Below are 72,089 nucleotides of genomic sequence, written 5' to 3'. Positions count from 1 at the left end.
CTTCTTTAGTTATTTATTGTGTTTCACACTTGTACCTCGTCGGAAACTCCCGACAGTCTTTCTTGAAATTTCACTTTCATCCACGTTTATTTTTCGCTGATCGTGTTTTTTTTTTACAGTCCTTTCTCCAGTAGGAAGACAAATCCTACAAATAATATGGACCCGTCAATCAAGCGACAAGTTACTTTACTATGATTTTAGGGGAGGACAACTATGTTGTTATCAGACATATCCGTTAGGCTGCCAATATTTAGAATATATTTTAATAAAAGCTTCAAACTGCAGGACTGTATCCTAAACTGATAGCTACAACGGTTATCTAACGACTAAATGGCGATGTGATCTTGGCGAAAACTCTTCGTCTCACCCTCGGCTCCCCCTCTCTCGGTTATGGTAGGCGCCCGTTGTTGAAATTACTTGTGGAACGAAACGCGAACGCATTCCAAGGTTCTGGTTAGTGATGGGCATTCCGGCTCTTTTCAGTGAACCGGCTCGTTCGTCTAAGCTCACCAAAAAGAACCGGCTCTTTTGGCTCCCAAACGGCTCTTTAATACAACCTGAACAGCATAATAGAATATTGCACCATGTCAAAGAAAAATAAATAACAATTTGTAAAACTGCAGCATCCCACAAATTGAACTAAATGTAAAAAAGGATGCTATTACACATGTGTATTTAAAGTATAACTTTTTTAATGTATATAAACAAAGTGCATATACATGTAACAATTCAAAACGAATACAATCTGAACAACATAATAATAGAATATTGCACCATATCAAAGAAAAATAAATAACAATGTGCAAAACTGCAGCATCCCACTTAAAACATTAAACTGGTCTCTCTTTCTCTCTCTTCTTTATTGCCATGTTACAACCAGCAGCACACAGCAATGCTGACCATATTTTGCTTTTAGGAGAGATTTGCATTCAGAAATGCAAGCTGCCTCACTTTCGAGGGGCTGATGCGGTTTCTTCTCTCAGTAATTATTTGTCCCGTTTTCAAGAAGACCCTCTCAGAGGGAACGGGTGTGGCCACAATGCAGAGTCTCCCTGTTATGACTTTAGTACGCCGTGGGTAGACAGAGGCCTTGTTCTTCAACCAGCCCAGAGGATCTGCAGATCTTTGGAGGAGGGGCTCCTCCAAATAGGATCGGACCTCCATTATGGCATCTGCTGAGGGATTCCTTTGTGCTGCATCCCCAGTTGCTCTCTCGTCAAACGGCATCCAAACAGCAGACATTTGTGGCACTACTGCTGGTGCTTCTGTTCCATCTGATCCCTCTTCTTCCTGTTGCCCTGGTGCCTGAGCCAGCTGACCGCTGGGGCTGTCCCTCCCTGCTGCTGAGGTTATTCTTTGAAGAGCCTCATAAATCACTCTGGCATCACTGAAGGCTAACTTCTTAAACCTGGGGTCAAGTGCAGCGGTTTCTGATAGCACGTGATCATATTCCATTCTGAGGAACTTTCTGTCCATTGATGAACATAGGGTGTCCATCAACTCTGTCACATGTCCTGTGGTTACATTTGCTTCTCTCTGGCGGCTGGCTGTGATTCGCTGCAGACCTTTACACAGGAGTATCATTTTTGAGGCTGTCACATAGCTGAAAAGAGAGAACAGTAACTTATTAGTTCAGGTTCATGTTTTGTCTACTGATACTACATTCTCATCTACTGCTCATATACATATATAATACTGGATTAAATAATGATGTAGTAATAACTGCTTACTGTACCTCTCTCCACTGATCTCCACAGTGACATGCTCAAAGGGTTCCAGGACTCTGCACACCTCCTCCACCACCTCCCATTCCTCTTGGGTCAGAGCATCAACAGGTGCATTGACAATGGCCAGGGTAGAGATGATGGCATCCTTTGACTCAAGAAACCGCTTCAACATATAAAATGTTGAATTCCACAGTGCAGTCTTGTTAAGGACTCAGCTCAGGCATCCCCATCTGGCGTTGTGTAGACTTTAGGTTTTCAGCAACTACTGTGCTCCTGTGGAAGTATTCCACAGCTGCTTTCACTTTGTCCACAGTGGGCTTCATCACCTTCAGAGCATCTCTTACAATCAGGTTGATTGTGTGGGCAAGACATGGATGATGAGTCCATTTTAAAATGTTCATGGTTTTGGTTATGTTAGCTGCATTGTCGTTAACACAACAGACCACTTTTCCATCTATTTGCCATTCTCTGGCCACTCTCAACAGTTCCTCTACCAGGTTCTCTGAGGTGTGTCTGTCGCTGAACTGAAAGCAGTCCAGAAGACAGCTAGACATCGAAAAAATCTTAAATGAAGTGACATGTAACCGACATGTAAGAAGTGGTTCACCCTTGATGTCCAGCAGTCAGTGGTAAGGCAAACTGCAGTAGCTTTTTGGACTCTTTCCCTCACTGAAACCTGTGTGCTCTCGTACAGTTATGGAATAAGTGATTTTGAAAGGGTTTTCCTAGTTGGAATTGTGTACGTTGGATTTAGACTATTGCTATAATTTCTAAAACCTCTGTCCTCCACGATCGAAAATGGCTGGAAATCGGTGGCAATCATTTGAGCCAATGCAATATCAATTTGGTCTTCTTTTGCTACAGACATAGACTTTGGCATAAACTGGTCCATAGAAGACTGCGTTGCTGTGGGTTGCAGAGTAGGCCTACTTGACTGAGTGGATACATCTCCACGTGTGGAGGTGCTGGCTCCACCACTATCACTAGCAGGCCCGCTAGTTTCTCAAAGCTCCGCTACAGCTAGCTTCACAGTTGGATGCACAGTTCGCATATGCCGGTGTAGGTTGTGCGTAGAACCGGCTTCATATGAGATTTTGTTTTGGCAAATTCTACACTGTGCTCTAACATTGTCTACATTATTCAAATGCATCCAAATGCTACTGTGCTTCCGACTCATTTTCCAGTTGTTGTTTCCACAGCTGTCCTTCCTCTCTCTCCTCAGCTGCTAAGTGTGTGACTGTGAGTGAGTTGGCTCGGCCCTCCCTCATGCATCTTTGGTTCATTGGTTGACACTGCGTGTCTGATTGACAGGAACAACAGGTGAGGCTGTTAGTCTGAGCAGACAGTCAGAACGAATGTGTGTGTGCTTCAGCATTTAGGCCTAAATTATTACAGGAGAAGCAGGTACGGGGAGTCACACATTTATTCAGGATCGGACATAGAACACGACAGGAACAGCATCAGCACACGGGAAAACAAGAACATATGACAAACAATCCCGAAGCTGGGAACAGAGCTAGGAAACAGACAGATATAGGGAAATTACACAAGTAATTGAGTCCACATGAGTCCAATGAGCGCTGATGCGAGTGATGGGGAAAGGCAGGTGTGCGTACTGAAGGTGGCTTGAGTGCGTAATGTTGGGGAGTCAGGCACCCTCGAGCGCCAGAGGAAGAAAGAGCGGGAGCAGGTGTGACAGTACCCCCCTCTAGGGGCGCCACCCGGCGTCCCACCTGGGCGAGCCGGCCAAGACATGGGCGCCTGGCAAGCCGGCTGGGGGTAAACTCCCGACGAACCGGGAGGGCCGTGGGAGCCTGGCGAGCCGGCTGAGGCATGCATGCCTGTTGATCCCGCTGCGACGTGGAAGCCCGATGAGCCAACGGAGACGTGACAGTCTGACGAGCCAGGTGGGCGAACAGGACCTGACGATCCGGTTGAGGCCCGACGTGGGATGGGCGCCATCCGAGCCAACCGGGGCAAGGAAACCTCTCGAGCCAGCTAGGGTGTGGAAGCCCGACGAGCTGGCTAGGCACCCCCGGTTCCATCGGCGGCGACCCAGAACCGACGTCACCACCAACCAGAATGACAGTACTCCCCGATGCTTTGTGTGATGGCTTCGGGATTCTGTAAGGACTGATGCCGGAGCATGCATGACAGAGACAGGGAATTGGGTTTGAAAGAAAGCTTATAGTAGTCAAGAGTGCTTATTACAGTGACATTTGGGGGTCTCTATTGTGTAAATTGAACGAAAAAGGTTTAGGGGACTAATAATAAATACATTATGTAACGGTAAAAATGCATTTAGTTGCTTTATCCTCTAATGGGCCCACACCACTGCCAGTAGCCTACCCTCTCAGATGAAGCAATTTGACACAAATGAACACACGTAACATTCAATATAATTTGTATTTGTATTTCATTTAAACTTTATTTAACTAGGAAAGTCAGTTAAGAACAAATTCTTATTTACAATGACGGCCTACCAAAAGGCAAAAGGCCTCCTGCAGGGATGGGGGTCTGGGATTTTAAAAATTAAATAAATACAATATGAATATAGGACAAAACACACACCACAACAAGAGAGACAACACAACACTAAATATAGAGAGACCTAAGACAACAACATAACAAGGCAGCATTACATGACAACACAGCATGGTAGGAACACAACATAACAACAAATTGGTAGCAGCACAACATGGTAGCAGCACAAAACATGGTACAAACATTATTGGGCACAGACAACAGCACAAAGGTCAAGAAGGTAGAGACAACAATACATCTCACGAAGCAGCCACAACCGTCAGTAAGAGTGTCCATGATTGAGTCTTTGAATGAAGAGATTGAGATAAAACTGACCAGTTTGAGTGTTTGTTGCAGCTCATTCCAGTCGCTAGCTGCAGCGAACTGAAAAGAGGAGCGACCCAGGGATGTGTGTGCTTTGGGGACCTTGAACAGAATGTGACTGGCAGAACAGGCGTTGTACGTGGATGATGAGGGCTGCAGTAGATATCTCAGATAGGGGGGAGTGAGGCCTAAGAGGGTTTTATAAATAAGTATCAACCAGTGAGTCTTGCGACGGGTATACAGAGATGAACAGTTTACAGAGGAGTATAGAGTGCAATGATGTGTCCTATAAGGAGCATTGGTGGCAAATCTGATGGCCGAATGGTAAACAACGTCTAGCCGCTCTAGAGCACCCTTACCTGCCGATCTATAAATTATGTCTCCGTAATCTAGCATGGGTAGGATGGTCATCTGAATCAGGGTTAGTTTGGCAGCTTGGGTGAAAGAGTTGAAGGTGAAAGAGGTGAAAGAGACAGTTTTTCTCAGTCGCTTTGGTGCATTTCTTAGATCAAAAGTGCAATTCTTGATACTACTTGTACAAATTCCAAATCATCTAGTCACTTGTGCACATCATTAAAGCAATTTCTTATTCCTTTGAACAAATTGCAATTGATAATGTACAAGTGTCAGCTTTTTTCCACATTATCAATTGCTCATGTCATGTTGATCAAAATATAGTAGATGGTTCTCTGTTGAATAGTCTTACCCCTCAAAACATCTAGGCATTAGTTCCTTGCATAAGCCATTACATGCAAAATTGTTGAACTATTTGTCATAAACTGTCAAGCATAGTTTTACACATTTCTATTAGACCTTTTGTACAAAAACATGAATTGATGAATCGTGCAGGTGAAATTGACCCTCACTCATGAAGGAATGTAAAGTGTTAGTTCAACCAACAATCAACCAGTTGTCTAAATTGCTCAAAGGTGCATCTCATGAAGAATCAATTGGCAAGCATATATAGACAGACCACAACACAGAGTTGCAATTTTCTAATAATGGATGGACCAGGAAACGAACAGGGTCAACAGCCAAGAGGAGGAAGAAGAGGAGCAAGGATGCGTGGTGGAAGGCAAAACAGAGGAAGAGGCAGAAGAGGACATAGGCGCATATCTGATGACATAAGGGCCACTATTGTAGACCATGTTGTCAATCATGGCCTTACAATGGCTGAGGCGGGTAGAAGGGTGCAGCCGAATATTGGGAGATCAACCGTGTCCTCAATAGTTCAAACGTTTCGAAGAGAGAACAGGTATGTCCACCAATGTACAGTGCACTGTTACTGTATATAAGCAGTATACTGTATACTTCCTACAATGCTTCATATTACAGTAGTCCACTTGTATTTCACAGCATACAGAAATATACTCTATACAGATACATACTGCACCTTACATGCACCCACCTGTATGTTTTACAGTAAAATGTGTGTTCGCATAGTTTTTGTCGATGTGAAAGTGTGCGATTCATCACTGCATTTTTCCCCACATAGGACTGCAAGATTACCTCAAACCGGTGGCAGAGGACGCCTTTTCACACCTCAACAGGAGGAGGCTATTTGCACCATGGTCCGAGCAAACAATGCCATGAGACTCAGGGAAATACAAAGGACCATTATAGAAGACAACGATGTCTTTGAAAACATCCATACGGTTAGCATCTCAACCATCGACAGGGTGCTGCATAGAAACCAGATGAGTATGAAGCCGCTGTACCGTGTACCATTCCAAAGGAATGAGGACAGAGTTAAGGAGCTACGGTACCAGTATGTACAGGTAAAACATATCTATGTAACTACTTTACAGCAACATTTTATAGTGATACATAGTACAGTAAGCATAAACTGCACACATTTCCATTGCTGTGGAAGGAACATGCAATATATGTACATTTTATGTCACTCTTCCTTACCAAAACAAATTCAACTGTGTTCTGGGATATAGCGTATAATGGAGTTGGAATCAAGTGAACCCTCTCACAACTTTGTATACGTGGATGAGGCTGGCTTCAACCTAACCAAATGCAGAAGGCGGGGTCGGAATATCATCGGTCACAGAGCTACTGTGGATTTGCCAGGCCAACGGGGAGGAAATATCAGCATGTGTGCTGCTATTTCGGAGCATGGTGTCCTAACCCATATCCCCCTTCTAGGGCCATACAACACCCAGCATCTACTCAACTTTTTAGAGACTCTCTACAGGGCTCTCATCCCTGATGATGAGAGGGGTCTGTTTAGAGAGGATTTGCCAAAGTATGTGGTCATTTGTGATAATGTGAGTTTCCATCGAACAAACATCATAAGGCAATGGTTTGTGACCCACCCGAGGATGCTCATAGAATTCCTCTCACCTTATTCACCATTCCTTAACCCAATTGAGGAGTTCTTTTCAGCATGGAAGTGGAAGGTGTACGATCGTCAGCCACACACAGATGACCCTGCTGGCTGCAATGGATGCAGCGTGTGAGGACATCACAGTAGACGCCTGCAGAGGATGGATAAGGCATTCCAAAAGATTCTTTCCACGTTGCATTGGAAGGGAAAATATCCGGTGTGATGTGGATGAGAATATGTGGGCCGACAGACAGGAACGTCTGGATGTGTAGAGACAGCACAACAGTGCTGCGGGCAAAGTTGTGCATTAGGGGTGGTTTCCTGTTTCTTTCTAATTGAGTTTTTTTTCCTTTGTGCCCCTTGGGTTGTCCAGTCTCTTTCAATCAATAACCCACATACAGTAATATGTAAATAGTACTGTTGAAATTGATATATGCTATAGAAGTGCAGCCTTGTGCATTTTCAATACAGTAACTGTCATCCAAACTGTAGCCTAAGTTTACATCAGGTAATACTGTCAAAGTACACAGTTACATTGACAACATGCCTAAACATTTTGACGACCTTGTTCGTGAACAATGACTCAATGACTTATCATTCTGATGACACTGACATGATCATTGGCATGAATATTTACTTTTGAGAGATGTACTAAGGATTTTTAGTGACTGACTAGCTTTAGAAACATATCTATTGTATATTGCAGTTTGTCCAAATTGTTCTGAGAAATGCACTTATTATTTTGCACATGTTAGGGATGATGTGAAAAATGCACCAAAGCGACTGAGAAAAACTGTAGACCTTTTGTACAAAAACGTGAATTGATGAATCGTGCAGGTGAAATTGACCCTCACTCATGAAGGAATGTAAAGTGTTAGTTCAACCAACAATCAACCAGTTGTCTAAATTGCTCAAAGGTGCATCTCATGAAGAATCAATTGGCAAGCATATATAGACAGACCACAACACAGAGTTGCAATTTTCCAATAATGGATGGACCAGGAAACGAACAGGGTCAACAGCCAAGAGGAGGAAGAAGAGGAGCAAGGATGCGTGGTAGAAGGCAAAACAGAGGAAGAGGCAGAAGAGGACATAGGCGCATATCTGATGACATAAGGGCCACTATTGTAGACCATGTTGTCAATCATGGCCTTACAATGGCTGAGGCGGGTCGAAGGGTGCAGCCGAATATTGGGAGATCAACCGCGTCCTCAATAGTTCAAACGTTTCGAAGAGAGAACGGGTATGTCCACCAATGTACAGTGCACTGTTACTGTATATAAGCAGTATACTGTATACTTCCTACAATGCTTCATATTACAGTAGTCCACTTGTATTTCACAGCATACAGAACTATACTCTATACAGATACATACTGCACCTTACATGCACCCACCTGTATGTTTTACAGTAAAATGTGTGTTCGCATAGTTTTTATCTATGTGAAAGTGTGCGATGCATCACTGCATTTTTCCCCACATAGGACTGCAAGATTACCTCAAACCGGTGGCAGAGGATGCCTTTTCACACCTCAACAGGAGGAGGCTATTTGCACCAAGGTCCGAGCAAACAATGCCATGAGACTCAGGGAAATACAAAGGACCATTATAGAAGACAACGATGTCTTTGAAAACATCCATACGGTTAGCATCTCAACCATCGACAGGGTGCTGCATAGACTCATTCCTGATGATGAGAGGGGTCTGTTTAGAGAAGATTTGCCAAAGTATGTGGTCATTTGTGATAATGTGAGTTTCCATCGATCAAACATCATAAGGCAATGGTTTGTGACCCACCCGAGGATGCTCATAGAATTCCTCCCACCTTATTCACCATTCCTTAACCCAATTGAGGAGTTCTTTTCAGCATGGAGGTGGAAGGTGTACGATCGTCAGCCACACACACAGATGACCCTGCTGGCTGCAATGGATGCAGCGTGTGAGGACATCACAGTAGACGCCTGCAGAGGATGGATAAGGCATTCCAAAAGATTCTTTCCACGTTGCATTGGAAGGGAAAATATCTGGTGTGATGTGGATGAGAATATGTGGGCCGACAGACAGGAACGTCTGGATGTGTAGAGACAGCACAACAGTGCTGCGGGCAAAGTTGTGCCTTAGGGGTGGTTTCCTGTGTTTCTTTCTAATTTAGTTTTTTTTCCTTTGTGCCCCTTGGGTTGTCCAGTCTCTTTCAATCAATAACCCACATACAGTAATATGTAAATAGTACTGTTGAAATTGATTTATGCCATAGAAGTGCAGCCTTGTGCATTTTCAATACAGTAACTGTCATCCAAACTGTAGCCTAAGTTTACATCAGGTAATACTGTCAAAGTACACAGTTACATTGACAACATGCCTAAACATTTTGACGACCTTGTTCGTGAACAATGACTCAATGACTTATTATTCTGATGACACTGACATGATCATTGGCATGAATATTTACTTTTGAGAGATGTACTAAGGATTTTTAGTGACTGCCTAGCTTTAGAAACATATCTATTGTATATTGCAGTTTGTACAAATTGTTCTGAGAAATGCACTTATTATTTTGCACATGTTAGGGATGATGTGAAAAATGCACCAAAGCGACTGGGAAAAACTGTAACAATACCACTGAAAATATCAAAAAAGAAGATCCAAGCGTCTTCGACAGAGGGGATCAAGCTGATTCTATACCATTTTACAGAGGCCAGTTCATGAAGGAAGGCTTGCTCATCATTTTTTTGTTTACGTTACAGTACAGCATTATTCCTAAGATGTCCCCTTTTGTATAGATGGTAATGAAATTGAAAGACTAACACCTGGGTAGGTGTTCAGCTACAATGGGAATCAACTGTGGTTGGTCTAATTGTTTTGATAGTATTTCCTTTTTTAGATTTGGAATATATTTCAATACGGTATGCCTGTAGAAATGTAGCAAATTGCTGTCTTATTAAATTTTGTGTTATGTTAGGTTTTGAACTTAAGTTTAACAGTTTTGAAAAGAGTATGTAAACATGTGCAAATTGGCCTGTAGGTACATAGAGTTTTGGTGGTGGTTGTGTCTGAGTGAGAAAATAATTCATGAAATCTGAAAGATGTAGTCATTGAATGCATTTTGTGCCAAAGCAATGAAAAATGATCCACAGTTTAGCCCACATGGACTGCTGTTGTGCTGACTGTGTGAAGAGTTTTGAAAAAGTTACATAAGTACTGAGAAATAGGTCCTAGCAATTGTAAAAAAAAACTGTAACTGGTCTTATCAGCCTCAAGCAGCAATGATTTGGTTGAAAGGGTTCAACTTGGCATCCATAAGTCATGTCCATGCATTAGAATTTGCAGGCAGTTAACATGATCAACCGTGAAGCGTAGACCACATGGAAAAGGGAAGCTACAGTATATGCAGCCTACAGCTTTCAAACCATTCAACATCCCATTTGTATTTGTATTTATTATGGATCCCCATTAGTTCCTGCCAAGGCAGCAGCTACTCTTCCTGGGGTCCAGCAACATAAGACAGTTACATACAGTTTTAAAATACTACATGACATTACATTTCATGACACCTTACCCAACACATTCAGTGTGTTCCCTCAGGCCACCACATATTTACCATACAACATCCATGTGCACTTGTGTTTAGAGTGCGTGTATTGTCATGTTTACAGTATATGCCTGTGCCTATGTGTGTGTCTCTTCACAGTTGCCGCTGTTCCATGAAGTGTTTTTGTATCTTTAAAAAAATATCTTATTCTACTGCTTGCATCAGTTACCTGATGTGGAATATAGTTCCATGTAGCCATGGCTCTATGTTTTACTGTGCACCTCCCATAGTCTGTTCTTGACTTGGGGATTGTGAAGAGACCTTTGGTGGCATGTCTTGTGGGGTATGCATGGCTGTCCAAGCTGGGTGCTAGTAGTTTAAACAGACATCTCGGCGCATTCAGCATGTCAATACTTCTTACAAAAACAAGTAATGATGATGTCAATCTCTCCTCCACTTTGAGCCATGAGAGATTTGCATGCATATTATCAATGTTAGCTCTCTGTGTACATTTAAGGGTCAGCCGTGCTGCCCTGTTCTGAGCCTATTGTACTTTTCTGATGTCCCTCTTTGTGGCACCTGACCACATGACTGAACAGTAGTCCAGGTGCGACAAGACTAGGGTCTGTAGGACCTGCCTTGTTGATAGTGTTGTTAAAAAGGCAGAGAAGAGCTTTATTGTGGACAGACTTCCTCCCATCTTAGCTATTTTTGTATCAACATGTTTTGACCATAACAGTGTACAATCCAGGGTTACTCCAGGCAGTTAAGTCAACTCAACTTGCTCAATTTCCAAATTTTTTATTACAAGATTTAGCTACGGTTCATACTTTAGTGAATGATTTGTCCCAAATACAATGCTTTTAGTTTTGGAATATTTAGGACTAACCTATTCCTTGCCACCCATTCTGAAACTAACTGCAGGTCTTTGTTAAGTGTTGCAGTGACTTCACTCACTGTAGTAGCTGACATGTATAGTGTTGAGTCATCTGCATACATAGTCACACTGGCTTTACTCAAAGCCAGTGACATGTCATTAGTAAAGATTGAAAAAAGTAAGGGGCCTAGACAGCTGCCCTGATTCTAACTGGATTATGTTGGAGAGGCTTCCATTAAAGAACACCCTCTGTGTTCTGTTATACAGGTAACTCTTTATCCACAATATAGCAGGGGGTGTAAAGACATAACACATACGTTTTTCCATCAGCAGACTATGATCAATAATGTCAAAGCCTGACTAAAATCTAACAAAACAGGTCCCACAATCTTTTTATCATCAACTTCTCGCAGCCAATCATCAGCCATGTGTGTAAATGCTGTGGTTTTTGAATGTCCTTCCCTACAAGCTGAAAATCTGTTGTCAATTTGTTTATAGTAAAATAGCATTGTATCTGGTCAAACACATTGTTTTCCTAAACTTTACTAAGGGTTGGTTTACAGGCTGATTGGTTGGCTCTTTGATCCAGTAAAGGGGATTTACTATTCTTGGGTACCAAAATTACTTTTGCTTCCTTCCAGGCCTGAGGGCACACACTTTCTAGTAGGCTTAGATTGAAGATGTGGCAATATCGTATGCTATTATCCTCAGTAATTTTCCGTCCAAGTTGTCAAACCCTCGTGGCTTGTGAATTGTTGATAGACTACAATCATTTTTTCACTTCTTCTACTGTCACGCGGGACTAGGCGGGTGAGGAAGGAATCAGGCGCAGAGTTCCACAGAGAAAAAAGTGCACTTTAATATGACACACAAAAAACCACAATCCCAAACACAGGGCGCAGTTAAACAAATTGGACCACCCAAAACAAAGGGTGCAGGTCCAGAACATAAACACCTCTACCTTAACAACACACATAACACAAAACAATCCCGCACAAAACAAGGGCGGGGACACATACTATAAATAAGGACGCTCATCAAACACATACAACAGGACACAGGTGAAACTAATAACACACAACCAACAGACAACAAAAAAAGGGATCGATGGCGGCTAGTAGGCCGGTGAAGACGACCGCCGAGCACCACCTGAACAGGCAGGGGAGCCAACTTCAGCGGAAGTCGTGACAGTACCTCCCCCCCTGACGCCCCTGACAGTACCTTCCCCCCTACCGGCCTCGAGGGCGACCCGGAGGGCGAGGCGCCGGGCAATCCGGGTGGAGGTGGTGGAAGTCTCTCAGGAGAGAAGGATCCAAAATGTCCCCCACCGGTACCCAGCACCTCTCCTCCGGACCGTACCCCTCCCAGTCCACGAGGTACTGTAGGCCCCCCACCCGGCGTCTTGATTCCAGAATGCCACGTACTGTGTACGCCGGGGACCCCTCGATGTCCAGAGGGGGCGGAGGGACCTCAGGCACCTCACCTTCCTGAAGGGGACCAGCCACCACCGGCCTGAGGAGAGACACATGAAACGAGGGGTTAATACGATAATACCTAGGAAGTTGTAACCTGTAACACACCTCGTTTATTCTCCTCATGACTTTAAATGGCCCCACACACTGCGGCCCCAGCTTCCGGCAGGGCAGACGGAGGGGCAGGTTTCGGGTCGAGAGCCAGACCCGGTGCGAACACGGGGGCCTCACTGCGGTTCTGGTCAGCGCTCCTCTTCTGCCGTTCTCCCGCCAGTCTCAGCGACTCCTGGACGGCTTTCCATGTGTCCTTGGAGCGCGGTACCCATTCCTCTACCGCAGGAGCCTCGGTCTGGCTCTGATGCCATGGGGCCAGGACCGGCTGGTAACCCAACACACACTCAAAAGGGGACATGTTCGTTGAGGAGTGGCGAAGGGAGTTCTGAGCGATCTCAGCCCAAGGAACATACCTCGCCCACTCACCAGGTCGGTCCCGGCAATATGACCGCAGAAACCTGCCCACATCCTGGTTTACGCGCTCCACCTGCCCATTACTCCTGGGGTGAAAACCCGAGGTCAAGCTGACCGAGACCCCCAGTCTCTCCATTAACGCCCTCCAAACTCTGGACGTGAATTGGAGGCCCCGGTCAGAAACGATGTCCTCAGGCACCCCATAGTGCCGGAAGACATGGGTAAACAAAGCCTCCGCAGTCTGCAGGGCCGTAGGGAGACCGGGCAACGGGATGAGTCGGCAGGACTTAGAAAACCGATCCACAACGACCAGGATTGTAGTACTTCCCTGGGACGGGGGAAGGTCGGTAAGAAAGTCCACCGATAAGTGTGTCCACGGCCGTTGTGGAATGGGGAGGGGCTGTAACTTCCCTCTAGGCAAGTGTCGAGGAGCCTTGCTCTGAGCGCACACCGAGCAGGAGGAGACATAAAATCTCACGTCCTTAGCCAACGTGGGCCACCAGTATCTCCCTCTAAGACTCCGCACTGTCCTCTCGATGCCAGGATGACCCGAGGAGGGTAGAGTATGAGCCCAACGGATAAGTTTATCCCGGACCCCCCTCGGCACGTACTGAGCCCCTGCTGGACACTGAGGAGGGGGCGGCTCTAACCGTGAGGCCCTCTCTATCTCCGCGTCCACCTCCAATACTACCGGTGCCACGACACATGAAGGTGGAATGATGGCAGTCGGCTCAATGGACCGCTCCTCGGTATCATATAGGCGAGACAGCGCGTCGGCTTTGGTGTTTTGGGAGCCTGGCCGGTACGAGATGATAAAACGAAACCGGGTAAAAAACATGGCCCATCTAGCTTGATGCGGATTTAGTCTCCTCGCTGCCCGGATATACTCGAGATTAAGATGATCAGTCCAGATGAGAAAAGGGTGGTTCGTCCCCTCAAGCCAATGTCTCCACACCTTCAGAGCCTTGACTACAGCTAACAACTCCCGGTCCCCCACGTCATAGTTTCGCTCCGCCGGACTGAGCTTCCTCGAAAAGAAGGCACTTATGTAGCTAAATTTGCAATGGTGTTTTTACATTGGATAAAAGTAAAGACTCAGAGCTAGAAAATGGTATATCATACACTACAGTTGACGAACAATGGGAAAGTAATTCTGCTTTGAAAGTTGATAAACTTGCAACCTCACTTTTGAGAAAATGTCCCTTGAATGTTTTGGTAAACCTACTGGAGAGCTCTTCGTTGTGTACACCCATTCAGCATCGTTCACACCCTCTTAAGCCTTAGCCCCTCTTTAACGATTCACATGTGAGGCCATGCAATAAACAACTAAACATTTCAAGACTCAATGGGTGGATTATACTGTGGGTGTATTCGTAAATTCAATCTGGAGCGCCATAGAGCGTTGATATATTGTCCGTTCGTAAATTTAGAGCGTTTCGGTCTTGGAGTGTTCAGAGTGCACACTGGATGCTCTGGCCGAGGAGTAGGGTTGATCCGAGCGTTCTGACCTAATAACGGCAGTCAAGCTCCCAAGCTAACTGGCTAATGTTGGCTAGCTTGCTAGCTACTTACAGACACATGAGAAAACAGCTCACTCTGACCAACTGTAACTGTGCTGCTGGAAACAACAAGTCGCTGCCAAAGGTGCTTCATTAAAGTTCTGAGTAAATGGTCTGAAGTCAACCAGCGTGTTTTTCCTGTGCTCCTGCTTTTGCTATTCTCTCTAATGCTAGTCCTCCCGGTTCTGAACCTTGCCTGTTTTCTGGACTCTGTACCTGTCTGCCTGCCTGCCATTCTGTACCTCCTGGACTCTGATCTGGTTTTGAACTTTTGCCTATCCACGACTATTCTCTTGCCTATTCCTTTTGGAACTAATAAATATCAAACACTCAAACCATCTGCATCCGGGTCTGGCCCTGAGCCCTTATACCTTGTCAGCTCGGGGATTCGATCTAGCAACTTTTCGGTTACTGGCTCAACACTCTAACCACTAGGCTACCTGCCACCCCGATTGGAGAGAGGTCTTAAATAATTTCCCACACACAGTCTGTGCCTGCATTTAGTTTTCAGGGACGAGAATCCACTCTCACATAGGTACGTGGTTGCAAAGAGCATCAGTGTCTTAACAGCGCGATTTGCCAAGGCAGGCTACTCTTAGCGCGGCCCAATCCGGAAATATGGGAGTGGCTTCTGATTAAATAATATTTGCACAGAACCGTTTGTTGCAATTTCGATGAGGCTCTCTTGTTCAGATATTGGTAAGTGGACTGGAGGCAGGGCATGAAAGGGATGATGATTCCAGTTGTTTGTGTCATCCGTTTCCGGAAGGTACCTAGGTAATTGCGCACCCAACTCACTCAGATGCTTCGCTATATCACATTTGACATTGTCCGTAAGCTTGAGTTCATTTGCACACAAAAAATCATACAATAACGCAAAGACCTGTGTGTTGTCCTTGTTAATGCAGAGAGAGAAAAGCTCCAACTTCTTAATCATAGTCTCAATTTTGTCCCGCACATTGAATATAGTTGCAGAGACTCCCTGTAATCCTAGATTCAGATCATTCAGGTGAGAAAAAACATCACCCAGCTAGGCCAGTTGTGTGAGAAACTTGTCATCATGCAAGCCGTCAGACAAGTGATAAGGATGATCAGTAAAGTGAACTTTAAGCTTGTCTCTCAATTCAAAATAACGTGTCAATACTTTGCCCCTTGAAAACCGATAAGAGGTCATAGAATATGTTTTGTAGTGATTCCTAAGTTGTTGATTTAAAGAATATTTTTGATTGCAAATATGCAGAGGGAGTCGAAAAGAGAACACACAGAAGGCTGTATAAAACACCTGTCTCCGGATTACATCTTCAAACGAAGGGCAAAATGGCATCCGTGACAGAGAGGGAGAAGTGTCCATCCATGTATACGGGTAAGATAGTCTAGCTAGCTACATTTTCAGATATTACACGTTTCTAATTTTGTCAGAAAGTTGTTTTCATTTCAAGTTAAAGCGTACAGTTAAGTAGCTAGCTAACGTTACGTGTATGATCTGTGTAGTAAAATTATTCTTATCTCAGAGCAATTTGTATTGCTAGTTATAGCCTAATGTTAGCTAGCTAACATTGAACCTGGTTGGTTAGCTACCTGCAGATTCATGCAAGGTAGTAACGTTATGAGTTGGGAGTATGGTTCATTGTTTAGCTAGCTAGCTACATGTCTAAACATAAGACTCCACTATGCAAGTAACCATTTCAATAGAATGTTCATGATGCCACTGCGACAACTGTCGATAGACGTAGCTGGTAAATTCGTTCTGGCTCATGTCTGAGTATGCCAGAGCGCAGAATAACTGACGAATAACTGACGAAACGTTCTATAATTATATACTATTAGTTTGTTTATCTTACTGTCTGCAAACAGCTAGTTTGTCTGGCTAAAATAAATAGTGTTAGCCGCTAATACTAATCGCTTGTTAGCTGACTAGCTAGCTAGTAACTAATAAATCTACTGCATCAGAGCAAACATAGGTCAAATCAAATCACATTTTATTGGTCACATACACATGACTAGCAGATGTTATTGCGAGTATAGCGAAATGCTTGTGCTTCTAGTTCTGACAGTGCAGCAATATCTAACAAGTAATATCTAACAATTCCACAACAAATACCTAATACACATAAATCTAAGTAAGGCATGGAATAAGAATATATAAATATAAATATATGGATGAGCAATGTCAGAGCGGCATAGGCTAAAATGCAATAGATAGTATCGAATACAGTATATACATATGAGATGAGTAATGCAAGATATGTAAACATTATTGAAGTGGCATTATTAAAGTGACTAGTCTACCAGTTCTTAAAGTGGCCAGTGATTACAAGTCTGTATGTAGGCAGCAGCCTCACTGTGCTAGTGATGGCTGTTTAACAGTCTGATGGCCTTGAGATAGAAGCTGTTTTTCAGTCTCTCGGTCCCAGCTTTGATGCACCTGTACTGACCTCGCCTTCTGGATGGTAGCGGGGTGAACAGGTAGTGGCTCAGGTGGTTGTTGTCCTTGATGATCGTTTTGGCCTTCCTGTGACATCGGGTGCTGTAGGTGTCCTGGAGGACAGGTAGTTTGCCCCCGGTGATGTGTTGTGCAGACCGCACCACCCTCTGGAGAGCCCTGCGGTTGTGGGTGGTGCAGTTGCCATACCAGGCGGTGATACAGCCCAACAGGATGCTCTCAATTTTACAAACTGTAAAAGTTTGTGAGGGTTTTAGGTGAAAAGCCACATTTCTTCAGCCTCCTGAGGTTGAAGAGGCGCTGTTGCGCCTTCTTCACCACACTGCCTGTGTGGGTGGACCATTTCAGTTTGTCAGTGATATGTACGCAGAGGAACTTAAAATGTTCCACCTTTTCCACTGATGTCCAGTCGATGTGGATAGGGGGGTGCTCCCTTTGCTGTTTCCTAAAGTCCACGATCATCATCTTTGCTTTGTTTGCGTTGAGTGAGAGGTTATTTTCCTGACAACATACTCCGAGAGCGCTCACCTTCTCTCTGTAGGCTGTCTCGACGTTGTTGGGAATCAAGCCTACTACTGTTGTGTCATCTGCAAACTTGATGATTGAGTTGGAGGCATGCATGGCCACACAGTGATGGGTGAACAGGGAGTACAGGAGGAGGCTGAGCACACACCCTTGTGGGGCCCCAGTGTTGAGGATCAGCGAAGTGGAGATGTTGTTTCCTACCTTTACCAACTGGGGGCGGCCCTTTGGAGCTTAATGATGAGCTTGGAGGGTACAATGGTAAGCTATAGTCAATGAACAGCATTCTTACATAGGTATTCCTCTTGTCCAGATGGGATAGGGCAGTGCGATTGCGTTGTCTGTGGACCTATTGAAACAGTAAGCAAATTGAAGTGGGTCTAGGTTGACAGGTAAGGTGGAGGTGATATGATCCTTGACTAGTCTCTCAAAGCACTTCATGATGACAGAAGTGAGTGCTACTGAGCGATAGTCATTTAGTTCAGTTACGTTTGCCTTCTTGGATACAGGAACAATGGTGGCCATCTTGAAGCATGTGGGGACATTAGACTGGGATAGGGAGAGATTGAATATGTCCGTAAAAACACCAGCCAGCTGGTCTGCGCATGCTCTGAGGACGCGACTAGGGATGCCTATCGAGGGTTAACAGGTTTAAATGTCTTACTCACGTCGGCCACTGAGAAGGAGAGCCCACGATCCTTGGTAGCGGGCCTTGACAGTGGCACTATATTATCCTACAGTGGGCAAAGAAGGTGTATAGTTTGTCTGGAAGCAAGACGTCGGTGTCCGGACGTGGCTGGATTTCCTTTTGTAGTCCGTGATTGTCTGTACACCTTGTCACATACATCTTGTGTCTGAGCCGTTGAATTGCAACTCCACTTTGTCTCTATACTGACATTTTGTTTGTTTGATTGCCTTGCGGAGGGAATGATTACTCTGTTTGTTTTCTGCCATATTCCCAGTCACCTTGCCATGGTTAAATGAGGTGGTACGTGCTTTCAGTTTTGCGCGAATGCTGCCATCTATCCATGGTACTGGTTAGGGTAGGTTTTAATAGTCACAGTGGGTACAACATCTCCTTTACACTTCCTTATAAACTCACTCACCGAATCAGCATACACGTCGATATTATTCTCTAAAGCTACCCGGAACATATCCTAGTCCACGTGATCAAAACAATCTTGAAGTATGGATTCTGATTGGTCAGCATTGAATAGTTCTTAGCACGGGTACTTCCTGTTTGAGTTTCTGCCTACAGGAAGGGAGGAGCAAAATGAAGTCATGGTCAAATTTGCCAAAAGGAGGGTGGGGGAGGGCCTTGTATGCACCACGGAAGTTAGAGTAACAATGGTCCAGTGTTTACCAGTGCGAGTGCTACAATCAATATGATGATAAAATTTGGTTTGCCTTTCCTCAAATGTGCTTTGTTAAAATCCCCAGCTACAATAAATGCAGCCTCAAGATATATGGTTTCCAGTTTGCATAAAGTCCAATGAAGTTCCTTGAGGGCCGTCGTGGTATCGGCTTGAGGCGTATATACACGGTTGTGACAATAACCGAAGAGAATTCTCTAGGGAGATAATATGGTCAGCATTTGATTGTGAAGAATTCTAGGTCAGGTGAACAAAAGGACTTGAGTTACTGTATGTTGTTACAATTACACCATGAGTCGTTAATCATGAAGCATATACTCTCGCTCTTCTTCTTCCCTGAGATATGTTTATTCTTTTTGGCACGATGCACTGAGAATCCCGGTGGCTGTACCGACTCTGACAGCATATCCCGAGAGAGCCATGTTTCCGTGAAACAGAGTATGTTACAATCCCTGATGTCTCTCTGGAAAGCCACCCTTGCCCGGATTTCGTCAACTTTGTTATCTTGGGACTGGACATTAGCAAATAATATACTCAGAAGCAGTGTGTGGTGTGCGCGCCTCCGAAGTCTGACTAGAAGACCGCTTCGACTCTCTCTCCTCAGGCAGCGTTGTTTGGGTCGACCTTTTCAAAAAAGTTCAAATGCCCTGGGTGTTGAGGACAAACGATCGACTTTTTGTAAGTGGTATTCCTGGTCATAGTGCTGGTAAGTTCACGTCGCTCTGATATCCAATACTTATTCCCGCTGTATGTAATAACACTTAAGATTTTCTGGGCTAACAATGTAAGAAATTATACATAAAAAAATGCAATAATGCAAAGTTTCCTCAGGACTAGAAACGAGGCAGCCCTCTCTGATACTAGTTCTAGCGTAGGCCTAAATCATCATGTTGTTGGTGCAACAGTATCTTCTATATCAGAGAGGAATAGGCGAAGCATGACTATGTTAGCTCCATGAAGTAAGAGATAAGATTTAATCACAGACTTTCTAAACCCAGAGGCGCAACATTGCGAGTCTTCCAGAAATGCTTGCGAAACAGACCAAACAGCCCAGGCCGGGGTTTGATAAGTCAATGAGAAAAGTGATTTTTTTTACCCCTTAGTTGTTAATTTTCTAACAATCTAAAGGCAAAACCTATATTTGAGCCAATGTCTTAAATAGTTGAACATGTTATGTGTTTTGCTAGCCAACATCGCCATGACATTGCCTGCGTGTGTGATCAGGGATTTCTGTTGGGTTTCTATCTTCATACTGTACTGTCTTTGATTTTATATAACCAAATATATGGCCCCACTCCCCTGGGAAACACCAAACAACACTTTGGTTTCTACCCTGTCACAATAAAGCCTACCTAGAGATCCTATTAGTATTCTTATCCCTAATTCTATGAACACCTCCCAGGCTTTTTCATTAATTGTCATGTCAAACAACACTATTACATTTTAACTATAGAATTAGAATAATCTTTCTATTTCCATGATTCCAACAGTTCACCCAAGTGTTTCGATCTAAATTGCAAGTCAAATCTCAGTTGCAATATTTGGTTAAAATATTGTTTGCCCTATGTGGCAGTGTGGCATTGATCTCAAATAAGATCAACTTTTTGTCATGCACAACTCATAAAGCAAATGTAGAACTTTTATTATAAAATACTGCCAAATACCATCCAGAAAATATTGTAATATGATATTTTGGCCATATTGCCCAGCCATAGAGTGTGTGTGTGTGATGTGGAATGTGTGTGTTTTTTAGGGGAGTGTCCCATCCCTCACAGGTCACTATGACATGGTCAGGTCATATATCGTTCACTGGAAACAGTATGAAACTCAACAATGGAAAAGGCATAGAGTTTGCCAAGTCACTGCACAATCACTAATGTCAACAACAGAGCTGTGTCAGTTACACAAAAAAGAGCTGTGCAGTGTGTGTGTAACAGCTGTCCTCTTCCTCTTCAGACGAAGAGGAGGAGTAGGGATTGGACCAAAGCGCAGCGTGATAGTTTGACATAATAACGTTTATTAAAGAAAAGACGAAAAGACGAAAACTCTTCAACAAACTACAAAATAACAAAACGACGTAGACGAAACCTGAACATGGAACTTACATAAATACACAAAGAACTCACGAACAGACTACATCAAACGAACGAACAAACCGAAACAGTCCCGTGTGGTGCAACATACACAGACACAGAAGACAACCACCCACAAACAAACAGTGTGAACAGCCTACCTTTATATGGTTCTCAATCAGAGGAAAAGTCAAACACCTGTCTCTGATTGAGAACCATATAAGGCTAATTACAAACCACCTAAACATAGAAACACAAAACATAGAATGCCCACCCCAACTCACGCCCTGACCAACTAAACACATACAAAAAATAACAGAAAACAGGTCAGGAACGTGACAGTGTGTGTGTGGCCGTGCATGCGAGTGCGCGCACAAGGCTATAAAAAAACAACAACCATTTATCAGTTATTTAACCGGTAGCTTTTGGAGCGGTCCATCCATATGTCCATGTTGTTAATTTCACCGGCCGCCGACCTCTCCACTCCCACTTCATTATCTGAATGTGTGTTGATCAAATAACAGTCCTCCTACAATTGTCTTACATTAGATTGTGTGTCGATTCCGCCTGCACCAATCTGTCTCGTATCTTGCAAAGGGTAATGGGATAGATCAAAAGTAATCCAGCTACCTAGGTAACATCTTTTGCTGCACCCCATTATTGTGCTTCAATGAGCAGTATTTCTGAAGTTTGGCTAGCATAAATCTATCCAACAGCTGACCCAGTCACTGAAATCATCTTTGACTGAAACGATGCTGCTGACCAACCAGTACTTAGTGCTGTACACACAATGTTGAATCTTCCAACAAAAGCTAGCTAGTAGTGCTAATGCTTACATTATTTTGATTTCTAATGATATAGCCGTACTTCTGCCACGAGTCATTGCCACTGTGGTATAAAGAACTGGAGACAGCATCCAAGATGGCGGACAGTTGTTTTCAACGTAACCTACTCACGTTTGCATATGCCGTTTCATGGTTGCTGCCATGTTGCTAGTTTCGGGTTTTACTGAGACTACTCCGCCTGCAGCACTATGTAACGTTATGTAACGGAGCAGCAACTTCATTACAAGCATGAGCGTGGGAAGCTTTTTGAGAATTCTGCCAGTGTTGCCGGGGACATGGATCTGCGTGGCTGCGACTAGTTGGGGGGAGGGAAAATTTGCAGGCACCCCAGTGACCACAACCACTAGAAACATGAAAAGTAATTTGTTATGCAGTTGTATGCAAGTAACTTACTGAGGACTAAATCAAATGTGCTCTAGCTAGCTGTGACTGTTGGGGCTCCATCCTTTCTAACCCCTGCCAAGAGACCTCTTCGACCTGTCTTTTCAACATGAGTACAGCATGAGGTACTTTATTTTTGTCCTGCTATTCAAAAAACTATCAACAAGTGCTGCATCAGAGTAAGAAGGACCAGATAAAGAACGCATTACAGACGTGGAAGGTTGTGCATCCTGACGTAAATTATCTGCTCCTACTTATATGGATTATTTTGTATATGTTATCTGCAAATATTTCTCTAAAGTTATCATTTTAATGCATGAATCATTTAGCTAATCTGTTTGGCTGGCAAATTGGCTGAATCATGCGCCGATTGAGCAATGTCCGTTGTCCCCTCCAGAGATTGGACAGTTTGATGAGCCAAGCTGGTGATCCATCTTCTCTCCATCTGTGGGCATAGTGTCCATCAACAGGGCACGGATATCCTCAGCCTGAGGACGGAGGAGGATGTGGTCAGAGGGAGAGTTACAGGGTGATAATGGATTTCCCGAGGCATACATCTAAAAATATATTGGATGGGAATTATAGTGAGCAGACTACTTCATTGTAAGTCAGAAACTTAGTTGTGCAGCTATAAAGATAGAGCACATGCATACATTCACCATGTCTACCATTTTGAACAAAAAACACGAGAGCTCTTGTTCATGTTGATAATCAAAGAAGACTTAACACTTCATTTGACATCTTTATGCTATCTACTGTTAACACTAGTGTCGAGAGGGATGAAATCACACAGAGGACAGGACAGAAGAGACAGAGGAGAGGACACGAGACACAGGAGAGGAGAAGTGACAGCAGACGAGTAACAGAGGAGAGATGAGAAGACAGGAGAGACAGATGAGGAGCAGAGAGAGGTGACAGGAGAGAAGTGACAGAGAGAAGATATGATAGGAGAGAAGAGAGGACAGGAGAGACAGAAGACAGGAGAGGAGAAGTGACCGGAGATAAGTAACAGAGGAGAGACACCTCTCTCTTCTGTCCTCTCTCCTGTCCTTTCTCTCTCATTAGAGACCTATGAGCATCATTAGAAAGCACATACACCACCAATAGAATCAACCATTACACCTCCAATAGTTAGCTAACATTAGGTAAACGAGCATAACGTCAGGTAAACGAGCATAGATAGCTTGTAAATCAAGCTAGTTATAGCTAGAAGTCAACAGGGTTGGGTAGGTTACTTACTAAATGTAATCCGTTACAGTTACCTGTCCAAAATTGTAATCAGTAACGTAACTTTTGGATTACCCAAACTCAGTGACGTAACCTGATTACATTCAGTTACAGGCAGGGGTTCAGTGAACAGGTCCGTGTCCAAACAGTACAAGGGGATAGGCAGGCTCGAGGTCAGAAAAGGCAGAGAGGTCAGGCAGGCGGATTCGGTGTCAGGACCGGCAAGGGTCAAAACCAAGAGGGCTAGAAACAAACAAGAGACTGGGGGGAAAAAAATAGGCGCTAGGAGAAACACTGGTTGACTTGGGAAAACAAAACGAACTGGCACAGAGAGACAGGAAACACAGCAGGTAAATACACCAGGGACTAAAGGGGAAAACAGGAGACACCTGGAGGTGGGTGGAGACAATCACAAAGACAGGTGAAACAGATCAGGGCGTGACAGACATAGCTTGGACTGTAGCCTACAAAAGCCTATTGCTGTTTTTACCCCACACATTTGGTATGTGTCATCATAGTGGTCAGACTCGCGCAGGTGGAACAAACTTAAGCCTTTTTTCAATGTTCATTTGAACGTCATTGAGAAGTGTCAAAGATTTTTTTTCACAAACATCCTTTCTGAATTTAAAAGTTATCCTTGAAGTAATCTTGTTTTTCAAAAGTATCTGTAATCTGATGACAATATTTTTGCTGGTAACGTAACTGATTACAGTTATTTATTTATTTTTTACATGTCATCCGTTGCTCCCCAACCCTGAGAGTCCCAGTAGTTATTGTTGCTAATCTTATTGTTGCTTCTGTTTTTTCTGGCAGCGTTTAACAGGTGCAAAGAATTCCCCCAGCAGGAACGAGCACGTCCCAGTCCAGAGTGCGTGAGTGATTTCCTTTCAGTGTGTTCATGTGACATAAGGTCGCCCATGTCACAGCATGAATCTAAAATGATATTATAAACTGGGTGGTTTGAGCCCTAAATGCTGATTGGCCGAAACATGTATTTTTACTGCTCTAATTACGTTGGTAACACGTTTATAATAGCAATAAGGCACCTTGGGGGTTTGTGGTACATAGCCGTTATACCACGGTTAAGGGCTGTATCCATGCACTCTGCGTTGCATCGTATTGGCCATATACCACACCCCCTAAGGGCGTAATTGCTTAAATAATTTTGAGTGAGTGATGGAGAGAGAAAAAAATCGGCCTCAGTGACAATTACTTGAATAATGCAATGGATGTTTTGTTTATTAAGTTGATGCCTAAAGTGTCTTATTTGGAATACAAATGAGTTCTCTATAAGACCGTCTATGAGAATTGTCTTTCTCTGCCGTACTTCAGCTGAACTGCAGTACCGGAAATGTCCTCTGAAGATAGTTGTAGCCTCCCGAGTCAGCTGTTGTACTCAGCTGCCCCAACGATACGATCGCAGAGAAACATGCTGATCTAGGGACTGATTTCTGATGAAAGTCAGTTCCTCTTAATTTTGGGGCTGCAATGTCTACAACTTCAGGGTAATTTAAACCGGCTAAGCAAGCTTTTTATGTCGGTGAAGGACGTGTTAGCTAGCTAACTGTGTCAGTAAGCTAACCAGCTACAACAGTTAGCTACAAAGATTATCAAGTCACTGCACTGCCACTGCGACAAAACTCCTTGCACGGAATTTGTGCGGGAGATCATTTTTCTCTCTCACAATTGCACAGTATTAAATCACTGTCACAACGTGTATAATAATTTAGCGAGCTAGTTATTCTGCCTATTTCATGGTGTCACACGAGGGCGCAGTGATTTTTTTTTTAATGGTGGATACTCATTATTCAAATTTGAATATAACTTCCACATCCTACGAGACAGATCAGTAGAGGGACTAGCGTAGTGAGGCGTGAAGCCATCTGACGTGAGACAATTTCCTCCTACACTACTGATCCACCTGACATGGGTTCAAACTGTACTAAAAATCTTTTAAATACTTTCTGTGCTTGATCGAGCTTTACCTGGCACAATGGTACAAATGGAAGAGTCTCAAAAGTGCATCCACCCCACACCCCTGGCACTCCAGACAGGGCTTAATCTAACGCGCACAAGTATTTGAAAAATGTTGAATACTTTTGAATCCCAGGTCAGTATGCTAGACAGGGCTGTAATCCATATAGTGATTAGATTGGAGCTGCTGCGTCACTCGATACTGTGCTAGAACTACGCCTCGGGCTGCATGATCCACCACCACGTCCCTATTGTAATCAACCACAGAGGTGAGAAGGCAGTCTATCCTTCTCCACCAGGCACTTCCACATATCCAGGTCAGGTTGATCAAACAAACTTTGGTTCATACTAACACGTTCTCATGGCCTGTTATGTCATCGCAACTCTACATATTCAGATTGTTCCGCCGAGGACACTCTTTTCAGTTTGAGTCTGTTATTCCTTGGGGACTGGTCCTGTATCCAATAAACTTCAGTATTACACTGTATATACAAAAGTATGGGGAGACACCTTCAAAATAGTTAATTTGGCTATTTCAGTCACACCTGTTGGTGACGGGTGTATACAATTGAGCACACAGCCATGCAATCTTCATAGACAAACATTGGCAGTAGAATGGCCTTACTGAAGAGCTCAGTGACTTTCAATGTGGCACAGTCATAGGATGCCACCTTTCCAACAAGTCAGTTTGTCAAATTTCTGCCCTGCTATAGCTGACCCAGTTAACTGTAAGTGCTGTTATTGTGAAGTGGAAAGGTTTAGGAGCAACAACGGCTCATCCGCCAAGTGGTACTCCACACAAGCTCACAGAATTGTACCGCCGAGTGTTGAAACACGTAGTGTGTAAAAATCGTCTGTCCATGGTTGAAACACTCACTACCGAGTTCCAAACTGCCTATGGAAGCAACGTAAGCACATGAACTGTTCGTCTGGAGTTTCATGAAATGGGTTTCCATGGCCGACCAGCCACACACAAGCCTGAGATCACCATGCGCAATGCCAAGCATCAGCTGGAGTTGTGTATAGCTCGCCGCCATTGGACTCTGGAGCAGAGGAAACACGTTCTCTGGAGTGATGATTCATGCTTCACCATCTGGCAGTCTGACGACTGAATCTGGGTTTGGCGGCTGCCAGGAGAATGCTACCTGCCCAAATGCACAGTGCCAACTGTAAAGTTTGGTGGATGGGTAATAACGGTCTGGGGCTGTTTTTCATGGTTCGGTTCTGTGCTTCCAACTTTGTGGCAAGTTTGGCGAAAGCCCTTTCCTGTTTCAGCATGACAGTGCACAAAGTGAGGCCCATACAGAAATGGTTTGTCGATCTGTGTGGAAGAACTTGACAGGCCTGCGCCGAGCCCTGACCTCAACCCCATCGAACACCTTTGGGACTAATTGGAACGCCGTCTGCGAGCCAGGCCTAATCGCCCAACCTCACTAATGCTCTTGTGGCTGAATGGAAAGAAGTCCCTGCAGCAATGTTCCAACCTCTAGTGGAAAGCCTTCCCAGAAGAGTGAAGGCTGTTATAGCAGCAAAGCGGGGGACCCATTACATATTAACGGACATTTTTTTAATGAGATGTTCGACGAGCAGGTGTCCACATAATGTTGGTCAAGTAGTGTGTATATATTATTATATGGCACAGTACTGTCCCATCTCTAGGGACTTCTGTCTAACAAAGAAAAGTCCTGTTTCAGTTGGGGTGTTTGATGGTCTTCTAACCCAAACTCTTACTAGGTCCTACATCACAGCAAGATGTTGTTCTTCTGCCAAGCGAATACGCAGGAATCGTCGTCCAGCTGTTCAAAGGTTTCCCTCTATCCCAGTCTCCCTGGGTCCTAAATTCCAGCAGAATATCCTTGTTTTGACCCAACCTTTGTCTTTCTGTGTCTCATCCTTCACCATTATTTTCTTTTAATTAAATGTAACATTACATTTTTCAAATTTCTTCTATTTTACTTTTTGTGTATTTTTTTCCTTCACATGATCAAAGCAAACTCAAAGTCTGAGGGTCACGATCACCTTCATCTTAATATGTTTGACCCTGACTGTCCTGGTCCTCTCTTTGCTGGTTTCTTAGCTGGTGATGGGTTAGATCTTCAGAATATCGGTCCTTTTTTAGTCAGTTCAGCTGACCCCCAATTTTCCTGTTTTGGTCCTCTCTCTCTCTCTCCTGTTGTATTGGCTTAGCTCTTCAGAACATGGCCTTTCAGATGTTTTTGGATGTTGTTCTGGATGGGGTGTCTGACCTGATAACTTTGTGGCTGGCGACCCCTTTTGTGATAGCAAATTCATCAGGGATATCCAATTCATCAGGGACCTCGTAACTCAAGATAAGAATAGCGTACAAGGAGTTTTACTATGACTTCGGCAGTGTGGGACAAACCAAGTCTTGGGCCCTGGGAAAGAACACGTTTTAAAAGGCCTGCCTCTTGGCATCGGAGAACATTTTGCAGATAATTAAGCTAATTTCTTTCAATTCCACACATTTTGTCATTCGGCCGAGAGATTTTGTTGCAGCTTTTCAGCTAATATCCTGAAATTCTATACATTTTGCCAAGAGACAGAACTTTGAAGTTTTAAGCTTAAAGCCATAGTGCCCAATTGAAACAAAGCCACTCCGCCTCTGTTATGATAAGAAAAAAAAGCTGAGGGATGGGCCTGGAGAAATTTAACCAATCAAATTCATAGACAGAGCTATGGATGCAAGGATTGACATCCATGATATACCAATTATAGTTTTAACCATGATTTGAGGCTATACAGTGTTTGTTTACAAACATTGGAGTAAAACAAGCTATTTTGAGTTCTGATGGGGCCCAACAGTTGAACTAAGCTCATGATGCATTTTAAGTTATATTCTTCAAGAATCAATGGGTATATAATGGTAATCCATACCCAAAAATGATGTAGCAACTAAAGATTCCAGTTTAAATTACAGTGCTGCTTGAAAGTATGTGAACCCTACAGAGCATGTCATTATTTTGCAAAAAATATATAAAAATAAACAAAATCCTTATCTAAACCCCAATCCGTAATAAATACATTCCAAGTAAATGACAGAAGAAAAAAATATATATTTTCATTATTTATTTAACAAGTGGTTTATTGAACAGAAACTCAGAATTGATGTAAACCCCTCAGTCAATAGCAGCGATAACTTGGCGTAAACGTCTCCTACAGCCAGTAATCACTCTCTGACATCTGTTTTGTGGGATCTTTGCCCACTCCTCCAGACCTCAGCCAATTGAGTGAGGTTCGAGGGTTCTCTGACATGAACTGCCTGCTTCAGATCCTCAATTGGATTTTGGTCAGGACTTTCACTTGTCCAATCGAAAACAAATCTGCTTTCTCCTGAGCCATTCTTTGGTAGATTTGCTTGAATGCTTTGGGTTGTTGTCTTGTTGCAAGACCCATTTTCGGCCCAGCTTTAGCTCTTTGACCGATGGCCTGACGCTCTGTTCAAGAATCTCCTGGTAATACCTCAGAATTCATGGTTCCCTTGACGATGTGGAGTCGTACAGGTCCAGAGGAGGAAAAGCAGCACCAGATTTTTACATTCCCACCACCATGCTTGACTGTTGGGATAAGGTTATTTTGGTGGTAGGCAGTGTTGGGTTTTCGCCAAAAGTAGCGCTGTTGATTGTGACCAATTTTGGACTCATCGGTCCAGAGAATGGATTTCCAGAAACCTTCAGGTTTGTCCCAGTGGTCTCTGGCAAAGTTAAGACGGGTAGATTGGTTCTTTTTTGACAGCAGAGGCTTCTTCCTAGCAACCCTCCCAAGAATGGCATTTCAATTCAGTGTTATTGTTGAAGCATGCACAGTTACCCGAGACGCAGCAAGGGTGGTCTGCAAATCTCTAGATGTTATGTTTGGGTTGGCTTTTACCTGATTTACTATTGTTCTTGTGGCTCTTGGTGATATTTTGGAAGGGCGTCCACTTCTAAGCTGATTTGCAGTCATGTTAAATGCTCTCCATGTGTAAATGATTTGCCTCAGTGGACTGATGGAGCTCAAATCTTTTTGAGATTATTTTATAGCCTTCCCCAGACGGATGTGCTCTCACTACCCTCGTCCTGATGTCCTCTGAGATCTCCTTTCCTCTCGGCATGGTGTGCTTTGCCTTCACCTGGATGGGTAACGCCAAACTGACCAGGTTTCTTATCTCTTGATCAGAGTCCCGCCCAAACTCTTACCTAACAATCTCTACTTTGATTGGTTCATTTGGTACCCAATTATTTACCCACCTGATTCTACTTTTATTTTTTATTTTATTTTTTATTTTTTATTTTTTTTGGGGGGTGGATCAGCTTAATATTGCGGAAAGAATGTTGCTTCCAATGTAATTGTCTGCATCATTTCCAATCCCCCATATTTTTTTGGGTAAATATATATATCCATTCACGTATGCATACATATACACATATATACATACACATACCTACATAGACATACATACTTTTTTTAAAGAGTATACCTTTATTATTATTCCCCGCAAACCCTACCACCGATCCCCCAATTGGAGTAAACTGATAAACATTTCTGTTTTTACCTTCAATTTATACATCTTATACACATTTTACAGACACAGTCTACTTTATAATAGTTCTCTCTTGTTTGTTCTTAGTCCTTCCTCTATTTCTGTTGTCCATCCAGTTTGATTTCCACTTGTAACTGTGCTATTTCACAATAGCTCCGCACCTATACACATTTCACAGATCCCGTATGCCCTACATTGTTTATCTTGTTATTAGTCCCACCCTTCAGCTCCACTCAACCTTTCCCATCTATCTTCCAACATCATCCATTTCTGATTTTTATTTGCCATATATTTTTCAACTGTGCTGTGATGCTTCACAAAAGATTTGAATCTTCCTATTCTCATAGCTTCCACGGATTGTAAATTAAAAATAAACATTTTTGCTAAAATAATTATTATATTATTGATTGATTGACTATGGCTTTTCAAATCCCCCAGTATTGCTATCTGTAGCGTTAGTTCTACGCAAATGTTGCAATTCTTCAACCATTCCTGGACCTGTGACCAAAAACGAGCTACATGCGGACAATACCAAAATAAATGGTCTAATGACTCTGCCTCCTCACAGCAGAATCTACAGAGCTGGGAAGATTGTATCCCCCATATATATAACATTCTATTAGTTGCAAGAATTTTGTACAATAATTTAAATAGAAAAATTCGAAGTTTTGAATCCGGCGTTGTTTTGCGTATCAATTCATAAACCATGTGCCATGGAATGGGTACATCGAAAATCTCTTCCCAACTATTTTGCAATTTATATGGCACAGCTGTAAGTTTTTTGGTCCTTAAATGAAATTGGTATATGTTTTTATTTATCACACTTTTCTTTAACCATTTATGTTCTTTAATATAAGGCTGACATACAAGTTCCTTACTTTTATCCCCTTCTACCTGCCTCTTCCATTTTTGTGGTAATGCTGCAATTAATTGGTTGTAATTTTGGGTAGAGCAGACATTTCCATATGTCTGTGTTAGCTGCATGTGTGACATTACTCCACCAGTCCTATGTATGATATCATTCACAAAAATTATACCTTTTTTAAACATTTCTTCGATAAATACAGTTTTTTTATCAATTACTATATTTGAATTTAACCACAAGATTTGTTGTACTATTTGTTCCGTCCTTTCAGGTGGATTAAACTGAAATTGCAACCAACTTTCTAAGGCTTGATTCTACTTACCTACTTGATTTAACCAATGCAACTCGGGGTTCACTTATTTTTGCACCCGCACAAATTCCTTTTTTATTTATTTCTACTACACGTATGCTTTCCTTACACTAACATATGGTATTGGTAAATATAAATCTGATATGTCAGATCAAAAAGACGGATTCTGATTAAATGAAGATTATGGTAAAAACTAAAAAAATCTAATTGCACATGCTTTCAAGCAGCACTTTATGTAAAAAAATATGAAGAAAAATTGCGGACTGCAAGAAGTATTAAGTTAAAACATGGAACACTGAATACCAATATCCCTTTGAGCCTCCCAGGCCCATGTTGCCCAGGATTAAGAATATATATTTTTTATTAATAATATTACATTGTATTCCAAGGATCCCTCAGGGAACATGTTTTAAATCTGTGATTAGCTATAAATTATAATGTAAATGTTATTTTTATCAAATGTGGCCACTGGCTATTGTATAGAGATTGATGTTGGATGTCCTTATGTGAAGGCCTACCTTTTATATTTATGTAGATTCAAGGATAAACAGCGGGATGACATCTACAACCTGAAGGAAACGATAAACCATGCAGGAAAGGAGTGATGGTAATGTAGCCATTTTGTGTTGGCAGTAATGTAGACAAAAAGGTTGAGTAGTTCTTAACTCTGCTGTTCATTTCATTACAGATGCAAAGGTATATGTGGACCTGCGGAAGGAAGCTGAAGGTTCCGACAATGAAAACAAAATTCACAACGATTTAAAAGTCAATGTTTCTATCATTGCAATTTCACAAATGTATGTTATAGCTGAAATGTGACATTTTACTTGTTACAGAGACGATGCTCTCCTCTTATAGAGTTGAACTTTTCTTTTGTGGCTGAAAATATCTTGTTTCCCCACAGATCAACCGAAGGTAGCTTTTTCAGTTGGACTTTATAAAGTTTGTATCTTATTATACAGTGTATTCAGACCGATTACTTTTTCCACATATTGTTACGTTACAGCCTTATTTTAAAATGTAAATTAAAAAATCCCTCATCAATCTACATACAATACCCCATAATGACAAAACAAAAACAGGTTTTTAGACATGTTTTACGGAAATATTACGTTTACAGAAGTATTCAGACCTTTTACTCAGTACTTTGTTGACGCACCTTTGGCAGCGATTACAGCCTCGAGTCTTTGTGGGTGTGACGCTACAAGCTTGGTACACCTGTGTTTGGGGAGTTTCTACCACTCTTCTCTGCAGATCCTTTCAACCTCTGTCAGGTCGGATGGGGAGCGTTGCTGCACAGTTATTTTCAGGTCTCTCCAGAGATGTTCGATCAGGTTCAAGTGCAGGCTCTGGCTGGGCCACTCAAGGACATTCGGTCCTGCAGAAATGTTTTGTTACCCTTCCCTAGATCTGTGCATCGACACAATCCTGTCTCGAAGCTCTACAGACAATTCCTTCGACCTTGTGGCTTGGTTTTTGCTCTGACATGCACTGTCAACTGTGGGACCTTATACAAACAAGTGTGTGTGCCTTTCCAAATCCTGTCCAATCAATTGACTTTACCACAGGTGGACTCCAATCAAGTTGTAGAAACATCTCAAGGATGATCCATGGAAATAGGATGCACATTAGTATAATTTCGAGTCTCATAGCAAAGGGGCTGAATACTTATGTAAATAAGGTATTTCTGTCTTTTGCCTTTGAATACATTTGCAAAAATTTCTAAATGCCTTTTTTCACTTTGCCAGTATGGGGTATTGTATGTAGATTTATGTGGAAAAAATCATCTGTTCACCTACTCTGCGTCTCACAAAGACAAAGCGGTTGGTAACAAAAAAGTCAAATTGTCAATAGTCCAAAGGACAGATTTCCACCGGTCTAATGTCCATTGCTCGTGTTTCTTGGCTCAAGCAAGTCTCTTCTTATTATTGGTGTCCTTTAGTAGTAGTCTCGTTGCAGCAATTTGACCATGAAGGCCTGATTCACGTAGTCTCCTCTGAACAGTTGATGTTGAGATGTGTCTGTTACTTGAGCTCGGTGAAGCATTTATTTTTGCTGCAATTTCTGAGTCTGGTAATTCTAATTAATTTAGCCTCTGCAGAAGAGGTAACTCTGGGTCTTCCTTTACTGTGGCGGTCCTCATGAAAGCCAGTTTCATCGTAGCGCACTTGAAGAAACGTTCACATTTTCCGGATTGACTGACATTCATGTCGTAAAATAATGATGGACTGTTTCTCTTTGCTTATTTAGCTGTTCTTGCCGTAATATGGACTTGGTATTTTACCAAATAGGGCTATCTTCTCTATACCACAACACAACTGATTGGCTCAAACACATTAAGAAGGAAAGACATTTCAATAATTCACTTTTAACAAGGCACACCTGTTAATTGAAATGAATTCCAGGTAACTACCCCATGAAGCTGGTTGAGAGAATGCCAAGCATGTGCAAAGCTGTCATCAATGCATAGGGTGGCTCATTTGAAGAATCTCAAATATAAAGTATATATTTTTTTGTTTAACACTTTTTTGGTTACTACATGATTCCATATGTGTTATTTCATAGTTTTGATGTTTTCAATATTATTCTACGGTGTAGAAAATAGTAAAAATAAAGAAAAACCCTTGAATGAGTAGGTGTGTCCAAACTTCTGACTGGTACTGTATATGCCCCCATCTGTCTCTCCCTCCACCCCTCCACATCTCTGCCCCCCCCCCCTCACTCTGTCTGCCCTACACCCATCTCTCCCCCCCTTCTCTCTGTGCCTCAGGCATGCTGATTGCACTGTATAGATCGGTCTGTCTGTTTCTCTGTTCTGTATGTTGACACCAGACCAGGTCTGACCCAGTCGGATCATGACCCACTCACAGGCGGCTGGTGGCACCATAATTGGGGAGGACGTGCTCATTGTAATGGCTGAAATGGAATCAACGCAAATGTATCGAACACATCAAAGACGTGTTTTCCATGTGTTTGATTCCATTCCAGCCATGATTATGAGCCGTCCTCACCTCAGCAGCCTCCTGTGGACCACCCTCCTATGTAGCCTACTAACACATACACTACATATACAAAGCATGTGGACACCTCTTCAAATTAGTTGATTCGGCTATTTCAGCCACACCTGTTGCTGACAATTGTATAAACTCGAGCACACCGCCATGCAATAGACAAACATTGTCAGTAGAATGGCCTTACTGAAAAGCTCAGTGACTTTCAATGTGGCACCGTCATAGGATCAAACAAGTCAGTTCCTAAAATCTCTGCCCTCCTAGAGCTGCCCCGGTCCACTGTAAGTACGGGACTGCCGAGTGCTGAAGCGCAAGGTGTGTAAACATCGTCTGTCCTCGGTTGCAACACTCACTACCAAGTTCCAAACTGCGTCTGGAAGCAACGTCAGCACAATAACTGTTTCCTCGGGAGCTTCATGAAATGTGTGTTCCATGGCTGAGCAGCTGCACACAAGCCTAAGATCACCATGCGCAATGCTAACCGTCGGTTGGAGTATTGTAAAGCTCACAAACCATTGGACTCTGGAGCAGTGGAAACGTGTTCTCTGGAGTGATGAATTCCGCTTCACCATTTGGCAGTCCAACGGACTAATCTGGGTTTGGCGGATGCCAAGAGAATGCTTCTAGCCCCAATGCACAGTGCCAACTGTAAAGTTTGGTGTATGAAGAATAATGGTCTGGGACTGTTTTTCATTGTTCGGGCCAGGCCCCTTAGTTCCAGTGAAGGGAAATCTTAACGCTACAGCATACAATGACATTGTAGACGAATCTCTGCTTTCAAGTTTGTGGCAACAGTTTGGGGAAGGCCCTTTCCTGTTTCAGCATGACATTGCCCCCGTGCACAAAGCGAGGTCCATACAGAAATGGTTTGTCGAGATCGGTGTGGAAGAACTTGACTGGCCTGCACAGAGCCCTGACTTCAACCCCATTGAACACCTTTGGGGTGAACTGGAATGCCGACTGCGAGCCAGGCCTAATCGCCCAACATCAGTGCCCGACCTCACTAATGCTGTTGTGGCTGAATGGGAGCAAGTCCCCGCAGCAATGTTCCAGCATCTAGTGGAAAGCCTTCCCAGAAGAGTTGAGGCTGTTATAGCAGCAAAGGGGCGACCAATTCCTTATTAATGCCCATGATTTTGGAATAAGATGTTCAACGAGGAGGTGTCCACATACTTTTGGTCATGTAGTGTATGTTGTTGGAGAGTGGATGGCATAAGGCTATGAGTAAAGTTAGTTTCATGGGAAAAAGAACACGAGAGAAGAAAAATAGGGGGGGAAAGGAGTGGAAGGGGGGCCCTGGGTGAAAAAGTTTGGGAACCCCTAGAGATGAAAGAAGTGTGTGTGTGTGTGTGTGTGTGTGTGTGTGTGTGTGTGTGTGTGTGTGTGTGTGTGTGTGTGTGTGTGTGTGTGTGTGTGTGTGTGTGTGTGTGTGTGTGTGTGTGTGTGTGTGTGTGTGTGTGTGTGTGTGCGAGCGAGCGAGCGAGAGAGTGTATTGTTGAGACAGCTGCAGAACTTTTGGAGAATTGGGGGGGGGGGGTTGTTTTGTTTTCCTGAGGCATTGGCAGCTAGCGGGTGTGTCCCTGCTCCAACGTGATTGGCCCTGCGGACGATTGCATTGGGAGTGAAATCACAACATCCTGCCTGACCTACTTGAAGGAAAATTTCACCCCAAAACTATGTTTTGGTATTTGTTAAGTAGTCAAACATTAGGAACACCTTACTAATATTGAGTTGCACCCCCGCACCCCCCACCCCTTTTGCCCTCAGAACACATTTGGCAGGGCATGGACTTCAAGTTCTCGAAAGCGTTCCAGAGGTATGTTGGCCCATGTTGACCCCAAAGCTTCCTACAGTTGTGTCAAGTTGGCTGCATGTCCTTTGGGTGGTGGACCATTCTTGATACACGCAGGGAACTGTTGAGCCTGTAAAACCCAGCAGCGTTGCAGTTCTTGACACAAACCGGTGTGGCTGGCACCTACTACCATACCCCATTCAAAGGCACTTAAATATTTTGTCTTGCCCTTTCACCCTCTGAATGGCACACACACGCAATCCATGTCTCAATTGTTTCAAGGCTTAAAAATCCTTCTTTAACTTGTCTCCTCCCCTTCATCTACACTGATTAAAGTGTATTGAAAGCAGGGGCATTCACCATGACATCAGGACTGTCTCTTTCACACTGCCTCTCTCTCCCTCTTTCCCACTTTCTTTCTGTTACTCCCTCACTCTTTTCCTATTTTTTTTCTCTCTCTCACTCTGTTTCTCTCTTTTTCCCACTCCTCTCTCTGCACCTCTCCTTTTGGCTCTCTATTGCTCCCACCCTCTCGCTCTCTCTGTCCCCCTCTCCCTCTTTCCCTCTCTCGCTCCGTTCCTTTCTTTCTTTCTCCCACCTCTTCTCTCTCTTTCCTTCACTCTCTCGCACCCTTCCCCCTGTCAAATTTGTAAAGAATTTTCCAAGATAAAAAAACAACAGACATTGCTGGTGTTAGATTTATCACTTAAAATTCACGTTGTGTTTTTCAAAAGCAGAAGTATGGTCAGCTTTGTGATCCTATGGGGTGTATTGTGTTATACAGGGATAGTCCTGGTTGACTACCACTCTGTGGATCTATTCTGGACTAACACTGTATCGTCCGACCTCGATAATGGCTCAGGAGGGAGAGAGGGTGAGAGAGGGATGGAAAGAGGGGTAGAGAAACTGATAATGACAGAGGATGTATGGAGAGAGGAATATAAAAGCGAGGGACAGCATCAGAGGGAGATATAACTAATCCTCTCCCTCCCTCCATGACTGTGCATCGCCAAAGGGAGAAAAAAGCAGGAAACAAAACAGCCCTAAGCACTAGCTCCCCCTCTCTTCTCCTCCTCCTCTCCTCCTCTACTCCACAATCACACTATCACACAGACTCCCTCTCTTTCCCTCTCACTCATTTCTTCTAAAATACTCCCTCACTTCCTACCTCCCTTCTGTCCCCCTTGACCTGTTTCTGTCCTCTCTTCTCTCTCCTAACCATTGGTTTTGTTCTCTCCTGGAGTTCTCTTCTCATTGACATTCAGTCCAGCTCTGAGGCTAGTTGCAGGGCAACCACAGCACAATACCATTCGTAAACGCAAATACGCGCGCACACACACACACACACACACACACATACGCATGCATGCACACACGCACTGCCCAGGGGGAGACGCTGATAAATCGCCCTCTGGGCTTACAGCTCCATCTCTCCTTCACTCTCCTCCTGTTCCATAACCTCCCTGGCGCTACAAAGCGCTCCTCTTTCATCTCACACCCTTCTCATCCCATCTCCCACTCTCTCTTAGCCACAATGACCTCTGTTTAGGTTACATTCTCTTCATCATATTAGTATTCTGTCCTCCCATCTCCCAACCCATTTAACTATAATTTTTCATTCAGTACATTGGAATTTAATGGTAAAAGTCATCTTTCTGTGCAAAACATCATCACGCACTGCTTTTTATCTGCAAAAAGACAGTTTGATGGGAAGATATCTCTGGTGGGAGTTATTGTTTTAAGCAGATTTTAAGCAGATTTTATAATATTCACATGAAAATCTTTTGCATTTTGCATGGAAACCTAGCTATATACTGACCAGTTGAATCCAGGTGAAAGCTATGATCCCTTATTGATGTCACTGGTTCAATCCACTTCAATCAGTGTAGATCAAGAAGAGGAGACTGTTTAAAGAAGGATTTTTAAACCTTGACAATTGAGAGATGGATTGTGTACGAATTGAGGCTGTTCTGAAGGTTAAAGGGGGTGTAACTCAATATTAGGAAGATGTTCCTAATGTTTTGTACTCTCAGTATATAATAACAAAGCATTGTATCATAAACTACATATAACTAACACATTATATACTAACATTTAACATAACAAAATTGTATAATAATGTAATATAATAAAATCACATTATATACTGAACAAAAATATAAACGCAACAAGTTTTAGTTCCACGTTTCATGAGCTGAAATAAAAGATCACAGAAATGTTCCCTATGCACAAAAATCTTATTTTTCTCAAATTTCGTGCACAAATTTCTTTACATCCCTGTTAGTGAGCATTTCTCCTTTGCCAAGATAACCCATCCACCTGACAGGTGTGGCATATCAAGAAGCTGATAAAACAGCATGATCAATACACAGATGCACCTTGTGCTGGGGACAATAAAAGGCCACTCTAAAATGTGCATTTTTGTCACACAACACAATGCCATAGATGTCTCAAGTTTTGAGGGAGCGTGCAATTGGCATACTGGCTGCAGGAATGTCCACCAGAGCTGTTGCCAGATAATTGAATTTTAGTTTCTCTACCATAAGCCGCCTCCAACATTGTTTTAGAGAATTTGGCAGTACGTCCAACCGGCCCCACAACTGCAGACCATGTGTAACCACGCCAGCCACCCGGACTGCTGATGGAACTGAGGAGTATTTCTGTCTTTAATAAAGCCCTTTTCTGGGAAAAAAACTAATTCTGATTGGCTGGGCCTGGCTCCTCAGAGGGTGGGCCTGGCTCCCAAGTGGGTGGGCCTATGCCCTCCCAGGCCCACCCATGGCTGTGTCCCTGTCATGTAAAATCTGTAGATTAGGGCCTAATGAATTTATTTAAATGAACTGATTTCCTTATATGAACTGTAACTCAATAAAATCGTTGAAATTGTTATATTTTTGTTCTATATATATATATATATATATATATATAACAGATTATATACTATATTGTTGAATACTCGTTTCTGATTGGCTTGAAGGGCATTCTAAAGCGTGCATTCAATGGCTATAGTTCATTCTTACATGTTCTATGTTTGAGCTGCTTTTGAAAACAAAAGTTGAATTGAAAACATTATTGGCATTGTTGAATTTGATTTTCATAATAGCAAATATAGGACTGATGGTTTGGTTAGCTAAACTAGCAAGTCAGTTTGTTTGCTGACCAAGGCAACTACTGTAGTAGCTATCTATTAAACTTGCTGGCTACTTCAGTGGATGTTGAACACATTTCTACCTGTTAAATTATATCCATGGTATAAAAGGGATAATCAACACAGGGCTCCATGTGTTCTCTGGAAAATAATGAACGATGAAAGGTTAGCTCCGCTAGTACATCGTCATGTAATACACCTTCCAAGTCGTTCATTATTTTCCATAGAATGCATAGCCCCTTGTTTATCCCTTACATAATATACTAAGATCATATCATATACTACAACCAAAGTGAGTTACTTCCCCTATCGTGGCCTTTGCTCAGAATGTGAGGGTTGGTTGAATACAAATTGACTCAGGGAGAGAATCATCTGTTGAACATTTCCTTCATATCTCCTGTTCCGGGAATCTTACAAAATCTTTTCCACATGTCCTCTATCTCTCCATCCTCATCCCTCCATCTGTCATCCACTCCTTTATTTGTCTCTACTCTTTATCAGTCTTTTTTACACCCTGTCCTCCTTTTATTCACTATTTTCATCTAACACTTTTCTACTGATCACCATCTGTCCTCCTGAAATCCTGTCCGTAATAAAAGAGGGATGAATAATTATCTTTCATCGTCACTTTTTTTCCTTTTTTTTTTTTTCTGTTCCATCTGTCAATCTGTCCATTCTGATTTGAGGACCTCTGTTTCTCGGAGGCAGATAATGTGAGGGACATTCTGATTCCTTAGCTATCACAGGAACTGTGGAGTGAACATGAGCCTATAAGAGAAAGCAGGGCAGAGAAGACAGGACTAGAGAGGACTAGGAGGAGAGGAATGGAGAAAGTAGAGGAGGGAGGAGAGATATGATGAGTCCTAGATAAGAATTTATCATTATAGTCAGATATGCCCAGACCTGCTCCATACTCTGTAAACACGCACTCCACTTGCATACCCATATCCAAAAGCAAATAGCTATGCATTGAATACTTACAATCTTCCCATTGAGCACATACGTTAGTTCAATGTCTAGATTTGATTTACATTTGGTTGAGATGTCAACTACCGTGAATTCAACGTGAAATCAGCCCAGAAATGTCAACCGTCATTGGATTTGGGTTCAAAGTTGGGTAAAAACCTGACTAAATTCCCTGACGTTGATGCCTTGTTGCAAATCCAATCAGTTTCCCACGTTGATTCAACATCATCGCATGCCATTTTTTGGTTGTTGAAATGATGTGGAAACAACATTGATTCAACCAGTTTTTGTCCAGTGGATTTGTATATCAACTCTGCAAAATAACTTACTGACATGTACAGAGGCATACACGCAATCATTCTGATTGCATATCCAAAAGTAGCAAAACAGCCATTTATGCATTGAACCCACCTTTGCAAAAGTACTTACATGTAGACACAGGCAGAGAGAGAGAGAGAGAGAAACACTCCTATATTACACCCACACATGTCACCTCATCTTGATTACAAACAGCTCAAAGACATTCTGGACTGGAACATTACCACTTTGAATTTTTTATTCACAAGCACAGTCCATGTAATGATTAACTGAAATCACATGGCAACCGAGACAAACAAACAAACCAACATGAATAATGCCCATTTTAGAACTCAAGGTCAAATGAGGTCACAGTCCTTATGTATTTCCTGATAAACACAATGAAAATTGTTCTAGCCAATAAAAACGGCATACAGAGGAAAATCCTGACATAACAACCTCCTATACAAGTCTGTATCATTGTTAACCTTGTAAAATCTTCCAACTCGTGTGCTACATTTTCACCGTAGCCTCAGTGTAAAACTGTCGTTGCACAGTGCCACCTACTGATGTAAACACAGCAGTACAGCACCCTCTCAGCTATTCTCCAGTTCAGTGGTTTTCAAACCCTTTTCACTTTAAGCCGAACTGAGTTCCTTAAAAAAATGTGAACTCACACGCCTCAGAGTTTGGGAACTAATGCTCTAGGGCTCTCAAACTCAACTCTGGACTTCAAAGCCAGTTTCACTGCATTTTTTCTTTCCCTTTAGTCGGGGACTGATTTAGACCTGTGACACCAGGTGTGTGCAATTAATAATCAGGTAGAACAGAAAACCAGCAAGCTCTGGACCTCGTTGGGTAAGAGTTGAGTACCCCTGCTCGAGGGGACCCCCGGGGCATTTCACAATTTTGTTTAGTTGACAAGTTGAATCAGGTGTGCTAGCTCTGGAATAGATCAAATACATGGAGTGGCTGTGGTTCCGGCGGAGAAGGTTCAGAACCACTGCATCCAGAACAGGGTTGGGGTCAATTCAATTTCAATACCAGTCAATTCAGAAAGTACACCAAATTCCAATTCCAAATGTTCCTCGTTTAAAGGAAAATTGGAATTTCAGTGTGCTTCCTGAATTGAAATGAAATTGACCCAAACTAGAATAAACTAAATCTCAATGACAGATAAACAAACATCCTGACCTCTCGCTCTCAGTTTCCTTTCACTTCACAGAATGTAAGCTTACGAGATCAGGGTGGTCGAACAAGGCTACAGAATAATACAGAAGAGACATCAGAAGAGAGGAAGAGGGACAGATATTTCCTTGACATACAGTAAATAGTAGAGTGTTAGTGAATGTGCATGTGGGAGCGCACATTCGAAAACGTGCAGTATATAGTTGAAACGTCCATTTGAACACAGAGCTCAGTAAGTACAACTGTCCATGTATGTGTGCGTGTTGGCACGTACAGTTAGACACATCTTGTTGTGTGTTGGTCAAGCTTTGTGTGCGCGTTCGCGTTGCTTAAGCATCGTCTCCGTTGGCGCCATCTCCGTCATCCTCGCCTTCTTCCTCTTCCTCATCGTTATCCTCCCTTCCTCGACTCTGTACCTGCCGACAGGATTCAATAAGCTGACGTGAGACACCGCCTGCCTCCCAAATGGCATCCTTTTTCCCTACGTAGTGCACTACTTTTGACCAGAGCCATAGTCAAAAGTAGTGCACCGACAGCCACCGCTTCCTCCTCAATGTTTTCCTTCACACTACAACTCCTTTCCGTCTGCACTTCTCCTCCAGCGCTTCTCCGTTCCCCACAGTTCCTTTTCCCTCTCAAGTCTGGCTCAGTTTGTAGTGCATAGCGCTTTGTTCGATTTCCAAGGGGGACCCGTACAAAGTATGGAAATATATGCACTTACTACTTACTGTAAGTTGCTCTGGATAAGAGCCTCTGCTAAATGACTAGCTGAAATGTAAACGTAAGCTACACCTCCTCTTCATCCAGTAGGTCACCCTCCTCCTCCTCTTCTGAGTCGTTGAGAGACTGGTTCTCTCTCTCCCTCTTTAGGCTGTCCTCCTTCCCTCCGCAGTTGAGGAGATGAGACACCTCCAGTGTCTCCGGCTTCCCACTACTCTTCATGTCTAGAGAGGGAGCCAGAGAGGTTTTATTGATAAACAAAAATGCGTCGCTTGATACATATTTATGTCTGAAAATGCAGTGGGCAACAAGTGTACATCCATCACTCTGTCCCGTCCTACCGGACTTCTTGCTGTGGTCCTTCTCCATGCGCTCCAGACTCTCCAGCAGGTCGTCCACCTTGTGTTTGATCTGGGCCAGCTCTCTCTTGATGGTCTGCAGGTCATCTGTCTTCACTGGGTTAGGAATAGGAGGCAGAGAGGAGAGAAGGAAGGAGGAGAGAGTCAGAGGCATACATTTACAGTCGGTATGGATGTCACTTCCATAGAATTAACATGGACACGTGTCTCCTTGGTAAATGGATAATGGGTAAATGGTCTGAGTGAATTTGGACTTGGTAAGTGTGTGGCAAGGATGAGATCAAGTTATATCGTGTGTAGTTAGTAAGAGTGTGTTTGATCAGTGGCGGAAGTGTCGAAAGTGTCTGTCATTCCATGTATGTGTGTGGCACTGACTGGTGTGTGAGGTCGAGGTCCTGCTCTGGCTGCTCCTGGAGGTGGAAGATGAGAAGCTGGTCTTGGTGCGTCGGCTGCCCCTTCCAACTCCACTCAAACTGACCCGGGGATGTTTGGAGGGGATCGCCGGCCGGGACAGGGGTGGAGGCGGAGGGGGCACACGGGAATGGTATGAGTACATCCTACAACGGCAACACAAACAGACACACACACATGTTATACGACATAAGGCTGTTACAAATGTAATGCATTCAATGTGTAACATCTCTCAAAAGAACGCTGGAGTTGAAGGAGGAGGTACAGCAAAAATATCAGATCCTTTGTCCCTTTTTAAGTACAGTGTGTGTGGCAACGGCGAACCAAAGGCTTACCGGTCATAGTAATCTCTCTGGAAGTCATAGTCCAAATCAAATGAAGAACTGGGCGGGTGGGCGGACAGATGGACGGGGTGGTGGGAGAGAGAGAGTGAGAGAGAGAGATTAACTGAAGCACTTGGTACAGATCCTATTTAATTATTTTTATTCACACAGAGAGGAGTTGAGGTACACCTGTACATGTCTCCTGCAGAGCGTTTAACCGTCTTCGATCTCTGAGGCTTCGGTTCACAAGCGAGGTTAATGTCTGAGAGAGAGGAGGGGTAGGGAGAAAGACATACAGAAATAGAGCAGAGGAAAATCAAGAGGAAGTTCTATCTAGACAGGGGATGTAACATCCACATTATCACATGTCCCCACATATACTATGCCTTTAGAAGAGGGGGAACATATTGGAGGAAGAGTGGGGACACGGGAGCAGGAGTGGAATACCGCTGCCTGGGTTCTTACCTAGCACCTGTCCTACAATCATCCTCCCTTCCTCGCCCGCTACAGCGGCCCGGGCGTTCCTCTCGTTGGCGTACTGGACGAACGCGAACCCCTTGTGGACGGAGCAGCCCACAATCTTGCCGTACTTGCTGAAGAAGAAGAACAACGAGTTCATTTATTGTCCAATGTACAACGAATGGAAATGTGCCTTTTGTACATCTGTGGCTGTTCAATGGATATTTTTACGCTACACAAGAATTGCCCTTCTGGGACAGCATTGAATTGAATTCTTCTGCTCTATCCCAACCCCGCCTGAAAGACACACATACACAGAGGCTGGTGATGTTGGAGCAGAGAGCAGCCAAGAGTATCGTGCCACCTACTTGAAGATGGCCTCCACATCTGCCTTGGTGACCAGGAGTGTGTTGAGGTTCCCGATGAAAAGCCGGGAATGGAGCGAACGAGGGTCCGTCTTGTTGGTCACGTTGCCGGACATCATGCTACTGGAGGTGAGAGGCCGGCTGGTGTGTTTATGAGAGGGAAATGAAGGGAGGAGAGGAAAGAGAGAGGAAGAGAACGGAGAAGTTGAGATATGCGTGCTTGTGACTGTGTGCCTGCCTGTACGGGGCTGCTTTCCAAAATAAACTGGACCTGATTTGAGAGTCTGCGTCCACACACACACACACACACACACACACACACACACACACACACACACACACACACACACACACACACACACACACACACACACACACACACACACACACACACACACACACACACACACACACACACACACACACACACGATTGGTTGTTTAAAACAAGCATCCCATTCATTATGTTTGTAGGGCTACTTTAGATGATGGCTTACAGCAATGAATGTGGATAGGAGGACTTTAGGCCCTTTCTACTTTTCTGTGCCTATAATCTACATATGATGGTTTTGTACATAAGAAGGTGGGTGGGGGTTCTCATTTTTACACACACACTATTTGTGTGTCAGCAGTGCTTTTGGTTATATTTCAGGGTTTATACCGGAAGGTCTCTCCTTCTACATCTAGAGAACATATTTGGAAGGTTGAAGTAACCAGAACTCACTCCATGTCGCCTGTGCCCTGGACGGGCGTAGTCTGCCTGTTTCAGTTGGAGAGAAGAGTGTCGTTATTTGTCAACTGAGCCTGAGCTCGGCTATGCATCGTGGGAGACGTAGTGCATCTATGGAGTGGTGTAGAACTCTAGAACTACAGAAGTGAAGCGTTTCATATTTTTGGGATCAGTGCTGCTCCCATGAGGTACTTCAAAAGTATTAAATATATACAGTATATACACCTCACAAAAAAATAAAAAAACGTGGAGTCATGTGGAGGTAAAAGAAAAAAGGAGAGGATGGCCAAAAAAAACCTGTTGGATGAATAGTATTATCATATCAAACAAGACAAATAAGTTAGAAACCGATTCATTGGGCAGGTCAATTAGCCAATTCAGAAAACCCCAAAGTGCTTAGCAATATTACTGTACGTAGATAGACAAACAGTATGAATTACAACTGGTATGTGAGGCCCAACATACTGTAGGAGACACTTGATAATATAATAGTATAATAGCCGCCTTGTGCACTCTCGATGAGGTGTCGCACAAATATCTGAACAGCAATAATAGAAATGTCTTCCGGTCGTTGAAAAGTGCTATATAAATCTCATGTATTATTAATAATATGAAGTGATTTTGGCATACCGTCTTTCATTATACATGTCTGTAAATCAAATCAAGGGACATGTAATTAGTTGGCGTGGTGTCAGAAAGAGGACATTCCTAAGTGTCAATGTAAATCCCAAAGCAGAGTACCTCTTGGCCCACATCCACTTTCCTAATGATAAAAACAGATGTTACAACAGACCACTACACAGCCAAGGGAAGTTCCACATCCGTCTCTGCACGGTGTACACACACACAATCATTTTGGATGAGACTGTTGCGTCTTGTGTTAGGTCTGGGTGTCTAGCCAAAAGCACACATCACGTGATGATTTTTTCTTTGCTGGCTAGTTGACAGGGTTGCTATCCACCAGCATCAATATGAGACTAGAATACAGGCAGTGCATGTGACCCGGATCAAAGGTGATGCAATACACACAGCTGGGTACTAATTCAGAAGGTCCGGTTACACAAATGTCCTAGATGGCAAAGGGCCGGATGGATATTGTCATTTATCGGCGTAGTAACAAACCCCCACCTCGATACCCATGCGAACCCAAACTGTTGCCATTTTAAAGCTCAATTCCTGCAATTCTACACATTTTGCCATGTCTTATGTGTTTTCATACCTGAGTGACTCAGCAAAATCAATGGGGCCCACCTTGGATGTCAAGAGGAAAAATGCATAAGAGCAAAAATGTCCATGAACCAACAAATGTCATAATTAAATTGCACCTCGTGCAGACATTCTACTATTATAACTCTCAACAGCAGTAAGTTGAAAGCCCGACAGTTCCTACATTTTTTATTTGACAAAAATGTACGTCAGGACCGCAGTCCATATTCACCCCTTTCTAGGTCCAGATATGAACCGTGGTCTGCCAGTTGAGTGTGGCTGGCGTAGGGGTCGATTTGTCATTGGGCCCTAGTCTGGCAGATGTCAAACTCAGAGGAGGGGTACAAACCAATCGTGCTACATAATTCCCTTAGTGGATGACACAACTCCCCATTAGAGATATTATTGTACAAAGAGTGAAAAGAAACACACAGCATGTGGAGTTGTTTCATAGCGTAGAGCGCTTCAGGTTTATATTGTGGGTCGCCGTTTCTAACCAGCACCTTCGATGATTACCTGCCTCCAATTTATTCAGTTCCCAGGTGAACAATTTCATCAATTTTTTTTTATCATGAAAAACAACTGGTAAAGTAGGGGTTCAATGTGAAATGCAAACTAATAGGCTACTCAAAACTACAACAATGGAGAGTAGTGATTGGCTATCACAACAGCAGCAGAAAACTCCTTGCTTTGGGATTTCGAAAAGGGGAAAAAGGCTACTTCAAAAAGGCAGAGAATAAACTAAACTGGATTCAAAATCGATAGCCAATCACTACTCTCCATTGTTATAGGTCTGATTAGCCTAGTAGCTTGCATTTCACATTTAACCCTACTTTTCCAGTTGTTTTTCATGATAAAAAAAAAAATGGATGAAATTGGTCACCTGGTAACAGACAAAACTTTTAAGATTTGTTGCCGCTCAAACTAAAAAAGGCGAACCAAAAAATAAACATTGAGAGAGCGCCTGTAATGTTGAATAAACCCTTAGAGGCTACCAACTATGCTAATGATGTCAGAGGATTTTGAAACAAATAATTCTGATTGTTTTAGTGGTCATATACAGTATATACACGTACAGTGGATTAAGAAAGTATTCAAACACCTTGACTTTTTCCACATTTGTTATGTTACAGCCTTATTCAAAAATGTATTAAATACAACATTTCTCATTAATCTACACACAATACCCCATAATGACAAAGCGAAAACAGGTAATTTTTTGTGTGTGCAAATGTATTAAAAATAAAAAACAGAAATACCTTATTTACATAAGTATTCATTGGTTCATTGGTTCAAACATTGGTTCAATTATTTTAATTTAATTTTGTTCCGATTTTTTTTCCGGTGTGCTCATTGCTCACATTGCTCTAAAGTTTCTGTAGAAATAAATCAGATCATGCCCGAACTGTGCGATGTAGTAGGCTGATCCTCAACACAGGGACCCCACAAGGGTATGTGCTCAGCCCCCTCCTGTACTCCCTGTTCACCCATGACAGCGTAGCTAAGCACCCCGCCAGGTCAATCATTAAGTTTGCAGACAACACAACAGTAGTGGGACTGATTACCAACAATGACGAGACAGGGAGGAGGTAAGGCTCCTGGGAGTGTGGTGTCAGGAAAATAACCTCTCACTCAACGTCAACCAAACAAAGAAGCTGATTGTGGACTTCAGGAAACAGCAGAGGGAGCACCCCCCCCTATCCACATCGACGGGATTGCAGTGGAGAAGGTGGAAAGATTCAAGTTCCTCTACGTACACATCACTGACAAACTGAAATGGTCCACCCACACAGACAGTGTGGTGAAGAAGGCACAGTGTGGTGAAGAAGGCGCAGCGCTTCTTCAACCTCAGGAGGCTGAAGAAATATGGCTTGGCACCGAAAACCCTCAAACTTTTACAGATTCACAATTGAGAGCAGCATATCGGGCTGTATCACCGCCTGGTATGGCAACTCCACCGCCCCCAACGCATCCCCGAGGGCAAACTACCTGCCCTCCATGACACCTATAGCACCCGATGTCACAGGAAGGCCAAAAAAGATCATCAAGGACAACAACCACCTGAGCCACTGCCTGTTCACCATGCCATCATCCAGAAGGCAAGGTCAGTACAGGTGCATCAAAGCCGGGACCGAGAGACTGAAAAACAGATTCTATCTCAAGGCCATCAGACTATTAAATAGCCATCACTAGCACATTAGAGGCTGCTGCCCTATATACATAGACTTGATTTCACTGGCCACTTTAATAATGGAACACGAGTCACTTTAATAGTGTCTAGATATTTCTCGTTACTCATCTCATATGTATATACTGTATTCTATCCTATTCTACTGTATCTTAGTCTACGCCGCTCCGACATTGCTCGTCCAAATATTTATATACTCTTAATTCCATTCCTTTACTTTAGATTTGCGTGTATTGTGTGTATTATTGTGAAATGGTTAGATATTCCTTATCCTGAGCTACAGTCAATAAACTATAGTCAATGAACAGCATTCTTCCATTGGTATTCCTCTTGTCCAGATGGGATAGGGCAGTGTGCAGTGTGATGGCGATTGTATCATCTGTAGATCTATTTGGGCGGTAAGAAAATTTAAGTGGGTCTAGGGTGACAGGTAAGGTGGAGGTGATATGATCCTTGACTAGTCTCTCAAAGCACTTCATGATGACAGAAGTGAGTGCTACAGCGCGATAGTCATTCAGTTCAGTTACCTTTGCCTTCTTGGGTACAGGAAAGTTGTCTCTCTGGAAAGCAACCCTTGCCCTAATTTTGTCTATCTTATCTATAGACTGGGCATTAGCAAGTAATATACTCGGAAGCGGTGGGTGGTGTGCACACCTCCGAAGTCTAACCAGAAGCCTGCTCCGTCTTCTGGTCAGACTTCAGAGGCGCGCACATCACCCATCGCTTCCGAGTATATTACTTGCTAATGCCCAGTCTCTAGATAACAAGGTAGACGAAATTAGGGCAAGGGTTGCTTTCCAGCGAGACATCCGGGATTGTAACATACTCTGTTTCACGGAAATATTCCTGGTCGTAATGCTGGTAGTGCTGGCGAGTTACCACTGCTCTGATATCCAATAGTTCTTCCCGGCTGTATGTAAAAATAAAAATAAAAATTTCTGGGCTAATAATGTAAGAAATAATACATTAAAAAAACTAAATACGGCAAAGTTTCTTAAGAGCTAGAAGCAAGGTAGCCCTCTCTGTCGGCGCCATTCCATAGGGAATGGAGCTACCATCCTCAGTAGCTTTCCATCTAAGTTGTCAATGCCAGGAGGTTTATCAATATTGATCAATAACAATCATTTCTCCCCCTCTCTCACAATAACTTTACAAAATTAAACTTGCAATGCTTTTCTTTCATTATTAGCTTCTTATGCACGAGTACAGTGGCTCACTGTTCGTTGTTGGCATTTCCTGCCTAAATTTGCCCACTTTGCCAATGAAGTAATCATTCAAATAATTGGACATCAAATGGTTGTGATGAATAAGCCATCTGATTCGATGAAAGATGGAGTTGAATTTGTCTTTCAGCCCATAATTTAATTTAACCCATCGGAGTCTAAGCCCTGCCTAAGCCAGGGGGTCTACTAAGCTATCGGGAATTGTTTTAAGAAGGTCATACCAAGGATAATTTAGCTATTTGATTTGGAATTTTAAGACCCCTTGAAGTATAAAAAAATATAAAAAAAATATTTGATAAATGTATTTTTGGCCTTACTTCTATTAGTCCATACAAACGCATTGAATAACAGATTCACTACATCGAACAACAGATTGTCCCAAAAACAATTTAAAAGGAAGTTTGTTCTGAATATTCTCCCATATATTTGACAGATACAAGAAATATCATGGAACGTTTATTTTTTACATGTATTTAAACACTTATTTTTGTCATTCATTAAACAGTCTCCATACATACTTTCATTCATTTGGTCAACTGGTACCGGGGACCTTCAGTCTACTCGTGTGAGGCCTGTGGGTGTCATAGAACAAAACAATCGTCATGTACAGTGCATTCGGAAAGTATTCAGACCCCTTGACTTTGTCTACATGTTATGTTACAGCCTTATTCTAAAATGGATCAAATTGTTTTTCCCCCTCAATCTACACACAACAACCCATAAAGACAAAGCGAAAACAAATTGTTTGTTTGCAAATTTATTACCAATAAAAAACAGAAATAACTTATTTACATAAGTATTCAGACCCTATACTATGAGACTTGAAATTGAGCTCAGGTGCATCTTGTTTCCATTGATCATTCTTGAGATGTTTCTACAACTTGATTGGAGTCCACCTGCGGGGAATTCAATTGATTGGACATGATTTGGAAAGGCACACACCATTCTATATAATGTCCCACAGTTGACAGTGCATGTCAGAGCAAAAACAAAGCCATGAGGTCGAAGAAATTGTTCCGTAGAGCTCCGAGACAGGATTGTGTCGAGGATCAGATTTGGGGAAAATTTCTGCAGCATTGAAGGTCCCCAAGAACACAGTGGCCTGTATCATTCTTAAAATGGAAGAAGTTTGATCCCACCAAGACTCTTCCTAGAGCTGTCCATCCGGCCAGACTGAGACATCGGAGGAGAAGGGTCTTGGTCAGGGAGGTGACCAAGAACCCGATGGTCACTCTGACAGAGCTTTAGAGTTCCTCTGTGGAGATGGGAGAACCTTCCAGAAAGACAACCATCTCTGCAGCACTCCACCAATCAGGCCTTTTTGGTAGCGGCCAGACTGAAGCCACTCCGCAGTAACAGGCACATGACAGCCAGCTTGGAGTTTGCCAAAAGGCAGCTAAAGACTCTCAGACCATGAGAAACTATATTCTCTGGTTTGATGAAACCAAGATTCAACGCTTCGGCCTGAATGCCAAGCGTCACGTCTGGAGAAAACCTGGCATCATCCCTACGGTGAAGCATGGTGGTGGCAGCATCATGCTGTGGGGATGTTTTCAGCAGCAGGGACTGTGAGAATAGCCAGGATCAAGGCAAAGATGAACGGAGCAAAGTATAGAGAGATCCTTGACTAGGTACACAGCTACGACCGGAAGTTACATTTTCATAGCAGGCAAGGAGAATTTACGCCGTACGTTAGGAGAAATAACCTCTATCCATCCAGTATCTCTGCACATTGTAAATACGGTACTGGAGCTGACGTATATGTTAGGCTTACTTACTTTATCCTGTTAGGCTGGCTGTCCCGACGTCGGTACACTTATGACAACATCCAGCTCAATTGCAGGGCGCGAAATTCAAAATCTATTTTTTTTAAATATTTAACTTTCACACATTAACAAGTCCAATACAGCATTTGAAAGATAAACATCTTGTTAATCCAGCCAACGTGTCCGATTTTTTAAATGTTTTACAGCAAAAACACCACGTATATTTATGTTAGTTCACCACCAAATACAAAAGAGGACAGACATTTTTCACAGCACAGGTAGCATGCACAAAGCCAACCTAACTAACCAAGATCCAACCAAACCTAGAAACAACTTCCTCAGATGACAGTCCTATAACATGTTACACAATAAATCTATATTTTGTTCGAAAAATGTGCATATTTGAGCTATAAATCAGTTTTACATTGATGCTACCATCATAGCTACAGTCAGAAATAGCACGGGAGTAGCCAGAGTAAATACAGACACCAACGTCAACTACCTAATTACTCATCATAAAACATTTCAGAAAAATATATGGTGTATAGCAAAATGAAAGACAAAGATCTTGTGAATACAGACAATATTTCCGATTTTTTAAGTGTTTTACAGCGAAAACACAATATATCGTTATATTAGCTTACTGCAATGGCTAACACACAACAGCATTGATTCCAAGTAATCGGTAGCGATAGCACAGCTCGACAGATATATGAAATAGCATCCCAAATTGGGTCCTTATCTTTGTTGATCTTCCATCAGAATGTTGTAAAGGGGTCCATTGTCCAGAGCCGTCTTTGTTTGGATCCAGAACGAACTATTTCCCTCTTGAATTAGCAAGCACACTGGTCGTGCGGCGCTAACCTCTCCTTCTTGAAAAAATTCTTCCAACGCATCACGTCTAAAGTCCCGAATAAATTTCAATAATATAATTAAACTATATTGAAAAAACATACTTTAGGATGATATTGTGACATGTATCAAATAAAATCGAAGCCGGAGATCATATTCACCTATAACGACTGTTTTCCAGGAGGCAATTCCGGGTCCAACTTCGCGCATTCGTAAAAAATAATAATGGCGGACCTCACTCCAAGAGGGTGTATTCAATCTCTGAACAAGATAATCAAGTCATTTCTGCTCTCACTTCCGCTTGACACCCAGGGGAATGTGTATGACGTGTTTCTATAGTCCCAAGTGACATGCCCTTTTATAGACAAGCTCTTGAAAAAAGACCTCGCTTTTGGAAATCTCACTTCCGGATAGGAAATGGGCTGCAGAAAGAGTTCTGGTTCACTTAGAGAAATAATTCAAACGGTTTAAGAAACTAGAGAGTGTTTTCTATCCAATAGTAATGATAATATGCATATTGTACGAGCAAGAATTGAGTAGGAGGCCGTTTGAAATGGCCACCTCTTTCCAGGTTACTCAGTGCTGCCCCTTGCAGCCATAAGAAGTTATCGTGTTCTTCTTGTTTTGTTCTACCTTGTTATTTTTAGTATTAATTGTTATTGATTACTGCCTTGGGGTTAGAGTTTGCAAGAATGGAATTTCACTGTACTTCATTATGCATGTGGCATTAAAACTTGAAACAATACCTCCAGCCACAGCTCAGCCGTAAGCAGCGACCCAGTAGTACTTGACAGCAGCCCACAATTGGATCCCAACCCACCATTGGATCCAAACCCATCATTGGATCCCAGCCCATCCCAGCCCATCATTGGATCCCAACCCACAACTGGTTCCAAACCACCATTGGATCGCAGCCCATCCCAGCCCATCATTGGATCCTAACCCTCCATTGGATCCAAACCCATCAACGGGGGAACAATGTTCCAAACCCAGCACCACGTCTAGAAAACTTGCCATTGCCGTGACTGTGGTGAAACGTTTGCTCTGACAGTTGACCTGCAGAGGCATGTGACTCTTGTCAAGAAGAGACCCAATGAATGCCCTTTCTGCAAAAAATGATACAACTGTAAACTGAAGGCTGATGTCCGACTCTGTCACGGTGGGACACAATGCACCTGTCCTGTTTTTGTCAAGAGATTCAAAATCAAAGGAGATCTGTCGAGACACATATAGATTCACACAGGAGAGAGATCATTTAGCGGTGGTGACCGTGGGAAAAGCTTCAGTCTCAAAGGTTACCTAAGGAAGGACAAACTGACTCTCACAGAAGAGAAACCATTTAGCTGTGAGGACTGTGGGAAAAGCTTCAGTCAGAAGGGAGACCTAGGGACGAATATACTGACTCACACAGGAGATTAATAATTTAGCTGTGGTTGTGGGATAAGCTTCAGTCTCAAGGGGACCCTAACCAGGCATAAACTGATTCACAGAGGAGAGAAATAATTTAACTGTGGTGACTGTGGGAAAAGCTTCAAGCACAGGCAGACCCTTAAATTAATACACATCTTTATAGGGTTAGGGTTAGCGTAGGGGTGGCAGGTAGCCTAGTGGTTAGAGCATTGGGGCGGCAGGTAGCCTAGTGGTTAGAGCGTTGGGGCAGTAACTGAAAGGTTGCTAGATCGAATCCCTGAGCTGACAAGGTAAAAATCTGTCGTTCTGCCCCTGAACAAGGCAGTTAACCCACTAGGCTGTCATTGTAAATAAGAATTTGTTCTAAACTGCCTTGACTAGTTAAATACAAAAATAAAGTCTTTCCACACTGCCATATCTCCATGTTATAGTGTGTGTTTAAGGAAGACAGCTAATTACCACAGGTGGTCGCCTCTATCTAGCATGCTCTGTAACGGAAGAAAGCCACCAGAAACATGTTGTAACTGAAAAATACTGTCAGCTGCAACTGTGAAAAAGCCGGATAAAACATTTTACAGGGCGGCAGGTAGCCTAGCGGTTAGTGCGTTGGGCCAGTAACCTAAAAGTTGCTGGTTTGAATACCCAAGTCGACATGGGGAAAAATCTGTCTGTGCCCTTGAGCAAGGCACTTAACCCTAATTTGCTCCAGGGGCGCCTTACTACTATGGGTGACCATGTAAAACAATTCAATTTACTGCACATATCCGGTGTATGTGGCAATGAAACACATTTTTTAAGTGCATATTTTGCAGTTGTGAAATTCTTTTTATGTGATATGAAAGTTTCTAGAACGATATTGCAATTGAGAATCGATTCACATTTAGATGGAGTATTTGGCTGTTTTGGCTGCTAGAGCCCGTCTACTTTTGAAAAATAACATATAAAGTTCTTGGACCTTAGGGAGTAATGGTAGGCTCATCTACACTCCTTAAGAGTACATTCTTGGGCTAAGGCAGACCCTATAGACCCAAACGGTGCACAAACTGACTCACACAGGAGATAAATTATTCAGCTGTGGCGACTGTGGGAAAATCTTCAGTCTCAAAGGTTACCTAAGGAAGCACAAAGCAACTCACACAGGAGAGAAACCATTTATCTCTGGAGAATGAATGGTCAGACTGATGTTATTGTTGATACATTAAATATATACTTTCCAGAAACGATCTCCGTCCATTTCTTGAAGACTATTTTCATTCATTGATATACAATCGACTCCTGAGAAATAATTGATTCTCCCAGATCATCCTATACTTATGATAACCACTGTTTTTCTAATGTTAAAAAAATAATAATGTAGTAATCGTTTCACTTTACTAGTCTCTAGACTGGCTGCCTTGCACGGTAGTAAACCCCCAACCAGCTGGCGGCGCTGTTGTGTTTCTGGGCTTGCCACACGCTAGCTAGAACCAAGGAATCGTCTAAAATCCCTTGAGTATTACACGGAAGTAGGATTGGAGACGAATTTGTTTTGATTTTCAACATTCACCGTGTTGACTAAAGAAATACCAACTGGCTCAGTTGAATTTGCAACGCAAAACTAATTTGACAGAACATGTCTAAACTAGAGTTCTTGCGTGTGTTTTTGAACGAGCGTTTAACGGCTGCTGCTGTGGAGATTTTCGGGGCAGTTGAGAAAACGGTAGTGGGGTACCAGGAGGAGAATGATCGGCTACGGAGACTGCTGTGTATCACACCGAAGATAACATGTATAGGTTCGTATCTATACTGAACACAAATATCAACGCAACATGTTACAGTTTATATAAGGAAATCAGTCAATTGAAATAAATTCATTTGGCCCAAATCTATGGATTTCACATTACTGGGTATACAGATATGCATCTGTTTGTCACAGATACCTGTTTGTCAAGATCAGAAAACCAGTCAGTATCTGGTGTGACCACCATTTGCCTCATGCAGCGCGACATATCTCCTTCGCATAGAGTTGATCAGGCTGTTGATTGTGACCTGTGGAATGTTGTCCCACTCCACTACAATGGCTGTGCGAAGTTGCTGGATATTGGCGAGAACTGGAACACGCTGTCATACAGGTCAATACAGAGCATTACAAACGTGCTCAATGGGGTGGCAAGTCTGGTGAGTATGCAGGCCATGGCAGAACTGGGACATTTTCAGCTTCCATGAATTTATGTTCAGATCCTTGCACCATGGGGCCGTGCATTATCATGCATGATAATGCACGAGGTGAGGTGATGGCAGCGGATGAATGGCACAGCCATGGGCCTCAGGATCTCATCATGGTATCTCTGCATTCAAATTGCCATTGGTACAATGGAATTGGAAGCGACATGAAAGCCACCCTTAACAAAATATAGTTCACTTAAAGGCCTAGTGCAGTCAAAAACGTGATTTCCTGTATTTTATATTTTTTATGATAATGCCCTTTCAGTGTAAGAGCTGTTTGAAAAGAGCCATTTCATCCCGTTTTGGTGGGATGGAGTTTTGGCCTACCTGGTGACATCACCTGGGGGTAAATGAGTTAATAGACCAATAAGAAAGATTTCCAAACTTCTCTGCCAATAACAGCTTTTTTTTTGCTGCCCATTTTTGTCATCGGACGACAAAACTCTACACACATTTTACATACATGCCACTTTTTTTTTTACACACTAGTTACATAGCAAAAATATAGTTATTTGATATACATCAGGGTAGGGCTGAATTCAAATTGAAGGCAGTCAATTAAGAAAGTAAACTAAAATTACAATTCAGTAATTGTAAAATGTTCATTTATTTTCAATGACTTCTCAATAAACTGACAAGTAGAAGATATTTATTACCAAACTACATTTCAACATTTTAAATAAAAATTACCTGAATTAACTGCCTTTAATTTGAATTAAGCCCAGCACTGACATCTGGATAGATTGCACTTAAACATATCAGGTAAATGTGAAATAGTGTTTCCAGTCATAACTATTATAAATCATGAGCTTTTAATCCTACCCCTTAGCTACACTCAGCCAACCCCACCTATTTCTGTAGACCACCCGCTTATGATTTCCATGTGCCATATATTTTTCAACTGTGCTATGTTGTTTCACATACATTTTGAACATTTCTAATTGCATAGTATCAACAGATTGTAAGTCAAAGTTTTATATTTTTACTAAGCGTTATTTTTTGTTTATTGACTGGTTTTCCAAATTTCCCAACTGTGCTATTTGTAGGGTTAGTTTTAGGTGAATGGTGTGATTTTTCTGTCATTCCTGAACCTGTGACCAGAAACAAGCTACATAGGTTCAATACCAGAATAAGTGATCTAGTGATTCTGTCTCTTTGCAACTATAAAAGCTGGTATTCAGATTTCCCATCCCCATTCCCAGACAGTCCTGCAGAAATTGAGGAATTGCTCTTTGCTAAGAAACTACACTACATGACCAAAGGTATGTGGACACCTGCTCATTGAACATCTCATTCCAAAATCATAGGCATTAATATGGAGTTGGTTCCCCCTTTGCTGCTATAACAGCCTTCACTCTTTCGGGAAGGCTTTCCACTAGATGTTGGAACATTGCTGTGGGGACCTCCATGCAGCCCCAAGAGCATTAGTAAGGTTGGGCACTGATGTTGGACGATTAGGCCTGGCTCGCAGCTGGTGTTCCAATTCATCCCAAATGTGTTCGATGGAGTTGAGGTCAGGGCTCTGTGCAGGCCAGTCAAGTTCTTCCACACTGATCTCGACAAACCATTTTTGTATGGACCTCGCTTTGTGCACGGGGGCATTGTCATGCTGAAACAGGAAAGGGCCTTCCCCAAACTGTTGCCACAAAGTTGGAAGCACAGAATCGTCTAGAATGTCATTGTATGCTGTAGTGTTAAGATTTCTAAGGGGCCTAGCCCGAATCATGAAAAACAGCCCCAGACCATTATTCCTCTTCCACCAAACTGTACAGTTGGCACAATACATTGGGGCAGGTAGTGTTCTCGTGGCATCTGCCAAACACTGATTTGTGATTCATCACTCCAGAGAATGCGTTTCCACTGCTACAGAGTCCAATGGCGGCAAGCTCCCGAAAGGACAGTTATTGTGCTGACGCTGCTTCCAGAGGCCGTTTGGAAGTTTAGTAGTGAGTGTTGAAACCGAGGACAGACGATTTTTACGCGCTGCACACTTCAGCACTTGACGCTCCCATTCTGTGAGCTTGTGTGGCCTACCGCTTCGCTGCTGAGCCGTTGTTGTTCCTAGACGTTTCCATTTCACAATAACAGCACTTACATTGATCGGGGCAGCTCTAGCAGGGCAGAAATTTGACATACTGACTTGTTGGAAAGGTGACATCCTATCACTGAACTCTTCAGTCAGCCCATTCTACTGCCAATGTTTTCCTATGGAGATTGCATGGATTTGTGCTCAATGTAATACACCTGTCAGTAACAGGTTGTGACTGTAATAGCTGAATTCCTGATAATTGCTGGTTGAAAATGCAATCTACACAGGACCTTCTAATCAGCCTGTTTGCATGGGTGGGAGTTTTGGCTTGCCTGGTGACATCACCAAGCGGTATATTGGTTGATATACCAATAATAAAGACAGTTCCAAACCCCTCTGCCAATAACAGCTAGTTTTAAGTTTCCCCCTCCCCATTTAGACCACTCCCAGACAGTCCTAGCCAAATTCTTGCTTAAGAGCAATTTTTTGCCATTTTAATGGAAAACTATTACAGTAAGGTGCCTAATTGTTACCCAGAAATGATTTGATATTGATTTAAAAACAGCTGCATTGGTCCTTTAAACTACATGTATTTCACTATTCCCCAACACTGCCAATTAGCTAGGCAGGCCAAATGCATTTTCATGATTAAGTAATTTCATAAAAATCAATAAATCACAGCACTTTTTGGGGCTCGTTCGACAGTTTTTACCTGATTTAAGTTGATCTCTGTTGAAAAATTATCTTAAAAGTACTGTTTCTGCTTCCTGTTGTCGTGGATTTTCGATGTATTGCCCAGTATCAAAACCCTGGTTTCAAATGTCTAATTTCATAACCAATACGCTGAACTTAGTCGTGATATTTGACCAAAACATAAAAAAATACTCTACACGTCACACTTGTGTTCAGATAACTTGTATTTTGCTCAGTTAGCACCTTATAATCTACCACATAGAGGCACTCTTTCCTCAGGTCTAAAAAAATATCCCTATGCCCCTGGGCAGTGATTGAGGACACTGCCCTGTGTAGAGAGCTGTCCTTCGGATGGGACGTTAAACGGGTGTCCTGACTCTCTGTGGTCACTAAAGATCCCATGGCACTTATCGTAAGAGTAGGGGTGTTAACCCCGGTGTCCTGGCTAAATTCCCAAGCTGTCCCTCATACCGTCACGGTCACCTAATCATCCTCAGCTTACATTTGGCTCATTCATCCTCCTCCTCTCCCCTGTAACTGTTACCCAGGTCGTTGCTGTAAATGAGAATGTGTTCTCAGTCAACTTACCTGATAAAATAATGGTAAAATAAAATAAGAACATACTACTTTTGTATATTTAGTGTAGCTACGTGTACTCAGGCATGTCTAAAGGCTGATGACTGTATGATTCAGGTGTTCTATTTAATTATGTGGTATATAGCAAACCTCTGCTCCTCTTCTTCCCTCCAGACTCCCTGCAGCTCTCTCCCATAGTTTCTGAAGAGGAGGTTCCCCCTGAGCAGCAGCACTGTGAGCAGGAGTGGAGCCCCAGTCTGGGGCAGGAGGACCTAGAGCACACACAGATTAAAGAGGAACAGGAGGAACTCGTCACCAGTCAGGAGGAAGAGCAGCTTCAAAGGCTGGAGGCTGATATCATAGAGTTTAAGTTCACTCCTTTCTGTGTGAAAAGTGAATGGGATCAGGAGGACCCACTTTGGTCCTTGACTCTTCCCCAAACCCAGACTGTGGAGAACAGAGACAGTGACTCTAAACCAGTGGATTCTAAACCTTTTGGCACTGTGACCCACCTAAAGGGTCTCGGCAATCCCCGTGACCCTCCATATAATCAAAACAATGACTCCAGCCATTGCTCCGTTGTAAGCCGCAACCCAGTAGGACTTGACAGCAGCCCTCCATTGGGGGAACACTGTTCCAAACCCATCACCATGTCTAGAGAAACTCACCGCTGCTGTGACTGTGGTGAAACGTTTGCTCTGAAAGCTGACCTACAGAGGCATGTTACTCTCCCCAAGGAGAGACCCAGTGAATGCTGCTTCTGCAAAACAAACTACAACTCCACCTGTAAACTGAAGGCCCATGTTCGACTCTGTCATGGTGGGAAACCCTGCAGCTATCCTGTTTGTGGCAAGGCCTTCAATGTGAAAGGAGATCTTTCCAAGCACATGATGATTCACACAGAAGAGAAACCATTTAGCTGTAGCTGTGATGACTCTGGGAGGAGCTTCAATCTCAACGAACACTTAACCATAGATATACTGACTGGCACCGGAAAGAAACCATTTAGCTGTGGTGTCTGTGGAAAAGGCTTTAGTCAGAAGGGTTCCCTTAAGAAGCATATATTTACTCACACAGGAGAGAAACGATTTACCTGTAGTGACTGTGGGAAAGGCTTCCATCAGAAGTGGACCCTATCTGAACATATACGTACTCACACAGGAGAGAAACCGTTTAGCTGTGGTGACTGTGGGAAATGCTTCAATTTGAAGGGGAACCTAAGGAAGCATAAACTGACTCACACAGGAGATAAACCATTCAGCTGTGGTGACTGTGGGAAATGCTTCAATTTGAAGGGGAACCTAAGGAAGCATAAACTCACTCACACAGGAGAGAAACCGTTTAGCTGTTGTGACTGTGGGAAGAGCTTCAATCTCAAGCAACACCTAAACATGCATAAATTGACTCACACAGGAGAGAAACCATTTAGCTGTGGTGACTGTGGGAAAAGCTTCACTCAAAAGTCTAGCCTGCTGACACATGTGAAAACCATCCACAAAGAAATAAAACTGGATGAAAATTGATAGAAGCAATTAAATTATGACAAATAGATATTATGTAAGAAGAAGGAAATTAAAGGGTAGGATGTGGACATCACTCTTAGGGGGGGAAAAACTGAAGAAAACAACTCTGGATAATTCATATTCATATAGATGTGTGATTAATTTACTTTTGTAAATAAAGTTAGATTTTATTTGAATGATGAGGTAATGATAAAACTGAACAGAGTATTTTAGGAAACACACAGATCTGCTGTTCAAAGTCTGTTGATGTTTTCACGGCATTAGAAACAGGAATTCCTCTGTTTGTTTTGGAATTTCTCTCAGGGTGATGAGAAAATGGTCTGACTGATGTTATTTGTACATAAAAAATAAATAAAAAAAAGTACATTCCAGAAAATGCTAAAGACTGTTTCTCATCCATTTTGACCTAATGCTGCTTATCTATATTATAATATAAGCCTTCTAAGCTGCGGGAGAGTCTACAATTTTGGGCTGATTTTCTTCATTTTAGGTTAAAAAGAAGAGTGTCGTCCTCTTACATCTGGCTGTACACTTGATATGTGTTGGGGATGAATCAGAATTAGTTGGATAAGATGTTTTGTTTTCATAATATGCTTGTGAGATACTTGTCATTAAAATATTTCCCTTTGGACTATATGGTTGGCAGTTGCAGTTATCTCTTCTCAGCTAGGGCTTAGTCACTTGGGGCCCAGAGAGGGGAGAGGTCAGGCTTGTCTTCATATGTCAATGTATCTGTTAAACAATGTCTGTACGCCAGTCACTCCCTCCTTTTCTCATTGGGGGGAGGAGTATGGCAGTGTCTGGAACCATTGTATGTCCCCTCTGAGGTTGCCCTTATCTTGACCTAGTATATGACCTAAGAGGCTCACTGTGAGTTTGTCCAGGTTGGGGTGTATTTGAGATGGGAGTATCTAGAATTGACAATTGATATATGCCATTGGATGAGGTAATGTTTTGGTACTCTGTGAAGTACCAAGAATGAGATTAGAACCTCGTTTAGGAGACCAAACTGAACGATAATTTATAGCGAATGCTGTCTAGCTATGGGATACTCCTCTCTCAAGTAAAAGTCTTTCTTTGTGAGCAGTTCCTATTATCTGTGGTTTGTCATGTCGACTAGGGGGTGGATCTTTGCTATAAAAGATCTCAGTTGCCATTATGTTGGCCACTCTCAACTTTTCATTAGAGATACTGAAATGTTGAAAGTCAAATGCTATTGCAAAAGCTTAATTATTATTAAAGGTGAAGTTTAAGTATAACTCTGACTGGTGTGTGGTTTGCTCTCTCATCATTTGGGAGTACAGGGAATTGCCACAACATATGTTGCTGTGTTTTGTATATATATATATTTTTTTTAAAAATGTGTTTGGAATGGCAATGTTGCCAGGGGAGATTGTGCTGTCTTAATGCATTTGATGTAAGCAATTGTAGGCCCATTTTGAATCTGTAGAATGACTCCATTACCCATAATGCTCATTGACTGGATTTTTACAAAATTACCATGGCAATTATTGCGTCACAATAGTAATATACATTTTTGCAACATGCAGCAATCCATGATATTGAAGGTACGGTAACACTTTACTTGACACCCAGTGTCATAACACATGATGACACGGTCATAACTGCTTTATGGTTGGTTATACCAACTACAGTGCATTCGGAAAGTATTCAGACCCCTTGACTTTTTCTACATTTTGTTACGTTACAGCCTTATTCTAAAATGGTTTAAATTGTTTTTTCACCTCATCAATTTATACCCCATAATGACAAAGCAAAAACAGTTTTTTAGACATTTTACAAATTGTATTACAAATTAACTGAAATATCACACATAGATTGTGTCCCTGCACAGCTATTTTCAGAGATAGTTGTCCTTCTGGAAGGTTCTCCCATCTCCACAGAGGAACTCTGGAACTCTGTCAGAGTGACCATCGGGTTCTTGGTCATCTCCCTGACCAAGGCCCTTCTCCCCCGACTTCTCAGTTTGGCCAGGCGGCCAGCTCTAGGAAGAGTCTTGGTGGTTCCAAACGTATTCCATTTAAGAATGATGGAGGCCACTGTGTTCTTGGGGAACTTCAATGCTGCAGAGTTTTTTTTGTACCTTTCCCCAGATCTGTGCCTCGAAAAATTTCTGTTTCGGAGCTCTATGGACAATTCTTTCGACCTCATGGCTTGGTTTTTGTTCTGACATGTACATTTAGCAAACATTTCTAAATACCTGTTTTCACTTTGTAATTATGGGGTATTGTGTGTAGATTGATTGAGTATTTTTTATTTATTTAATCCAGTTTAGAATAAGACTGTAACGTAACAAAATGTGGAGAAGGGGATTGAATACTTTCCAAATGCATTGTACATACTGTAAGTGTTTAAACCCACATTTATTCAAATCAGTTTTTTCCCTGCTAATACGTTTTTTTTTGTTTGAAAGTTTGTTTCTTACGTCCTTAGTTGTTGTAATGAATTTTTTAGTCATGTTTTTTTTCATCACTTGTAGAAAATACACTTTATGACACTGTCATAAAGCATTGTGATCATCGTCTGTCACTTTACTTGTACTAAGAAAATACACTTTATGACACTGTCATAAAGCATTGTGATCATCATAATCATATAAGCCAGATAGGCCTGTCAGGTAAATGCCCTTATGTCAGTCATCAGTCAAAAAGAGGGTGTCTTGTCCTGCTCCTTAAATCTGGTCCCCCAGATTGAATGTGCGCAATTACAATAATAATAATTTAATAATGGTTAATTTCAGAAAATGTTACATAGACAAGTAGACTAGACTATGGTGTAATGGAATGTTTTGCCTTGTGTGGTAGGTTTTGTGGGTTTTGACACTTATGTAGGTGTCATAACCAGCCATAAAATAAAGCAATATACACTATATATACAAAAGTATGTGGACACCCCTTCAACTTAGTGGATTCGGCCACACCCGTTGCTGACAGGTGTATAAAATCGAACACACAGCCATGCACTCTCCATAGACAAACATTGGCAGTAGAATGAGGGCTCTGGGAGTGTGGTGCCTGGAAAACAACCTCTCACTCAACGTCAACAAAACAAAGGAGATGATTGTGGACTTAAGGGAACAGCAGAGGTTGCAACCCCCTATCTACATCGACGGGACCGCAGTGGAGAAGGTGGAAAGCTTCAAGTTCCTTGGTGTACACATCACTGACAAACTGAAATGGTCCACCCACACAGACAGTGTGGTGAAGGCGCAACATCTTCAGGAGCCTAAAGAAATGTGGCTTGTCACTTAAAACCCTCACAAATTTTTACAGATGCACGATTGAAAGCATCCTGTCGGGCTGTATCACCGCCTGGTACGGCACCTGCACCGCCCACAACCACAAGGCTCTCCAGATGAGGTCTGCCCAACACATTACCGGGGTCAAACTACCCGCCCTCCAGGACACCTACAGCACCCGATGTCACAGGAAGGCCAAAAAGATCATCAAGGGCATCAACCACCCGAGCCATTGCCTGTTCACCCCACTATCATCCAGAATGCGAGGTCAGTACAGGTGCATCAAAGCTGGGACCGAGAGACTGAAAACAGCTTCTATTTCAAGGCCATCAGACTGTTAAACAGCCATCACTAGCACATTAGAGGGTGCTGCCTATAGGCATAGACTAGGAATCACTGGCCACTTTAAGGAATGGAACACTAGTCACTTTAATGATGTTTACATATCTTGCATTACTCATCTCATATGTATATACTGTATTCTATACTATTCTACGGTATTTCATTCACTTAATAATGCTTACATATCTTGCATTACTCATCTCATATGTATATACTGTTTTTCTATACTATTCTACTGTATCTTAGTCTATGCCGCTCTGACATTGCTTGTTCATATATTTCTATATTCTTAATTCCATTCCTATGCTAGGATTTGTGTGTATTGGGTATTTGTTGTGAAATTGTTAGATATTACTTGTTAGATATTGCTCCACTGTTGGAAGTAGAAGCACAAGCATTTCGCTACACCCGCAATAACATCTGCTAAACACGTGTATGTGACCAATACATTTGATTTGATTTGAATCATCACTTTTTATTTGATATTTGAGAATTAATACAAAATACAACACAAGACTTCTAAGTGATGCTCGTCAGGCGGAATCGTCACGATATCTGAAATAAGACAATGCACACCCTCTTCATTCAAGTTGCATAGTGGAACACTCATCTGGTTCCTAGCGTAAAACAACTCCTGTAAAAAATATAATTTTACTAAAAACTGACAGATATTGAATTGAAAAATAAGTCAAATGTATATATTAAAAAAAATATATGAATTGAATTGAAAACATAATATACATGTTCCAACTTAACTGTTAAAGTTCTTATAGTAGGTTGGCCAAACAAGTATAAACCCTCATTTAAAATTAAAAATTAAAAACAGAAAGGATTCATGTGCAATATTCTGTATATAAACCTGCATGTAAAAAGCAACACATTATGTAAAATACAAAATATTAAGAAAATACAGTAAATTCAACTTTTAAAGGTCCAATGCAGCCATTTTTATCTCAATATAAAACCATTCCTGTGATTTTCTATTAAAATTATCAAAAAGAAACAAAAATACGTTCTTTGCAAATAGCAATTTCTCAAGTAAGGTTTATGCTAGGACTGTCTAGGAGTGGTCTGAGTGGGGAACAGAAAACTGAAACCTAGCTGTTATTGGCAGAGAGGTTTGGAACTCTTTTTTTATTGGTCTATAAATTAATGATATCACCAGGCAGGCCAAAACTCCATCCCACCAAAAGGCAAAAATTTCAAGTGTTCTTTTCAAATAGCTCTTACACTAAAAGGAAATTATCACCATTTTCACAATTCCACTGTATTACTCCATTTTCATAGTGTGAAAATATATATAAAACACAGGAAAATCACATGTTTTATTGCACTGGGCCTTGCAACAAAAACAGGCACTACGCTTGTTTAATAAACAGAAGTTAAAGAGAGGTAAGTGCAATATAATCAAAAAAATCTAAAACATTTAACAATAACAAAGGAAAGGACACAAGCCACCAAAAGCTGAAATTGTCAACCTACAAAATCATAACATTCAGATATTAAACTCAGGAAACACAATCATAAATCAATGGCAAGGCAATAGAAAAAACTTCAAAATCATAAACATGTTTTTTCAGCTGACAGTTCATATTGTAACGATCACACGGATGATTCAGTCTGTTTGATGACATCGTCAGATGGTAACTCGTCTTGAGGAGATTTGGCTGTTGAACACAGGCCTATAGGAATATAACGGACGGAGAGTAACATCAGAAGTAATGGAAAGGTTAGTTTGCCATTTGTAATGGTAAAAAGTGTCCATAGAAGACATTTAACAGAAATAGCTGCACCTTTGCCTATTTACATTTGAAATGAACAATTTCAGTCAACATTACTTGATAAGAGTATTTTTGTAATTGTATTTATTAGGGATTCCCATTAGCTACTGCCAAGGCAGTGATATAAGAGCATGACATAAAGAAGGAGTATACTGAAATAAAGTGGTCACCTCGAGCCCTGCAGCATTTCACCATGAGCACGATAGACACCAGTAGAAAGGGAGACGCAACCAGTAAACCACACAGCAGCCTGGGCAGCACAGAGATGGAGACAATGGAACCTGGAGGGAATATCAAAACACATGTTTTACCATCAACACACACACACACACACACACACACACACACACACACACACACACACACACACACACACACACACACACACACACACACACACACACACACACACACACACACAATGCTCTTCTCACCTCTCACTGTCACCCAGCTCTCTGGTGATTCTCCTTCATTAGATTTACACTTATAGGAGCCTTCATCTGACTTGGATACTGCAGGGATGGTCATCTCTCCTGTGGTCTCATTCCTGATGAGTACTCCATCTTTGTAGAAATCAACCCTGGGGTTCAGGTTTGTTTCCTGATATCTATTTGTACAGCGCAGAGTCACAGAGTCTCCCTCAGACATGGGATAGGCAGGGCTATCCAGGATTAAAGCACCAGCTGTGCAACATAATATATGAATAAAACTGTAAATCTGGAGCAATCACTCACAATATCTTAACGTCTTATATGTTTGTATTTTAGGAGATGCAATCATTCAGTTACAGAATTGAACATTACAATTTCCTTAGCACCATCACACAACCGTGTACCACAACAAGTGGGAAGATGAACATTTTGTGATAGTTTGAAGTACGGACTGCAGCTAAACTCAGCAAAAAAAGAAACGTCCCTTTATCAGGACCCTGTCTTTCAAAGATAATTTGTAAAAATCCAAATAACTTCACAGATCTTCATTGTAAAGGGTTTAAACACGGTTTCCCATTATTGTTCAATGAACCATAATCAATTAATGAACATGCACCTGTGGAACGGTCGTTAAGACACTAACATCTTACAGACGGTAGGCAATTAAGGTCACAGTTATGAAAACTTAGGACACTAAAGAGGCCTTTCTACTGACTCTGAAAAACACAAAAAGAAAGACGCCCAGGGTCCCTGCTCATCTGCGTGAACGTGCCTTAGGCATGCTGCAAGGAGGCATGAGGACTTCAGATATGGCCAGGGCAATAAATTGCAATGTCCGTACTGTGAGATGCCTAAGACAGCACTACAGGGTGACAGGACGGACAGCTGATCATCCTCACAGTGGCAGACCACGTGTAACAACACCTGCACAGGATCGGTGCATCCGAACATCATACCTGTGGAACAGGTACAGGATGGCAACAACAACTGCCCGAGTTACAGCAGGAACACACAATCCCTCCATCAGTGCTCAGACTGTCCGCAATAGGCTGAGAGAGGCTGGACTGAGGGCTTGTAGGCCTGTTGTAAGGCAGGTCCTCACCAGACATCACCAGCAACAATGTCGCCTATGGGTACAAACCCACCGTCGCTGGACCAAAGAGGACTGGCAAAAAGTGCTCCTCTCTAACGAGTCGCGGTTCTGTCTCACCAGGGGTGATGGTCGGATTCGCGTTAATCGTCAAAGGAATGAGCGTTACACCGAGGACTGTACTCTGGAGCGGGATCGATTAGGAGGTGGAGGGTCTGTCATGGTCTGGGGCGGTGTGTCACAGCATCATCGGACTGAGCTTGTTGTCATTGCAGGCAATCTCAACGCTGTGCGTTACAGGGAAGACATCCTCCTCCCTCGTGTGGTACCCTTCCTGTAGGCTCATCCTGACATGACCCTCCAGCATGACAATGCCATCAGCCATACTGCTCGTTCTGTGCGTGATTTCCTGCAAGACAGGAATGTCAGTGTTCTGCCACGGCCAGCGAAGAGCCTGGATCTCAATCCCGTTCAGCACATCTGGGACCTGTTGGATCGGAGGGTGAGGGTTAGGGCCATTCCCCCCCCCAGAAATGTCTGGGAACTTGCAGATGCCTTGGTGGAAGAGTGGGGTAACATCTCACAGCAAGAACTGGCAAATCTGGTGGAATCCACGAGGAGGAGATGCACTGCAGTACTTGAATGCAGCTGGTGGCCACACCAAATACTGACTGTTACTTTTGATTTTGATCCCCCCTTTGTTCAGGGACACATTATTCCATTTCTGCTAGTCACATGTCTGTGGAACTTGTTCAGTTTATGTCTCAGTTGTTGAATCTTGTTATGTTCATACAAATATTTACACATGTTAAGTTTGCTAAAAAATAAACACAGAGGACGTCGATAAATGTCCACTGTCTTCCCATTTTCTTCACACAGAGACCAAAAACACCAAAACACCACTCATTAATCTCTTAGCACAGTTTACTACAACTGTAGCGAAAGAACTCTCAACCATTTACAATAATAACAACTTGATACTACAATGAATCCAACAAATATTGCATTTTATATTCATTGTCATTGACAACACATTTTGCAACCACTGAGTTAGCACCACTCTTTAGTTCCTGAGTGATGACCTGGTTAAATGCACACCACCACACTAACCAGGTCTGCATGGCATCGGCTATACAAGCTCAGGTTCTCACAGAGATGCAACATCAATGTAGGGTGGTCACTTTCTTTCTTCACATTTGCTTCAATTTCCTTTTAGTGCCATTTACTAAGCTTTTGCACTGTTTTCTCAATAAGGGATAAAAAAAAACTCAAATGAAGCTAATTCATGAAACTGTCTTCATTTCCATTAATGTCTTATTCCTTTTCACTTAAATTCTTAGTAAATCAGGTAATTAATGTTCATAAACAAACACACTAACTCAGTACTTACATAGCAGCAAACAGAGCAAGGTGTGCTCCATTCTGTTCCCACAGACAAGTTACTTTTTCTACAACTACAGTCCTTCTGACAAAACCTTTTACTTCCTATATGATGATAGTCTGCTTAGATCATGCCTCTTCTAGAAAGATTCTAGAGAAATGTAAAAAGTGAGATGTTATATACTGTCCAACTTCTCCTTATGGTTGACTACATGGTCTCACACTGGTTCCTTCCTCATTATTGGAAGAATTGAGAATATAGACCTGAAGTGGTGAGATCAGAGCTTGTGGTTCGATATCAGAATGTGTAGAGGCTTGTTTCATGTTGCACCCACCATAGATAGATTGATAGATAGTCATAGAAAGTGAACTATCTATCTATCTATCTATCTATCTATCTATCTATCTATCTATCTATCTATCTATCTATCTATCTATCTATCTATCTATCTATCTATCTATCTATCTATCTATCTATCTATCTATCTATCTATCTATGTATGTATGTATGTATGTATGTATGTATGTATGTATGTATGTATGTATGTATGTATGTATGTATGTATGTATGTATGTATGTATGTATGTATGTATGTATGTATGTATGTATGTATGTATGTATGTATGTATGTATGTATGTATGTATGTAAAAAAAAAAAAAAAAAAAAAAAAAAAAAAAAAAAGCTGACAGCTGCCTACCATGAACCTGCAGAGTGACAGCCTTAGTGGGAATCTGCATGTCTGTTTCAGCAACAACTAGAAATTCCCCTGAGTCTTGCAGAGTCAGTTTCCTAATTGTTAAACTGAAGTTAATGACATTCATCTCTAGTCTCCCATCAAACTGGGATCCTGGTGAATATACAACTTTTGAGTTGAATTCTGCAATATTCTTTCCTCTGTACTTCCACTGCATTATGGTGACATTGTGCCCCTCTAAGTCTGCAGGAATCTCCACGGATTCCCCTACTGTCTTGTGGAACGACGAGTATAAAGAAACACCCACACCTGAAACACAAAAATTGACATTAGCATTCTGACACCAATCAATGGTTACACTTTACATTTCAGTGCACTTACTACTGTGTAATTATTCATGTAAGCACAGTATAGCAAGTATTGTAATTACTCATTGTTACACTGTAATACTTGTTACAGTGTGCCTACTGTACATTAATAATTACACAATAATACAATACACTGTTACCCAGTCAATTAATATATAATAATGGATTGGATTTATATAGCGTTTTTCCAGATTAAATTTATACTGTATGTGGCATATATCTTTATATCTTTATGTATCTGAGTGTGTGGGTCCTATTCTACTTCATTAAAGTCCATTCCTCCCCAACATTCAGTAGAACAGGATGAGATGACAGGAAAAGAGAAGCGGTGGTGGATCTGATAACCCCTCCTCAGCTCACAAGTACAAATACCATTGTGTTTACTGTGTCATTATTCACCAGAAATGCATTATATACTGCATGGGCGGCATTACAAATACATATCTGTCTGAAGTAATGTTTTATAAACCCTTACACAAAAAAGCTCTGTGATGAATTAAGATAAATGAAGACAGTTTACAGCTCAATGACCTCCCGGGTGGCGCAGTGGTCTAGGGCACTGCATCGCAGTGCTAGCTGCGCCACCAGAGTCTCTGGGTTCGCGCCCAGGCTGGGCTGGGTTCGCGCCCAGGCTCTGTCGCAGCCGGCCGCAACCGGGAGGTCCGTGGTGCGACGCACAATTGGCATAGCGTCGTCCGGGTTAGGGAGGGTTTGGCCGGTAGGGATATCCTTGTCTCAGTATGTAAAATGTAATAAAATGTATGCACTCTACTGTAAGTCGCTCTGGATAAGAGCGTCTGCTAAATGACTAAAATGTAAAATGTAATGAAGTGTGGTATTTAGGGCATAACTGCAGTTATCCTAGTCCGGCTGTAATAAAAAAAATAATTCGATACAATCCCGTATTGACTTAAATTTAATGAATGACAGGCATCTAGCACAGGGTCGTAATATCTTTGCATTCAAGAAGCACTGCAACAGCTGCTGACCCAACCACACCATTGGCACTCATTCAAAACTGCAGAATCACTTCATCATGATGTGTTCCTGAATATAGGTATTATGTAGGTTTTATCACACAGTAATAAAGCAAAAGATTCTAAATATTTAACCAATCACTTACGACCAGGCATTCTACAGTCAACACACCATGTAAAGACCAACAACGAAGTTAGAGAAAGCTGACGGTTTTCCTTACTTCATCATGCAAGCAAGAACATGCAATAGATCCTGTTTGGGGATGATTCTACCCTCTTGGTTTCACATTAGAATAAGGAGACCGTTGAAAAGACCCTAAGCAGCCAACTGACTAAAGTCAGTAAGTGGTTATCCATTTAGGCAAGACAGAATATATCCTGTTTGGCAAGAAAGCACATTCAATACAAAGCATGAACAGGAGAAAGTATTTAATTGTTTTACAAAACTTACCATAGTGGAGGTTGGAGAGTAGGAGAAGTAGTATTCCCAGGTTGGAGAAGCAGGAGAAGGGACCACCAGACATATCTTTATGGTGTTGTATGACTGTTTCCTCTGGCTGTATGTCCTTATCTGTCACTGTCACTGGTAGCTAGCAGTTGACTATCCAAAACACACAGAGAAGAAAGAGTAGAGAGGAGAAAGAGTAGAGACTTCCTTTTGACAAGGGCTTCCTGTATGTTAGCTGAAAAGGAAGTCACATTCTACAGTTGCTCTCTGAAAATAACCCTTCACTCAGCTTGAGAGTTAGAAGATGAGTTTTGGGGTCACTGTGTTGATCAGTCTGATGGTGGTGGTTTTGGAGTGTGGTTCCTAGCTGCTGCTGGTTGTGTGGTTAATGGTCATGGTGTTTCACAGACACCGGTAGCTTTGTTACTTTATGAGCAGACCACTCAATGTTGCAGAGAAAGAGAAATGAGGGAAAGAGAGAGAGAGAGAGAGAAAGAAGAGAAAGAAAGAAAG

At 42.4% G+C, this 72,089-nt stretch overlaps 4 protein-coding genes across 5 annotated transcripts in view; 1 reads left to right on the top strand and 3 right to left on the bottom strand.

Moving 5' to 3' along the window:
- LOC120049280 (protein NDRG2-like) overlaps positions 1-382 on the bottom strand; it is a 23,967-nt gene extending 23,585 nt beyond the window's left edge. For both annotated transcript variants that reach the window (XM_038995527.1, XM_038995528.1), the window contains exon 1: positions 1-382. This exon is cut by the window's left edge and continues 69 nt beyond it. The gene's annotated coding sequence lies outside the window, so the exon portion shown is untranslated.
- Positions 383-42,096: 41,714 nt separating this feature from the next.
- LOC120049279 (heterogeneous nuclear ribonucleoprotein C-like) lies at positions 42,097-44,529 on the bottom strand. Its single transcript, XM_038995526.1, has 8 exons — positions 44,408-44,529; positions 44,046-44,173; positions 43,770-43,842; positions 43,593-43,640; positions 43,222-43,403; positions 42,829-42,942; positions 42,560-42,711; positions 42,097-42,183 (listed from the first exon to the last, which is right to left on the bottom strand). Exons 1-8 carry the CDS (start codon positions 44,521-44,523, stop codon positions 42,097-42,099), a joined length of 900 nt encoding a protein of 299 aa, XP_038851454.1. The 5' UTR covers positions 44,524-44,529.
- A 10,766-nt stretch (positions 44,530-55,295) lies between these two features.
- On the top strand, positions 55,296-61,169 carry LOC120049277 (gastrula zinc finger protein XlCGF57.1-like). The gene is made up of 2 exons (XM_038995525.1): positions 55,296-55,550; positions 59,456-61,169. The coding sequence occupies exons 1-2, from the start codon at positions 55,391-55,393 to the stop codon at positions 60,802-60,804; spliced, it is 1,509 nt and encodes a 502-aa protein (XP_038851453.1). The 5' UTR covers positions 55,296-55,390; the 3' UTR covers positions 60,805-61,169.
- Positions 61,170-64,865: 3,696 nt separating this feature from the next.
- LOC120049276 (sialoadhesin-like) lies at positions 64,866-70,667 on the bottom strand. The gene is made up of 4 exons (XM_038995524.1): positions 69,787-70,667; positions 66,621-66,869; positions 66,357-66,467; positions 64,866-66,087 (listed from the first exon to the last, which is right to left on the bottom strand). Exons 1-4 carry the CDS (start codon positions 69,998-70,000, stop codon positions 66,008-66,010), a joined length of 654 nt encoding a protein of 217 aa, XP_038851452.1. The 5' UTR covers positions 70,001-70,667; the 3' UTR covers positions 64,866-66,007.
- Positions 70,668-72,089: the final 1,422 nt, after the last annotated feature.

This window comes from Salvelinus namaycush, chromosome 6, assembly GCF_016432855.1.
Source record: "Salvelinus namaycush isolate Seneca chromosome 6, SaNama_1.0, whole genome shotgun sequence".
NCBI classification, from domain to species: domain Eukaryota; kingdom Metazoa; phylum Chordata; class Actinopteri; order Salmoniformes; family Salmonidae; genus Salvelinus; species Salvelinus namaycush.
This window is presented reverse-complemented; position numbering and strand designations above follow the sequence as displayed.

Excerpts from the sequence above, each read along its gene's own strand:
- LOC120049276 (XM_038995524.1), bottom strand. The coding sequence starts at position 70,000 with ATGCAGTGGAAGTACAGAGGAAAGAATATTGCAGAATTCAACTCAAAA. Across the intron at positions 66,870-69,786 it reads TGTCACTCTGCAGGTTCATG|CTGGTGCTTTAATCCTGGAT; the intron begins GTAGGCAGCTGT and ends TATGTTGCACAG. Across the intron at positions 66,468-66,620 it reads GAGCTGGGTGACAGTGAGAG|GTTCCATTGTCTCCATCTCT; the intron begins GTGAGAAGAGCA and ends TATTCCCTCCAG.
- LOC120049279 (XM_038995526.1), bottom strand. The coding sequence starts at position 44,523 with ATGATGTCCGGCAACGTGACCAACAAGACGGACCCTCGTTCGCTCCAT. Across the intron at positions 43,843-44,045 it reads GATTGTAGGACAGGTGCTAG|ACATTAACCTCGCTTGTGAA; the intron begins GTAAGAACCCAG and ends CCTCTCTCTCAG. Across the intron at positions 42,712-42,828 it reads GGACCACAGCAAGAAGTCCG|ACATGAAGAGTAGTGGGAAG; the intron begins GTAGGACGGGAC and ends CTCCCTCTCTAG.
- LOC120049277 (XM_038995525.1), top strand. The coding sequence starts at position 55,391 with ATGTCTAAACTAGAGTTCTTGCGTGTGTTTTTGAACGAGCGTTTAACG. Across the intron at positions 55,551-59,455 it reads ACCGAAGATAACATGTATAG|ACTCCCTGCAGCTCTCTCCC; the intron begins GTTCGTATCTAT and ends TCTTCCCTCCAG.